Below are 72,089 nucleotides of genomic sequence, written 5' to 3' on the forward strand. Positions count from 1 at the left end.
TTTTACTGGAACATAACCATTTGGAACACAGCTTTTTTTTTTCTTTTTTTTTTTTAATACTGTCAAAATGGCTACTTTCTGCCAGAGTAGAAACTCTGCCAGTGACAGAGTAGTAGTTGAAACACAAACTATATACCTGTAGGGTCATAGTATGTGGCCCTTTACAGAAATTTGCTGACCTCCAATCAAGACCAAAATCTATTATCACAACATGATTTCTAAAAGAGAAAGATAATTATACCAACCATTTCAAATCATGGCAGGAAACCAATTTAAAAACTAGAAAACAGATTTAAGTGATTTTTTATTATTGGAAATACAAATCACAGTCTGAAATTATTTGGAAAATTCATAAGATACAAGTAGCATGTAACACAACAAAACTTGGGGGCCAGGGTGGTTCTCAGAGGAGAAATGCTCCCATTAGACATTTTTCTGAAAGGGCCCAAATCAACAAAGTTATGAATGAAGGAGGAAGCGTTACACCTGATAACCACAGAAATACAAAGGATCGTAAGAGACTATTACGAACAATTAATTGTACACCAGCAAACTGGACAACCTAAAAGAAATGAATAAACTCTTGGAAACACACAACCTATCAAGACTGAATCAGGAAGAAATTGAACATCTGAACAGACCAATTGCCAGTAAGGAGACTGAATTAGTGATCAAAAACCTCCCAACAAAGAAAATCTCAGGAATAGGTGGCCTCACTGGTGATTTTTACCAAACATTTAAAAGGGGAATGAACATCTCAAACTCTTCCAAAAACTCAAAGAGAAGGGCACACTCCCAAACTCATTTTGCAAGACTAGCATTACCCTGATACAAAAGCCAGACACAGATATTGCCAAGAAAAGAAAACTACCGGCCATATCCCCAATGAATATAGATGCAAAAATTCTTAGTAAGATGCTAGCAAATCAAATTCAGCAGCCCATGAGCAGGATCATTCACCATGATCAACTGGGATTTACCCGTGGGATTGCAAGAATGGTTCTACATACTAATTTGTGCTGGTCTCAGCCTAACAGGAGTGATGGTTGGGATAGAAATGCCTGGGGGCACACATCTGGGTCTGCGGTACGCCCACACAGACATTTCTCTTTTCACAACCAATGTTGTGGCTCGACCAGCCTTTGCGATACTTCCTGATTGTAAGACACACTTCAGCAGTAACCATCACAGAACTCTGGGGAAAAAATTAGGTGTATTATTCACATGTCTTTGGAAGGCACATGGCATGCGTGGGGTCCACACAATTGAGACTGCAGACAGAGAGAGGATGTGCTTGTGGTTATGCTTCTATTAGGACCCAAGGGTGGGGTGCCTCGCTTTTGCAGGTTCACTCTTTATTCATGAATTTAACACAGGAAAGCAGGAATTCAAGGGCAGGCAGGGAAAACAATCAGTAAAATGGTCATTTATTTAAGTCACCCAGAAGTCTGTAAAACAAGTCTGTAAAAAGAAGCTTCGAGGGCTGAGGCGGCTAGCTCTTCGTCTACTCCTGTGGCTGGCCACATCCTTATTCGAGGTAGCTGTCTTTGAAGAGGATGCCTCAAAGAGCGAAAGCTTCGTGTCAGGGTAGGGGAAGAAGGAATCGGAGGAAGGCGGTCAAAAGGTACAAACTTTCGGTTCTAAGTGCTAGGGATGATGCCATCCATGCGGACAACATGACGACTAGAGCTAACAGTGTTGTATGCTACACAGATCTTCCTCAACTTACGATGGGGTTAAATACCAATAAATGTAGCATAAAGCAAAAGGCATTTAATATGCCTAACCTACCACACATCATAGCTTGGCCTAGCCTAGCTTACACACGCTCAGAACACTTACGTCAGCCCAGAGCTGGACAAATCACGTAACTAACACAAAGCCTATTTTATAACCAGGTGTTGAATATCTCATGTCATGTACTGAATACGGTGCAGCCTACTTCCCTGTATCACAAGAGAGGGCCATACTGAGTATCGCTAGCCTAGGAAAAGATCAAAATTCAAAACGTGGTTTCTACTGAATGTGCATCATTTTTGCACCGTGGGTAAAGATCCTAAATTGAATCGTCGCTAAGTCGGGGACCATCTCTATAGAAAGATTAAGAGAGTAACTCCTAAAAGTTCTCATCACCAGGACATTTTTTTTTCTTTTTCCCTTTGTTTTCTTTATTTTTACTGTATCTGTATGAGAAGATGGATGTTAGCTGAACCTATTATGGTAAGCATTTCACAATATATGCAAATCAAAGCATCATGCTGCCTGCCTTAAATTTATACAATGATGTATGTCAAAGATTTTTTAATAAAACTGACGAAGAAAAAGCCTTAATATTACGAACTTGTATTACAAAAAAAAAAAAAGCCAACTGTCAGGCACTTACATGACGCTTACCCAAATTAATAAATGTGATACATCACATTAATAGAATAAAACCTAAAAATCATATTATCATCTCAACAGATGCAGAGGTTTGGAACTGGAGTTGGAAAGGAAGAAGTACAATCGTCTCTACTGCACAGGACATGAATTTATACATTAAAAAACCCTACATACTTCATCAGGACCTTTTCTTACTAAGCTTTCAAAATTTCAGAGAAAAAGCACACCTGTGCTGTTTAAAATTTACTAGACCATAGAACACAATAAAGTTACTTGGTGATTCATTTCACCAAGTTTCACTTACCCTCTCTGACATCCGGCCCCTCAAAAACAGGGCTGCAAAGCAACCTTTTTAGCAAAACACAAAAGCAAAAATCTGGAATAGATTCTAGTCAATGAATCCACCAATTATCAGGAAACAATGTGTTTTTAATAAAATAAGGTCTATTCTAGGAGCTCAATAAGAAGAAGAAGAAGAAAAAGAAGACTATTAGAAATCTACTAATAGAATTCAGACTGTCAATGAAGAACACTAGAGTCTCCACATTTTGGACAGAAGTCCTCTGATTCGGACTCGGGTACCTGTAAATAAAGCCCTCTCTCTTAGGGCAATGAATTAGGGGACAAGTATGAAAAAGAAGAGGGACCTGATAAACATTTCAGAGGGGCTATGAGGAAGAATACTACTTTAAATGTGAATATTGCAGGGGTGCCTGGGTGGTTCAGTCGGCCAAGCATCAGACTCTTGGTTGCGGCTCAGGTCATGATCTTGCAGTTCATGGGTTTGAGCCCCCCGTCAGTTTCTGCACTGACAGTGAGGAGGCTTGCTTGGGATTCTCTCTCTCCTTCTCTCTCTGCCTCTCCCCTGCTTATGCTTTCTCTCTCTCTCTCTCTCTCTCTCTCTCTCTGTCTCTCAATATAAGTAAATAAACTTTTAAAAAAAAATTTTAAATAAAAAATACGGGGCGCCTGGGTGGCGCAGTCGGTTAAGCGTCCGACTTCAGCCAGGTCACGATCTCGCAGTCCGTGAGTTCGAGCCCCGCGTCGGGCTCTGGGCTGATGGCTCAGAGCCTGGAGCCTGTTTCCGATTCTGTGTCTCCCTCTCTCTCTGCCCCTCCCCCGTTCATGCTCTGTCTCTCTCTGTCCCAAAAATAAATAAACGTTGAAAAAAAAATTTTTTTTAAATAAATAAATAAATATGAATAATGCAATCTCTAATGAGGTTAGGGTTGCAAACCAGGTCCTTCGTGCTCACCTTTTCAGTCCCTGAGTCACCACTTCCTGGTCACTGTATCTCCCATGCATCCTCATTTTCTCCATACTCATACTAGTCTAAAACTACTTGGAATGCCCTAAAATTGCCATGCTCTTTCCATGGCATCCTGGATCTTCTTTTTCAAAAACCCTCCTCTACTTGGCCACTTGGCACTTATCCTTTACGACTGTTGAGATATCACTTCTTCTTTTTTTTTTTTTTTTAAGTTCATTTATTTTGAGAGAGAGAGAGTATGTGTGTGTGTGTGAAAGCAGGGCAGGGGCAGAGAGAGAGGGAGAGAGGGAATCTCAAGCAGGCTTTGTGCAATCAGAGCAGAGCCCGACGTGGGGCTCGAACCCATGAACTGTGAGATCACGACCTGAGCTGAAACCAAGAGTCTGACGCTTAACCGACTGAGGCACCCAGGCGCCCCAAGATGTCACTTCTGAGAAATCTTCCCTGTCCATCCTCCAAGGAGGTGTCAGATGCTCCCTCTAATTATCTCATGTGGATCCCGTAAAACTTATGTTGGGTACTGTGAATGTCTATTTGTCTCTTCTACAGCTCTTGATGGTGTATCCTTACAGACTCCCATTCAGTATTGTTCTCCTAGCAGCTAGCATTGTGCCTGGCATATAGGAATATATGAAATGAATAAAGTGCCTTTAAACTATTTCCTACCCCTCTGCTTCCACTGTGGCTCTCTCATGAAGGCTGCTGGGCCCTTCCATCCCACTTCATACCCCGACTTTCTCATCCATGTTTAAAGGTGAAAACACAAATTTCTTAGAGCGAGTCAAGATGCTCACAAACCAGACCCAAGTGTGGACCTTCTGCCCACCATTTCCCAACACAAATCATCAACCTTACCTTAGACATGCTGATCCCAACTGTTCCCCAAACACACCTCATGCTTTCCTGACTCCTCCTCTTTTTAGCTCATTTTTTCCTTCCTCAAACTCCTCTGACATCCTATTTGTTGGTCCAGTTCCTCTGCATCCTTCAAGGACTAGCTGAGTGCCTAATTCTTCTAATGCCTTCTTACCCTCTTGCTCTTCTCAATTCTTCTTTCGGTTTATATTGGTGCCACTTGTTAGTTACTTAGCTCACACAGACACACACATGTGCACACACAGACACGTACACTAATTTAAAATAAAGGCATCATGTCTAGTGTCTGTTCGCTATATTACGAGCTCATTCATTCATCCCATGGGATGGGATGGACCCATGGGATAGACCCCAGGGATACAGATTTCAAATAAGACACGGACCCTCTCTTCAAAGAATTCAGTCTGGTGTTTAAAAAAATACATATAATGAGACAATTGCAGTACAAAGTGAGAAATAAGTAATGAAGGAAATTGAAGAAGATATAAAGAAATGGAAAAACATTCCACACTCATGGATTGGAAGAATAAGTATTGTCAAAATGTCAATACTACCCAAAGCTATCTACACATTCAATGCAATCCCAATCAAAATTGCACCAGCATTCTTCTCGAAACTAGAACAAGCAATCCTAAAATTCATATGGAACCACAAAAGGCCCCGAAAAGCCAAAGTAATTTTGAAGAAGAAGACCAAAGCGGGAGGCATCACAATCCCAGACTTTAGCCTCTACTACAAAGCTGTCATCATCAAGACAGCATGGTATTGACACAAAAACAGACACATAGACCAATGGAATAGAATAGAAACCCCAGAACTAGACCCACAAACGTATGGCCAACTCATCTTTGACAAAGCAGGAAAGAATATCCAATGGAAAAAAGACAGTCTCTTTAACAAATGGTGCTGGGAGAACTGGACAGCAACATGCAGAAGGTTGAAACTAGACCACTTTCTCACACCATTCACAAAAATAAACTCAAAATGGATAAAGGATCTGAATGTGAGACAGGAAACCATCAAAACCCTAGAGGAGAAAGCAGGAAAAGACCTCTCTGACCTCAGCCATAGCAATTTCTTATTTGACACATCCCCAAAGGCAAGGGAATTAAAAGCAAAAATGAACTACTGGGACCTTATAAAGATAAAAAGCTTCTGCACAGCAAAGGAAACAACCAACAAAACTAAAAGGCAACCAACGGAATGGGAAAAGATATTTGCAAATGACCTATCAGACAAAGGGCTAGTATCCAAAATCTATAAAGAGCTCACCAAACTCCACACCCAAAAAACAAATAACCCAGTGAAGAAAGGGGCAGAAAACATGAATAGACACTTCTCTAAAGAAGACATCCAGATGGCCAACAGGCACATGAAAAGATGCTCAACGTCACTCCTCATCAGGGAAATACAAATCAAAACCACACTCAGATATCACCTCATGCCAGTCAGAGTGGCCAAAATGAACAAATCAGGAGACTATAGATGCTGGAGAGGATGTGGAGAAACGGGAACCCTCTTGCACTCTTGGTGGGAATGCAAATTGGTGCAGCCACTCTGGAAAACAGTGTGGAGGTTCCTCAAAAAATTAAAAATAGACCTACCCTATGACCCAGCAATAGCACTGCTAGGCATTTACCCAAGGGATACAGGAGTACTGATGCATAGGGGCACTTGTACCCCAATGTTTATAGCAGCACTGTCAACAATAGCCAAATTGTGGAAAGAGCCTAAATGTCCATCCACTGATGAATGGATAAAGAAATTGTGGTTTATATACACAATGGAGTACTACATGGCAATGAGAAAGAATGAAATATGGCCCTTTGTAAAAACATGGATGGAACTGGAGAGTGTGATGCTAAGTGAAATAAGCCATACAGAGAAAGACAGATACCATACGTTTTCACTCTTATGTGGATCCTGAGAAACTTAACAGAAACCCATGGGGAAGGGAAAGGAAAAAAAAAAAGAGGTTACAGTGGAAGAGAGCCAAAGCATAAGAGACTCTTAAAAACTGAGAACAAACTGAGGGTTGATGGGGGGTGGGAGGGAGAGGAGGGTGGGTGATGGGTATTGAGGAGGGCACCTTTTGGGATGAGCACTGGGTGTTGTATGGAAACCAATTTGACAATAAACTTCATATATTGAAAAAAAAAGTGAGAAATAAGTAAACCCATAAAAAACTCTATGGCAACTCAAAGCGTGATAGTGGATGATGGATAGATGGAGAGGTGAATAGACACACAAATTCTTTGGAAATTATCTCTGTTAATGAGAGAGAGGATGAGAGAGAGAGAGAGAGAGAGAGAGAGAATCTGATAAACAATAAAATTAAACCAACTTCTGCTAAGGAGAGAAGAAAAAAGAAATAGCCACAAGGAAGCAAACAACTCAGGACTCCGACCTCCAGTTTTTTTCTTTAGTGGCAGTCTCCAGAGATCTACTTTTCCTTCCCCGATATGTTTCCCTCCTTCCTAGTCTTCTCCAGACAACATCCACTCTGAAATATCAGGTAAATGAATACCTCTATTCCCTGCATATATGGACATCAACTCATGGACACTATGTACCAGTTTCTCACATTTTCCTTTAATCACTCTCGTTTTACTAGGCCACTGAAACCCAAGGTCGTCACTGTCAAAAGCTGTCACGGTTACCATGGTTCCACTTCAAGTTAATTCCAAGAGCTCAAGAAAAACAAACTGCATGGAAGGAAGCCCACCAGCCGCTTTTGTAAAACTGTGCTTCGATTCCCAGAGGTTGGTCTCTCCAAAGGAGGCGCCTCACACGGGGTCCTTGTCCTCCACGGCCGCGCTTGGGGGCTGAAGTTGAACGCTTTTGAAGGAGGCTGTGACTATCACATACTGCAAGAGAAGAGGTCTTGGTAAAGTCACTTTGAGACACAGAGAGCTCAGTTTCCTCAAATATAAAATGATGGGGTAGAACCCGATTAGTGTGCTCAACACTCTACTGTGAAGAACAAAAAGGAGTGAGTGAAACTGAGGCTGACCATGGTCACCTGACACCAGGTGGGGCAGCGAGTGGAGAGGAGGAGACAAAAACCCGGCCTCGCCAGCAAAGGACTATCTACAGTCTTGGTAAACTCTTACATTCATTAAATCATTGTCAAAGGAGGCCCGTTCAAAGGCAAAATGTAGATTAAGAGACGACTGCTCTCTACCTCCTAGTATTTTCTTCCTATTCTACTTGTCTTCTTGAACACTGGTATGGTCTGACTGTTTATATATGACCCAAATTCAACTGTTGAGTTCCTAATGCCCAAGTGATGGTATTGGTAGGTAGGACGTTCAGAGGTACTTAAGTCATGAGCGTGGAATCCTCACGAATGGGATTCGTGTCTCATAAAAGAGGCTCCAGATAAACCCCTAGCCCCTGCCACCAGGTAAAGACACAGTGGGAAGGAGCCAGCTATGAACCAGAAAGAGGTGTCTTATGAAAAAAATAGCCATGCTGGTAACTCACTCTTCCAGCCACCAGAACTATGAGACATAAATTTCTCTTGTTGATAGGCCACCCACTCTGTGTACTGTGTTACAGCAACCAAATGGACTCAGACAAGCACCTCCTCATTAGGATTCAATAATTCTAAATATATCCTCAACTTCTTCTCCATCACTGTGCAGCCGTCCCCGTGTGAATCCACTATTATACCACGATGTACAACTAGCTAATCTGATACAATCTACAGATTCGTTGGTGGATGTTGGAGGGAGTAGTATATTTTTTTTAATTTTTTTAATGTTTATTTATTTTTGAGACAGAGACAGAGCGTGAGCAGGGGAGGGGCGGAGAGAGAGGGAGACACAGAATCCGAAGCAGGCTCCAGGCTCCGAGCTGTCAGCATAGAGCCCGACGCGGGGTTCCAACTCATGGACTGTGAGATCATGACCTGAGCCGAAGTCAGACGCTCAACCGACTGAGCCACCCAGGCGGGAGGGAGTAATATTAACCTTTGATCCCTCCAAAGAACATATTAGCATGTTCACCAGGACTGTCCAGAGAGACAATGCTTTTACTCCACCATGTCTCAGACTTGAATTATTCACAAATCGTTTTGAAAGCACAGGAGAAAGAGAGCACCATTCCAAGTAGTGGCAGCCCATGGTGTGGCATGGCAGTGGCAGCATGGCAGCAGAGAGGCATGACCCACAGTCACACGGAGAAAAACAGGGCATCCAGAACTGCATCAGGATGACTCCCTCCCTTCAGGGACATGAATTATTCCAGGTCCTGAACCTTCTGCCTAACACCCACTACATTCTCAGGTCTGAAGACAAAAGAGTGACAGTAAATGCAGCAGTAATTAGAGAAGGTGGTGTCACTGATATCATTGGCATCAGAGATAAGGAACTTGTCCCCTGCAATAATACTGCTACAGCCAACCACCCTCAGTGAGAACCTTCCATCATCTTTTTTTCTCTGCACACGGACTGTGTAGGCACACAGGGTTCTAGAGAGGAACTTCCCTCAAAGGCAAGGAAGCCCTTTTTTCCTCAATATTTCCAGAAACGCTCACCTGGATAGACACAAAAGTGGCAGAAGCCCCAGGAAACCAGACCCCCAGCTAAAGCTGCCATGCCCACCACTGAGTTGGCCAAGTAGCTAGAGGTAAACACAAATCACCCAAAGGGTCAACGGGTCCAAATTCCACTGAAAGAATGGGGGAGGATGAAGGCAAATAGGCTGTTTTCCAGAGATCCGGATGTGATGGGAGAAACGCACCGGCCCTTCTGGATGTCTGGAGTGATCACCATGATCTGGGGACGCTTGAGGACCTGTTCGTGTCACTGGAGTTTCAAAAAGCAAGTTCTTGGCTTGAAACTAAACAGAAAGAAAAGGTGAAAGACCAAATGACAGCAATCTCATCAACTGAGAATACAGGTAAAAAGCATCCAAGAATTCTCACTGCCTCGAGAGCTAAGAGGGGATTTGTAGGTGGGGAGATTGCATCACGATTAATATCATGTGTTATTGTTTGGGGATTTCTTCCGAAGTTTTGCAAATGTGAGATCGGATAGATTAAAAGGGTAACGTCTACAACATCACAGGAAGTTCTTAAAAACTGGTTGACCATGAAAAACTAATACCCATATTTTATCTTTTAAGTCTTCCTCTTTTTCTTTTAATTGTATTTTATGGTTGTAAGAAACACTTCACATGAGATCTACCCCCCTAACAGAATTTTAATTGTATAATGTAATATGTTGGCTTTAGCTACAATGCCAGTCTCTAGAACTTATTCATCTTGCTTAACTGAAACTTCGTACAAGTATCGGCAAGGATACAGAGACGCTGTAACCTTTGTGCTCTGCTGGCAGAAATGCAAAATGGTACAGCTGCGACAGAAAACAGTGTGGAGGTTCCTCAAGAAATTAAAAATAAAACTACCATATTATCCAGAAACCCCACTTCTGGTTATTTATCCAGAAGAATTGAAATCAGGGGCACCTGGGTGGTTCAGTCAGTTAAGCGTCCGACTTCAGCTCAGGTCATGATCTCACGGTTCGTGAGTTTGAGCCCCGCATCGCGCTCTCTGCTGACAGCTCGGAGCCTGAAGCCTGCTTCGGATTCTGTGTCTCCCTCTCTCTGCCTCTCCCCCGCGCACACTGTCTCTGTCTCTCTCAAAAATAAATAAACGTTAAAATTAAAAAAAAAAAAAAAAGGAATTGAAATCAAAGCCTCAAAGAGATACTAGCACTCCCATGTTCATTGTAGAACTATTCACAATAGCCGTGATGTGGAAATAATCTAAATACCCTTCAACAGATGAATGGGTAAAGAAAATGGTAGATGCATACAATGGAATATTATTTAGCCAAAGGCTCTCTTATACATGAACAACAACTGATTAGAAATTACAGTGGAAAAATGACCTACATGAAAAACATGACAACAAATATGTACCCAGGTGTGAATTTAATGAGAAACGTCCCTACTATGGGATGCAAAAGAACACTTAGCTACATAAATGGCAACATACATTCGAGAATCAAATGGCATTACCCAATAACAACCGTCCCTAAATTAAGTTACAAACTGAAGGAACACCAGTGAGGTTTTTCAACAATACAAGTTGGCTCCAAGGTTGATATGAAAAGCTAATCAAGAAGAGTTATCACAACTGAGCAGAAAAAGATGAATGAGGAGGAAACAGCTTTGTCATGTGTCAAAATGCATCATAAAGTTACAATTAAACAATGATATACCAGCCTGCGAGCAGACAGAACAGACCAAAAAGTCAAGAAGCGTACTGAAATAAGAATTAAAATACAGCAAATTATATAATAAGTATTTCAAGGAAGTGGTTAAAAATTAAGGATTTTTTAAATAATGGCTTTGGGACTACCATCTTGAGGGGAAAAATGAAATTGGCTCCATATTTCATAGCATACCTCATCAAAATAAATCCTAGACCAGAGATTTAAATCCTTAAAAATTAAAACCATAAATAGCACTAGAAAAAATTATGACAGGGTCTTTTATTGTAATCTCAGAATAAAGACAGCTTTTCTAAATATAACATAAAACTGAGAAGTCGTAAATAAGACAGATAGAACCTCTGCTTCAGGCCATGAAGCAGAGTACTGGTACTCTGGTACTACATTAGTCTCTTCACCATAAACCACTATAAAGCCGGGCAAGATAGAAGAAGCAAGTCTTTTCAGGCTTCGGATAACAAGCAGGACAAGACTGCCATTTCTAAGTGAACGGAAACTCGGGAGGTGAGCAGAAACCTGCAGAGCTGCTGAGCTGGGGAGGCAGATAGCAGAGTTCAGAGCAGCAGAAATGACGGATTGTTTGGGGTAAAGCACAGGACAGAGGGCAAGATGTGCAAAGTGGGGGACTCCAATAATCTGTGCTGGGTACCTCCATGGTGAGGGCGAGGCTGTACCTCCACAGGACAATTCCATTCGAGGCTTACCAGAGAGCAAGTACCACAAAGTGATATTGGAACCAAGATTCTAGAGGCTGGGCTGTGCTCCGTGAAGAGCAGTACCAGAAAGTTCTGACCCTGCCGGAGTGGAGAGACCTCATTAATAGCCCGACATCAGGCTGAATGACCACAAAAGCTTTCCTTAGAAGTTAGGATGATGCCCTCGTGTAAGACATACTCCAGACCTTCTGAGAACCAACAATGCCTAAAGCCACGCCCTGACAAGATCTTTATGGAAGAGTTTGGAAGCTGAGATCCCTCCTGTTATAGGGGACTGCCAAGACATATTGGGGCTTTGGAAAATATCCACCTAGATAAAGCATAAAAGCAAGCTAACACAAATTCAAAACGATCATCCAGTAATCTCCCTGCCCGCTAAAACATGCCTTAATAATTTTCAGAGAAAGATAACAGAATACAGAGTCTCTAAAGTGTATTGTTCCAAATGTCTAATATTCAGTTAAAAACCACTGAACAGGCAATGCAGCTAGAAAATGTGACCTATCACCAAGGAAACAGGTAATCAACAGAAACCAACCCCAAGATGGCCCATATATATGGTGCATTTAGCAGACAAAGACTCTAAAGAAGTTGGAACAGACTGTATTTTCTAAAGATGGCTACAATAATGTCTCCCGTCCTACCTGGTCTTCTTCAAAGTAACTCTCCCATGATCTGTCTTGAGACCCATATGACCAATAGAAGGCAGTAGAAGTAACATTATAGGACTTCTTAGGCTAGGTCATAAGAAACCCTCCAGCTCTTCCATCTGTGTCTGTCGGAACACTCATGCAGCTGCTATCGTATGAGTTCAAGCTACATGGACAGGCCACCTGTAGGTGCTGTCTGTGACAACTCCAAGGGAGTTTCTAGCTGACCGCCCACATCTGCTACTAGTCCTCCAAATGTGTCATACGGATGTTTAGCCCAGTCTGTCTGAAGACTTAAGTAATAGAAATTATTCAGTCTATGGGACGGAAGAGAAAAAAAGACTGGAGAAAAACGCGCACGTGCTTCGGGACGGAAAATATAAAATGTTCTACCATATGAGTAATAAGAGTTTCAGGAGGAAAATAGAAAAAAAATTGTTTTGAAAAAATATTTGGAGAAATAAAGGCTGAGATTTTCCCAAATTTGATGAATAACACTGACTTGGAGATCCAAGAAGCTCAGTAAACTCTAAACAGGGTAGTATGAAAAGAACCAATGTTAGGAAGATTATTATAAAATTGGAACACGGTGAAAGTGGAAAAAGTGAACATTGTAGCGTGCTAATATTTGTGAGGAAGAACATAAACATGAGCCATCACTAGAAAAACCATGAGTCCAAATATGTTTAAATATATGTTTAAAATATACGTTTAAATATATCCAGGTGCTGGAGTGCCTGGCTGCCTCAGTCAGTTGAGCATCTGACTCTTGATTTCGGTTCAGGTCCTGATCCCAGATTCTCTCTCTCTCCCTCTACCCCTCCTCTGGTCATGTATTCCCTCTGTCTCTGTCTCTGACTCTCTCTCTCCCTGCTTCCCTCTCAAAAACAATTTAAATAATATTAGTGGGACCGTTCGGAAACTAGAATGGATCTAAACAATCATTAATTGTTAAAGGGAATCTGAAATGAAATTACAAATTATTGAGAAAAAAATGATAAGTGAGTGTACCAGATGACAAAATGTTTACAACATGGTCAAAACAGCTTTCATGAAAATATGTATGCTTACTATATTATATAACAAGAAGTGTTTCAAATAAATTAACTAACCTTCCGATCAAAAAAGCTATAAAACTAACAGCAAAATTAGAAAGAATAAGTTAATAGAGGTGAAAGTAGAAATTAATTATCTAGAACAAAATACTAGAAGACTTGATAAAACCAAAAAGATGGTGCTTTGAAAACACTATAATAGGGGCGCCTGAGTGGCTCAGTCGGTTGAGCGGCCGACTTCGGCTCAGGTCATGATTTCGCGGTCCGTGAGTTCGAGCCCCGCATCAGGCTCTGTGCGGACAGCTCAGAGCCTGGAGCCTGCTTCAGATTCTGTGTCTTCCTCTCTCTCTGCCCCTCCCCCACTCATGCTCTGTCTCTCTCTCTCTGTCAAAAATAAATAAACATTTTTAAAAGAACACTATAATAAACAAATCTTTATCAATCTGATTAACAAAAAAAAAAACAGAGAAAAGATACAAATAAATACCATTAAATGCCAACAAATGGTCTTAATCGCAGGTACAGAAGAAACTTTACTAATTCAAAGGGAATACCATGGAGAAATTTATACCAACGTAATACAAATATAGATGAAAAATTTTTTTCTTGGAAAAATATAAATTGCCATATTACTCAAAAAAGAGTAGAATATCCAAATAGAACAATGAGATGAAAATAAATGAAAAATAGGGGCACCTGTGTGGCTCAGTCGGTTGAGTGTCCCAATTTGGCTCAGGTCACGATCTCGCAGTTGATAAGTTCCACCCACACACGTGGCTCTGTGCTGGTAGTGGGGAGCCTGCTTGGGATTCTCCCGCTCTCCCTGCCTCTCTGCCCTCCCCAGTGCTCACTCTCTGTCTCAAAATAAATAAATAAATATTTTTAAAAGTTTAGAAAGACATTATATTAATCTAGGAAATAATTAAAATGACAATTTGATTTCACCAAATATTTTCCAATTACTGCTATTCAGCATTGGTGAGTGTATGGATGAAATGTTCATTCTCGTAGACTGCTCAAAGAAATAGCGTAGGGGCGCCCGGGTGGCTCAGTCAGTTGACTGTCAGACTTTGGTTCAGGTCATGATCTCACGGTTCATGAGTTCGAGCCCCACGTCGGGCTCTGTGCTGACAGCTCAGAGCCTGGAGCTTGCTTTCGATTCTGTGTCTCCCCCTCTCTCGGCCTCTCCCCTGCTCATGCTCTGTCTCTAGCTCTCTCAAAAATAAATAAACTTTTGGGGCGCCTGGGTGGCTCGGTCAGTTAAGCGTCCGACTTTGGCTCAGGTCATGATCTCACGGTCCATGAGTTCGAGCCCCACTTCGGGCTCTGTGCTGACAGCTCAGAGCCTGGAGCCTGTTTCAGATTCTGTGTCTCTCTCTCTCTCTCTGCCCCTCCCCTGTTCATGCTCTGTCTCTCTCTGTCTCAAAAATAAATAAACGTTAAAAAAATAAAATAAACTTAAAAAAAAATTTTTTTTACATAGTAATATAAAGAGGGATGCCTTTTCAGCCTCTATAAAATATTACGTGCTTAGCCTTTGGCCCAGAAATTTCACCATGAAGGATGTATTCTACAGAATACAGAAAGCTTACACATGCCCCAAAAGGCATTTACAATGATGTAGAATAATTTGTAATATTGAAAATATTGGAACAAGCTAAATGTCCCCCATTATGGGATTGGCTACATATTTCATATAACAGTTTTAAAATAATGTCTATCTTTGTTATACGTCAGTAAACGTGTCATGTAAAAGTGTTTTTAAAGGGGAAAAAAGCAAATTAGGGAGGGCTGTGTGCAATGTAATCCTACTTAAATTTTAAAACAATGAGAACATTGTATAGTACACTGTATCTAGCAGAATATTCACCAAACTGTTAAGAATAGTTCTCGGCTCTTACTTGTGTTAATATATCGGGCTTTTCTGGTTGCCCGACCTCTTCTTTATCATTCCCCAAAGAACTCCAGTTTTGTGCCTCAAGAGAAGATACCTCCATCCCCGTTTCCTGAAATGAGCCTTATTGCTCTATTTATCCCCGTCCCCCTTAGCAGTAATAGCATCAGGAAATCACATTTAAGTCATTAAATGCAAGATGTTTTTCAGGTCAGGGTTTAGTTCAGGCATAAGCATGTGACTCAGGTCCGTGCAATATAACAAGCCAGAAGGAGCATGGTGAGGGCTTCTGTAAAATAAGTTGACTCTCAACCGTGAGCAAGTGGAAGACAGGCTATCACTTCAGAACCCCAGGAAGTACTGAGGTGAAACCAGAAGCAAACACAACTATTTTGTCTGCATGAGGGAAATCGTCTCAAGATAAAAGCCACAGAGGAGGGTGCACCTGAGGGGATCCGGAGTAACAAAGACAGAGCTATTAAGATAAGGTGAACCTGAAGCCTTAACTGCAGTTAGAAGGGTCAATACCCTGGTTGTTTAAACAAGTTTGATTCCTTTATTTGCAGCTAAGGGGATCTACTTTATACCCTCGATGTCTCACTAGCGTTTCACAGCTAACTATATTTCCTTTTTGGTGAAACGCTGTCTTCTCCTAATTTGGTGATTGCCCCCTCTCGTCTCACTGGACTTGCCTTTTAGATCTTCTTGCACCCTCCTCTTCCTCTACCCAACCATTTCATGTCTGACTGCCACAAACCTCTTCCTTTGATGGCCTTCTTTAATTCTCACCCAATACTTTCTCCTTCGATAATCTCAACCACTTCCACGGTTTCTAAGCCCTGACAACCACCACCCAGTTTATAACTCCAGCTCAAATGCCCCTCTTGACCAGTAGATCCAGATACCCAACCACCTACTCAACATCTCCTATTAAGCACCTCAGCGTCTTAACTCAGTCCAAAATTGGGGTCATCATTCTGCATCTAAACACACAAAAACTCTCTCCCAATGGTGTTCGATATCTCGGCAAATGCCCCCCCATTCATCCAGTTCAAGAGAGAAACCCAGAAATTATCTTTGAATGTGTGCTCTTCCTCTCCTCACTGTTCCCCACCCCGTACATCAATCACCTGATCCCACTGATCCACTGACCTATGTCTCTTGGAGCCACTCATTTTTCTCCAACCCCACTATCCCTTCGGTCCAAATGCCATTCATCCTCACTCATGTCCTATGAGCGTACCTATTCTATCTTGGCTCTCAACAAATCCAGTCTTCATCGTGTAGTATGAAATACACACTTTTTAAATGCAAATCTTACCGGGGGCGCCTGGGTGGCTCAGTCGGTTAAGCGTCCGAATTCAGCTCAGGTCATGACCTCACAGTTCGTGAGTTCAAGCCCCGTGTCGGGCTCTGTGCCGACAGCTCGGAGCCCGGAGCCTGCTTCGGGTTCTGTGTCTCCCTCTCTGTCTGCCCCTCCCCCACTAATGCTCTGTCTCTCTCTCTCAAAAATAAATAAACATTTAAAAAAATGTTTAAATGCCAATCTTCCCAATGACACTTGTTTGCCTAAACTCTTTAATGGTCTCTCGTTGCCTGTAGGAAAGAGTTGAAAAATCTTAACATGGACCACAAACCCATGCTTGATCCAGCCCCACCCAACCTCTTTGGTCTCATCCAGTATCATTCTTCCCCTTCTTACCTCTTTCAGTTCCTTGGACTCCCCATACGGCATCTCAGGATGACCATGCATTCTGCTTCCTTTAACTATAAACCTCTCCCACTTCCACAACACGGGTGAATAGAGAATGTGGGCCACATAGAGAATGTGGGCCGTGGTCGGTGATCCCGAGGACTCAGCGACCCACCGCCTGGCCCCCACTGTTGCCTAACTGCTTCTTGTTATTGTCCCGACTTCAGCTCAAACACCCTCCTCTTCAGGAATCTCCTCTGACCACCCACCCACGTTCAGTCCGATTATTGCCTTGAAAATTTGAACTGTGACACCCGGCACATTTGTGACTATTTGTTTATGTTAGCCTGTGGCTGCCACTTAGCCAAACTAGTGACATTAATGAAGGACTGAACATAATGTTGTACATAAGAATGTAGGTTGGATTTTCCCCCTCATAACATGGCAAACGCCGAAGTAATATTTAACAACCCCTATTTTCTTCCTATCCCTGCTGATATTCTTGGCTTAGAAACAGTGTGAAAGAAAAAGTAAAATGACATGGATAATCCTGTCTCTGCCAATAATTTGCCTTTTAAACTTGTCATTTCATACAGTTAGGAAGCCGAGAGAATATACATGTACAAATTTCTGTCCCCTCTCTACTCATTCTTCCAAAACAAGCATGGGCAAAAGACCTCACCAAAGGAGAATCAACTATTTGGATGGCACACAGATGCCCTTCTACAAAAGAGGTGCTTTAGAAAACTAGACTTTGGAAACTCTATCAGGTGAACACCCACCATACTACATATGAATGGGGAAAGGTGTAAGCTCAGAGCTTCCCCAGCAGTTTGAAGGAGCGAGAGCTTGGAACCCCTCAAGCAGTAATGGCCGTCACTCTAAAGGTCTTTTCTTTACATAGAGAGCAAGCCAAGAAACCACCACACTCTCCCAGACTCATCAATGCGGCCATTGTGCTCCTCCTCCCCTTTTCTCCAGACAAGAAAATAACCCTCAATCAGATCGAGCCATTCCCTAAGCACGAGGCAAGAACAATTGCAAGGGGGCAGTGAGAGAAACACAGACAAGGGTAACCCAGATAGCCTTGTTCTGCTGCAGTATTTTGGGCAGCCAGCAGCCCTCGGCTGTCAGTGCTAGAAGGAGCAGTGTGGGGAGACAGCCAGTGGGGAGCCGAACCCAGCAGGGAAATTCCAAAAAGTAGCAGCACTCCTACACATCTGGGTGCAGCCGGGCCCGACGACCCTGAATCATGGGTAGCAGCAGAGAATTGTCTAAGCTGGAAGAGAAAGACCATTCTGGGGGGCCCCTGCCCCTTCCTTCCCTGCTGTGCTCCACCAGGCAGTTTTAGAAGAGTTTTGTACAGTTGAACGCACAGTTTTCGGGAACCTAAAGAGAAACACGCGGTACTATCTTCCTAAGTATATCTATATCTGAAATTGAGCTTTTAAGCGTTCCTCTGTAGAATACCATCGGTCAGAATCATGCCCTCTGGAGTCAGACCCAATGTTGAATCAAGACACGCCTTCTTAATAACGCTGCCTCTTTGAACTTCCCTTTCCTGCTAGGTAAAATATGCATCATAACACCTGACTTCTCCCATTGTTTAGAAAATTCAATGAGATATGAGGTATTCAAGTCCTGTAGGCCCTCAAGGAAAGGTAGGTCTAAATAGGAAGGTAGCTGTAAAGAAGGAGCTTGAGGCTCCAGGGATAAAAGCTGGTCCACAGCAGAACCAAGGTAAACTCCGAGAAGGTAAGGAGCTAATTGGCTTAAAATCAACATTCCCCAGAGTGGGTTCCAAGGAACACCAGTCCTGCAGGATGTCGATAAGTACTACTCATTAAAAAAAAAAAAAAAAAAAAAAAAAAAAAAAAGCTTTCTGAATAATACCTTTGGGGTACATTGGACTAAACAATGTAAAAGCTTTCTTACTGCAGGATTTTTGGGTGACTTCAACATGCTGATGCTCATGGTGAAACCCTGGTGCATGTCGTAGGACTATTTTACCTCTTGGAATACGCTCTAGGAAATGTCGATTTACACTAACGGATGCCTGCGTCCTGTCTGATAACTCCTTCATAAACCAAAGCCATAGGAGCAACCTATTCATTAGACACTATAGGATGCTACCCTGTGTCTCTGAGCTCGTCAGGGCTTAAAGATCACCGAGAACGGGGAGAAACATTGCCGGTTCCAAAAGAAAAAAAATACAATAAGAACACTGCAAAAATTTGCAACAGATATTTAAGTAAACGTCTACAAAATGCAACACTATACCCCTAGCCAATTGCTATTTAACACTGCATATATAATTACATAAAAATATACTTTTGATGGAATATGAATGTATCATAACATATTTGCCATATTGTGATTCAGGGGCTCCATTAGAGCCTAAAGTTTAAAAGGCCGTTAGTTACCTTAATAAGGGCCACACCTTTAAGGGCGCCTGGGTGGCTCAGTTGCTTAAGCGTCCGACTCTTCATTTCAGCTCAGGTCACGATCTCATGGTTTGTGGGTTCGAGCCCCACATCAGGCTCCGCACTGTGCTTGGGATTCTCTCTCCCTCTCTCTCTGCTCCTCTCCCACTCTCTTCTCTGTCTCTGCCTCTCTGTCTCTCTCTCAAAATGAATTAAAAAAAAATAAGAGCCACACCTTTAAATAGATATTACAGTGTATCACACACACACACACACACACACACACACACACTGGAGCTGGAGATGTTGCAATCGATTAAAAATCAAAGTTATAAAACAAGCCCCCAGCATGACATCTGCAGTCAGATTCAGTCACTTAACAGTGAGATAGGTTGGGGGTTCCCCCTCCCAACCTTCCACAAGCCTTCATGCCCAAGCACTTAGTAGAGTTTGGATTCTTCACCCTGTAGCAAATCCCTTCTGGCAACCGCCACGGAACCCTGCAGCAAGGCACAGCTCCTTGTCAGGAAATCAACCCCTCCCTGTGAAAAGCCATTCAGGACACCGATTTTACAGCGTATGGCTTTGCCTTCACGGCTTCTAGAGGAGCGTGGTGCTTTCCGTGGTTCTTCCCAATTCATGGCAAAGGCCACATTTTAGGGAGTGAGAGGGAAAGGGGTTTGAGAGGGGCTGAAAGACAATCCCAGTTTCTAAAGAGACTGCATTTGTTTGAAAGAAGACACACAAGGAGAGGTACAAAGTCTCAGTCTTGTCACCCCATGGAAGGCAGCTTCTCACTTCCTGCTCAGTCAGCCTGAAGTCTGCTGTGAGTGATTTAAACACCAAACGAAGGACAAAATGCACCCCCAGACACACACACACACACACACACACACACACACACACACAGAGGAAACTGCCTTTCCTTTGTTAATCTACAAGAGACCACTGAAGACAATAAGTTACGACCATGGGAAGAAATCATTATAAACACAAATAGGAGAATAAGGAATGAGAATATCATTAAAATTTGCTGTATGAAAAGAATAATAATCCACTGCTCCACACTACTGTGAGCTAAATTTCCCTGTCTTAGCACTGCGACTCCCCTGATGACATTTTTGCCCTTAAGGATTTCACCACTTCCTCCAAAGCTGTAACTTTTTTTCTCTCTCTCTCCCTCCCCCTTCCTATTATTGTCACTAGAGAGTGGGGAATGACAAGTTCAAGAAAATGCTTGCCTTGAGGCCAGAACGTGTTTCCTTTGCACTTGGATTTCCATTTATTCCACTGAATTTCCTTACAATTAATTTTTAAATGGGCTGAGAGAGTTCATTTCCCCAACAGCTGACAAAAACCGTGTTCCATGAAACCAAACGAAATGGCACTTGGTGACCATTTTTGCTACCATTATAAAACCCTTACAGTATAAACTCTGACTCTGCATTCTGCACTTTACGACTCTGATATAGTCATTGGAATATGTTGATACTCCCATGATACCCACTCAGAGCCAGGAACTGGTTTATCTTAATTGCACTTTAGCCTAAAGCATATTAAATGCAACTTGATTATTAAATGCATTTGAATTGCCACAATAAATTTCTTGGCCAGGTTTCCAAACATCAAGTAAAGAAATCTATAATCTCCTAGTCTGGCCCCTTTGCTGACTTGCCAGGTAACTTTGTCTAAAGGCTGCTCCCTCTCGACATCCTCTTTTCTCAGCCAATAAACTAGTAATAATAGATTTGTCTAGCACTCAGGAACGGCTGCAAGACACTTCTTTATACCAGGATGGCATTTTGCAAACGACAAGCTGGCTTTAGGCTAAATATGTCAGAATGAGGCTTCAGCACAGGTTGTTGACGTGGATTTTCTTAATTTCTATTTCACAAACTCGTTGGCATCACCCATCAGTCTCACTCATTAGGGCTCACAGTTTAACACTGTGTATTTACTGCCTTGTGTCCAGATCTGTGTCTCCGTGGCTTGCCCCGCCCCGCCCCGCACTGTCTGTTCTTTCACAGTGCTAACACCCTTCCAGGCACAGAGAGCTTAAAGAATCCACACCGACGGATGGATTGGTTGGTTCGAAGCGGTAAGCCCTGATCTCTCACTGGAGGGGTCTACATTAAGCACTGAGTGGAGGACTTCCTCAGACACGTGTCGTGTGACAGGTCTGCCCCAGTGCCTGCACCTAACAGAGTGCCAATGTCCTCTTCGCTAAGATGTTTGGGGGCAGGACCAAGAAGCAGGGTATCGCTCGTGCTCCCACATCGACCTCCCACACTCCCCTGGAAGATTTCCAATACAGAACAGGCACAAAAAACTGTCAGATACAGAGTGAAAAGCTATTCAGCCTTGACTTTGGTCCGAAGACCACTGGAAGAAAGAATGCTAAGTGGAAAAAGGAGTCAAAGAAATTTCGTTTTCTTCACTGATGAGGTGCAATGCTCACCACCACCTGGAAATAAAATTCCTTCTTGAAAACAAAGAACCCAAAGTCACACGTGTTACCACCTGCCCTGAACAGTTAGGTACAGACATTGCCCTCCCCTTAGCACTGGGGTAGGATAATTTAAAAAAACTTCCCTGCCACTTATCTCCCTAGTAGGCAATGTGCATGTCACGAAAATAAAATTCTCCCCTTAAAAAGCATCCTGATGGCCTGAAACAATGACCAAGCTAACAGAGCCAGGAGTCACAACTTTTTTTTCTTTTTTTTTAATTTAAGAGCCATCGCCTTGCTGGTTGGTTCGAGCGCCCTCATGTGTCTCAACAGAGTAACGTCACTTTAGGCCTTCCGGAGGGCTAGAGGTAACGACAGATTCAATGACACACAGTAACCTCTTCATCCCGTTTCAGGCACCTCTTGTGAAACGAAAGATTTTCAGATTGCCCCTAGGACTATGAATTTGTCCTCCCTGATGTAAAGTGACATCGTAACTTGTACCTGGAAGAACGAACGGGAAGCCGAGGTTAACAGAAGCGGAGGCTAATTTCAACTTCTTGCCTGTTCTGGTTTAAACATGTTAGGTCATCCTGCTTATTTCTTTTTCCTCCCCCCAACCCAGACCGAGGGGCAGAGCTCTAAGCCTGCATACCCCCTCCTCCAATGCGGGGCTTGCACAACTGAAGAACCCAGGGCTGCCTCTATAATAAGCAAATTTCAGGAGACCTAGCTCCATCTTCCACTCTATGACCAAGGGCTAAGCCATTCTTCTCTCTGGGTCTTGGGCTCTTCCTCTGGGAAGAGAGGATAGTGGTTCATTTCTCACAGATAAGAAGCATCTGCAGAAATGCCTGGCAGAGAGTAGACAGGCACCCAGTAAATGTTAATTGAATGCAAACCTACAAACTCTCACACACACCTTGCTGCTTTGTCTTCCTTTTCCTTCTCCTTCTTTTCCTTAAGGTTTGGAAGGCATGACTCAACATTCCAACCATACAGTCAGGCCCAGAATTCCCAAAGCAGAATAACAATGATGCCCCAACCTTGGTCACTATGGCAGACCCGCCTTGATGTGTCTAGCACTCTGTTAACAACAAAAGAAAGATTTATCAAGAAACCATGCTCCCGGGTTCCTCTCACCAATTCACCATTAGCCATTCACCACTTAACTTTAAGCTAGCCAAATCCAGCAAAGCTCCAGAGATTTTTGGCTTTATCTTCTCACTGAACTCACGCCAGCCTTGCACGGGCACAGCCAGGGCATCATCACCCAGCCTTAGGTGTTGGCAGATTCTCCCACCCACCTCTTTGCACTTTCCCTGCTCAGGGGCAATGGCAAAGCGTCCCCTCTCCTCCCCCCACTGCACCTGGGGCGCCTCCAGCTCACAAAGGCCAGGCTGGGGAAGATGTCTCGTCTACTGGAAATATAGTCAAGTCCTCTGTTAGGTAAGCCTACTGCTTTAACAGAAGCCAGAAAGTGCCTGACCAACAGACGTGCTCCATATATCTTGTCAAATATAAACATCATAACCAGTGAAAGGGGAAGGAAACACCCTGATGTATATTGCCCCCATTATCATTAAAGTAGGAGACAGGTTATTTTCCCCCCAAGAGAAGTTCATGGAATAATTGATAATTTCCATTTTATTTAAAATAGCTTGTCCTTTCCTACTGCTACCACCACTGTCCAGGGCCTTATCAACACGAACATATTACTAACTGGTCTTATAACCTCCATTCGTTTCTCCCTTCCAATCGTCGTATGATCAAAAGATCTTCCCCAAACACTGACTTCAACACATTCTTTAACAATTCCTACTCAAGAAGGCTTGCTGACTCCCTGTTGCTTGCAGGACAAAATTCGAGCTCTGAAATCTGCTATTCAGACTCCCCCTATTGTCTCCTACCACCCCGGAGAAGTTACAAAAGAACCAGACATCACCTCCAGAGTTCCAGACTCTTACACCTCCAGACTCTTACATCACTGCTATATCCAAATCCAAGACGAGAACACGATGACTGTGGACCCTCAGATATCCTTGAACTGAAATCTAAGTAGAAAGGCCCAGTGTCAACTTCACAACTTTTCCTCTTTGGAAAGAGACTTTACCTTGGGCGGTTCCACTTAGACTCCAGTTCCCTCCTTTGACATTCAAGAATGTCAGAGATGGGAATGACCTGATGCCCCCCCCCCCCCGCTCGGCCCCCCACCCCGGTTACATTCGCACCAGTGCGGCGGGCTGCTGTTGGATTTCTTCAGAGGATAGCTTATCTGTCCTTGTGAAACACTTCACACAGCCGGCAATGAACCTCCAGGCACGTGATAATCAATGAGTGAAATAAGAAGTAACAATAAATCAACATCAGAGGAATCACAAAACACATCCAGACACTTGTAGGACATTCTGTTCTGATGGCCGCACCAGATAATGGGAAAAAGAATATAGATGGGAGAAATCATCACTCTACACCCTACAAAGCCAGTAGCCAACAAGGGGAAAGTGCAGCAAGAGAAACAAAGAGCACTGCCTTTAACGAAGAGAAATGGCCAAGGAGGTGGAGAATGCTGAGGAACAGAAAGCAAGATCCTCGGGGAAAAGATGCATGCATCTGTTCTCTTGTCCTCCCTCTAGGAGAGAACACTGAACCATTATATTGCATTACCATACATTGACCACTCCTGCCTAAAGCAGTGAAAACAATTTCTGAGGTTTCCAGATGCGAACTCTTTGAAAAATGAAATAATCATAGCTTTTTCCTAAATTCGTAAAAAGCAAAAACAGCAGTTTACATCCTTCCCACACTGACCCTTCCTTGAAGACCCCTTCATGAAGCCTTCCCCACATCGCCACCCAGCGTTGACCACGCTCTTCTCTTACCACACAAGGTCCTCACATCCTGGCCCTTTAGGAAACACGACTGAGGTTGACCATCTCCCCATCCTGACTGCAAGCTCGACAACAAGAATCCTGACTTTTCCTTCTCCTGTATCTTCTTCTGTATCTCAGCCCCCAGCACGCAGCCCAGGAGGTACTTGAGAAATACCAACACTGTCACTCAACCTAAATGGAAAGGTACTTATTATTTAGTGAAAATGTGAAAATTCCCTTTCTTTCCTTTAGAAATTTCCATTTTCCTTTATTTCCTCTACCTTTTTTCTAGCAAACTTGGTCCTTCCCAAAAAACCCTTTTTGCAAGGGAGGGCGGGGCCGTAACCACTCAGCAAGCCCACTCCCCTCACACACACAGAGCGGAGTCTTGGTTTGTGGTTAGGAGAGTTGGCGTTGTTTCTTCCACCTTTGAAGGTGTTAGGATTTAAACTGAAACCACGGCCTTTGCAAGATCATCTTGTTCCTGCCTGCATGAATCTCCAATGGCCCTTTTGCATTTACATCCTGAAAATGTCTGAAGGTTGTCTTGCTTAATCCCTTCACTGCACCCCAGCCCTTAATGTAATGCCCACTTTTTTTTTTTACCCTGATAAGTCCTCTCCTGGATCATCAGCCTCCTTCACAAGTTAAGGACATGCCTCAGTGCTGCCTACTTATAAGAAAATATGAGCTTCTATACCAGGCATGATTTGTGATGCCACTGTAATTTCCCCATTAAGTCTAGAGCTTAGCAGCCCTCTCTCCTACACATTCTGCTCTTTTCCTACCCCTTCCCAGTCTTGCCTGCCCCCTTACTCTCTCCCCGCCCCCAAGAAATGAACTGGTTTACCTAGCAGGTTTCATCTTGCTTCGGCCAGCTTATTGTTTCAACGTGATTATGAAGTCCCCTGGCTTGAAAACACAGTTTGTTAATTTCCAGGCATTCACGATGTCTCCCTGCTGAGTTTAGTGTGTGGAGGTGTGCATGTGTATACCTGTGGTAACTAACACTCCTGGGCGTGCAATCTTGCTGGTGACTAAGAAGATGGAATCAAGGTAAATTTGTGTAACTGGAGAATCATAGTTTTTAGAGATGTAAGTGATGCTAGACTTCAATGTTGGCATTTCACAGATTGGAAAACAGAGGCAGAACAAGGTAAAAGGACTTGACCAAGGTCATAGAGCTAATCAGTACAAGAACGGGGGCCACCACTCAGAGCTGTCCTATCCCAGTCCGTCAGGGCCCTTCCACTCAGATGCGTCCCTCCTCAGGGGTTCATATATGTGAGTGAGAACTCAGGATGCCCACGTGCAACCAAAGTGCATCACAGACCTGTGAATATGTATGTGCCAACAAGATGGGGACAGTGCCGTGCATGTAGCTTACAAGGTAGACAGTATGCAGTAAAATCGGACTGAAACGGCTGTAATGAGGTTCAGTTCGAATCCAAAGAGACCACACTTCACAGCCTGCTGATGCTGCCCATTCCCCACCCCCTGTAGATCATTTGAAAGAAAAAATGTATTTCCAAAAGCACCTTGTTGAGATTTTCATGATTTTCCCTCAGTTCGATCAATACACAGTCATCCCTTAACGCCATGAAAATAGCTTTTCACACATCCATGCACACACCGTCACACACACACACACACACACACACACACACACGTAAAACATTGGCAGCAGGTACTTTTAATTTGCTGGAAAATATTTCTAAGAAGTCAAACAGCTCCAGCCCAATGAGAGTGCCCTCCGATTGGCTAGCCAGACCAGTTGAAGGACCTGATTGGTCCCTGATCCTAAGGACCGATAAGAACGGCTATAAAATCCCTGGGTGCAGCTCTTGGGCCCCCAGTTTGCAAAAGCCAGAGGTGCAAGAAGCAGCCACTGCAGCAGCAGCAGCAGCAGCAGTAGCAGCAGCAGCAGCAGCAGCAGCCAACAACAGCAACAACAGCAGCAGCAGCAGCAGCCACAGCAGCAGCAAAAGCGTCAGCAGGAACAGCATCAGCAGCAACAAAAAATCCTCATCAAATCCTCACCTAGGCTTTCAGTGTATCCAGATCCACATCTTCACGCAAGCCGGGAGAGGGAAAGAGGAAAGGGGGGGAGGAAAAAAAAAACCCAACAACTTAGCGGAAACTTCTCAGAGAATGCTCCAAAACTCAGCAGTGCTTCTGGTGCTGGTGATCAGTGCTTCTGCAACCCATGAGGCGGAGCAGAATGATTCTGTGAGCCCCAGGAAATCCCGGGTGGCAGCTCAGAACTCAGGTAAGCGGCAAACCCAGGACCGGTTTCTCCCCCAAAGAGCTGTCCTCATTTGCCTCTCGCTTTTGCAACTGTGTCTGTGACGGCTGATCTTGATAATAAATGTGCTTCATGCCTGATGGCAATAAACTGCCAGTGTAATCCAATAGCCTTAGGAAGTGGAGCTCCTTTGTTTAATAAATTGCATGCAACTAACGAAGAAGCCGGGCGCTCTGCTGAGGGTATTTCATTGCATAAGCCTACTAGCCTGATTGCCTGAAATCTGGCACGTACCCTCTTGGGGGAGGGGGGGAGGGGGCGGGGGAAAGGCCTGAATGTTGGCATGCTTCAAAGCGCTCTCTATACTTTCCAGAAGCTGAAGCCGATCTTAAGGTGAGACACGGTTTGTCTGATGCTGTCCCCCTTTCTTCACCCTTAAGTCCCCATAACTGGACTTCCCTGCCCCTTCAGAGAACACACAGAAAGCTCCCTCTGCAGACAGATTTACCGAACCATAGCCCTCAAGGCTGACAAATCCCGGGCAGATGCAGAGAAAACCCTACACATCCCACCCCTGACACTGCTCCTTCTCTTCCTCCCGGCTTTCTCGCGCCTTCATTCAGCTGCCCGTGCAGTGCAGCCCGTGGCCAGAGGGCCCCCTTGAAAAAGAGTATTTGTGAAATGTAGCAGCTGTTTCTTCAAGGGGAAGGTCTCGCTCTCGTGCTGACTCCCAGAGCAGTTAATTGTGTATTATCTTGGTCTCTAAAGGAAAAGAGTCCTTAGGAAGCCGGTATTAACACCTCTGCCTTTTGCCTTCACTTGTCCAGCTTGCCCCTCTGACATTACTGCCCTCACTCCCCTGACTGTCAGCAAAGATGGGATCGCAGGTGTCCAAATGCTGCAGACAACGCTCCTCTCCGAAGAGCACAGGTCCCTGCCCAGAGGAGGGCTTTGCTTCACTTCCTTTTGTACTTAGTTGCTATAGAAATGCAGTGATTCACAATTCGAGCTTGCCTAAAACAATAGCAACCCTAATGCATATTAAAACTGCTTAAAGCAAAGTTATAATTTGAACCCGTGGAAATATATAATTAGGGAAATGACTTGTAACATCCCAGAGGCTGCGGGTGGTGGGAGGGGGAGGGGAAGCCTAACCGAACCAGGCTTTTGATCTCAGAGGAGAATCCTATGGTATGAAGGCTGCAGATCATTTCTTGCCGAGCTGCTTGCCAGAACACCCCCCCCCCTTTCTGTAGGAGAGAAATTACTTTTATGGGAGATCTTATCCAGAATGTAGAAAGCCTCATGCAAGTTCTTTGCGGTTTTCTTCCAGTCTTGCACAAGGGGTGCCTTGGCCTTGTTATTCCACACCTGTGTTTCTTTAAAAAAAAAAAAAAAGAAGGAGAAATGGCTTTTAATATGAGAGAGATTATGCATACCTCTAAGCACTGTCCTATGGTGGGGGCTGGGGTGAAACATGAACGGACCAGATTCCTTTCTGCCAATATGAAGGTAAGTTAGCAGCCCTAAATTGGAAGGGTCTCCAAGCGCACTCCTTGGCAAATGGTCCTCTGCCATTTAGACTAAAATTCCATTCTTATTACTCCGGAGTGCGTTTTCAGAAGCCAAATGGACTCCCTGGCCCTTCTACTTCCTAAACCTGACCACCAGCCATTGCCTCCTGCCTTCCCGGGCTTTCGGGCTCTAAGTGATACCCTCTGATGCTGGAGAGCTGTTTCAAGCACTGTGCATTCCACAGACTCTCACCTTACTCCTCCGGCCACCCAAATTGTATGTGATGGTGAGACCAACAGGGAAAGCTCCTGCCCTCTCCTTCCAGGTGCAGGAGGGATCTGCCTGGCCTGCCCCCGAGCCCACCCCCTCTGAACGGGTCTATCTACTGGCCCCCTCGCAGACGTCCGAAGAGAAGTTCTTCTGACCCCTTGTCCTTGAATGGCGCCCCCTCGACCCTTCCGAATCACCCTCACTGCTTGACCCAGATTGGATGGATTTGTCTCTTTCAGCTGAAGTGGTTCGCTGCCTCAACAGTGCTCTGCAGGTTGGCTGCGGGGCTTTTGCCTGCCTGGAGAATTCCACCTGTGATACAGATGGGATGTACGACATCTGTAAATCCTTCTTGTACAGCGCTGCTAAATTTGACACTCAGGTAAGCAGACCTTGACCCCTGCCTTCCACTGGCTGCTTGTCGTTAACAGTGTGCTAGACCATTGTTCTTAGGAACTAGTCTTGTAGGGAAGCAGCTGTGCTTCTCAGCCTCCTCAACCGAAATCCCCAGCTCCAGCGTGTGCACGCACACTCCCGCGTGTGCGCGTGCACGTGTGCACGCACACTCCCGCGTGTGCGCGTGCACGTGTGCACACACACGCGCGCACACACACACACACACACTTTCGGCCAGGAAGCCGGTTCTGTACGAGACGCTCCCCACCCTCTAATGCACGATTGTCACACACTGACACAGGTTATCTTATAAGGGAGGGGTGATGACCAGAAAATCCTCGCCTCTTCAAGAGGAAATAAAAATGTTCTTCCAACAAAGAAGTTCTCACTGTAGGACCCAGCATCCTGGCTTGTGAGTTGAGTTATCAAAGTCTCGATCCCAAGACAAAACCGCATCATGGCTACGTTCAAGCTGCAGCATGGCTGATTGTGGATCTGTCTCTTTCTTTCTCCTGTCTCATTATTTCTACGGAGCTCAGTTCTGAAGGTAGTCTACGAGAGTAGGGACATTTTTTTTTTTTTTAATCCTGGTCGCGTCATGCGAAGACATACAGACAGACGACCAGGGGACCGCGCCAAGGCAAGCCCCCTAAATTTCCACATATTGTATGCCCCGTCCTCTCTGGGCAGCTCGAGCTAAAGCTTCTCCTCCTACCCCTTGCCTGGCAGGGAAAAGCATTTGTCAAAGAGAGCTTAAAGTGCATCGCCAATGGGGTCACCTCCAAGGTCTTCCTCGCCATTCGGAGATGCTCCACTTTCCAGAGGATGATTGCTGAGGTGCAAGAGGAGTGCTACAGCAAGCTGAATGTGTGCAGCGTCGCCAAGCGGAACCCCGAAGCCATCACCGAGGTGGTCCAGCTCCCCAATCACTTCTCCAACAGGTACAGAATGAGTCCGCTTTTTTGCGCTGGGGGGGGGGGGGGGGGGCAGGGCGGTGGCAGAGCCAGACACAGAAGGGGGTTAATTGCCACAGTCATGATCTTATTTTAGCTTGCAGCCTTCCCAGCTTTTGCAGGGAAAATATGTTTGTGATTGGTTGTGACAGCTTAAGCAGCCTGGATTTTTTTTTTCCTCACTGTTATAGGAAAAGTCTTTCCATGCAGCTAATAGAAAGCTCCATCTGTGGCATCCCTGAGTGCATTTTCATTGTCAGTTTCTCACAATAAGCCTGAAGGGCATTGTGAAGTTTATGGACACAAGCTTTTGAGATATCACATTTGGCTGAAATTATGACTATGCACGGTACAGTTGGCCATTATAAAAACCCCGGTCAAATGTCATAATGCAGACTTTTAAAAAAAATTTTTAATGTTTATTTTTGAGAGACAGAGCACGAGCAGGGCAGGGGCAGAGAGAGGGAGGCACAGAGTCCGAAGCCGGCTCCAGGCTCTGAGCTGTCAGCACAGAGCCTGATGTGGGGTTCGAACTCACAAACCACGAGATCATGACCTGAGCTGAAATCAGACGCTTCACTGTGACTGAGCCACCCAGGCGCCCTTTTTTCAGAAAAATTTTTTAATGTTTATTTGTTTTTGAGAGACAGAGAGCATAATGCAGACTTTTAAATCCGCATGTGTTCTGAGCAGTCCCAAGCCCAAGCACATATTCCAGTAGGTAGCCCAGAATAAGCCAGGTCACTTCGCTGGGGACTCAGATTTCCTTTGTGAAAAGTGAGATGGCTGGACTAGATGATTCCCCCTCCCAGACCCATGTTAGTTCTTTCTCCAGTCCAGAATTTCCTGGAACGATGTTTCTGGCGAGTGCTCGTATTCTCATCTGAGTGTTCTAACGTGACCCAAAACCCCGGAAGTAATCATAGCTGAGCACCAGCCTTTCGGTGCTGCCGACTCACTGTCTTTACCAGCCAGGAGTGGACACCCAAGACACGAGAGGGCTGACATCCTCATTCCACGACCTACAAAGTTGCCCAGCAAGACCTGGGCTTCCCCATCTGTGATCAAGTTAGGAGAGGTGCCGGTGGGGCTGGCATGGAGGTATGGCAGGGACAGTGAGGCTGGGACGCGTTGAGCCCTACTGTGATGCCACACGGCCTGAAACTTGCCGCCTAGTCCTGAAGCACTATGATCCTTTGACTCCCCAGCCAAATCTGCACACACTGACAAAGATCAGTCCTATTACCTATTGCCTGGGCCACCGGAGAGCTAACACGAGCCTCCCTGCTTAATCTCCTAGCCAGGTTCTGTCCCTTCTTCGGGTAGCACCAACAGCCTGTTCCTCCAGGGGCTTACCAGTGATTTAGTCACACACATGTATGCAAGTAGAAGACGGGAAAGGTAGGTCTTCCTTAGGGAACTGCTAAAGGCCCCTGACATTAAAACTCTGTAAAATTTCTGATTCACACTGAAGCACACGGTAAAGGCTCTCCAGAACCTCATGTCAACTTATAAAATCATTTGTTCGGTACTGAGAAGCGACCGTGTCCTTGGGTCCGAGCTGATTTCCTCAGAACAAGAAAATCAAATCCCACATTTATCTCAAATGGCCTATCTCTTTATATTGATCTTGGTCTTAAAATTCTCCCAAAAAGATTCTTGTGACATCTGAAGAGAAGAAGGAAAAAATAAAATAAAATCGCTGGCTAATTGTTGGAGCCTCCCTTCACCACAAAGGAAAAAAAAAAAGAAAGAAAAGAATTTTTAGTAGACAGGGGCTAAGGACAAAGTATGTGCTTGCGGGGCAGCTGGTGGGGGCAGGGGTATGTTGGCAAAGCCATCGTTGTAAGTCTAGACCGTTAAGGATCCTGTGACAATTTGTGACTTACAATATGGCATGTGACCAACTTTGAGGCGATGCGAACCTCTCGATTTCAACTGAGGTCATATCTTCCATTTATAAAGGGAGAGGTCGTATAGAAAGGATAATATAGACTCTGGACTGGTGATCCTAAATATCTAAGAAGCAACTAGGAATAGTTTTTAATCAGGCCACTATTGCTTTCAATGGGCTTTCTTTTACACCACTTCTGTCAGATGGCCACAGGAGCCTGGTCATGTCCCTTTTTCATCTCGGGAAATCACGCTTATTTGGACAGTGGGGGAAAGTGGCCATCTCTTGAAGACCAGAATCTTCGTGCAGCCCTCTCTCCCATTATTTCACTTCAGCTGGTTAATATTATTCCTGCTCCGAACTGTAGAGATTTCCGGTTCCATACTGGGCTTGGTTTGCTCTATTTAAGCTCCTCACTCTCCTGAAACATCCTGCTTTCCCAGCCTCTGTCCCACCACAGAGACACATTAAGTTGTGCCAGTTGGCACCGAATTGCAAAGGGAAGTAGTTACAGGTTCATTCCACCTTCCTGTGACTTATCTAGCATGAGATTTGGGCCTGGGAGAATCCAAAAGCCTGTGACTGGACCAGGAGCCAGAACAGGGACATTTTCCACGGGAGAAATGCGCTCAAAAGACAAAGGAGAGTTGGCTGTCCCCCTGGCTGAATTCGCAAACTGCTCTCTTAGCCATGAGGGACGCAGGCAAAATTGATCAGGCAAGCTGGGAGGCGTGAGGCTTGGGAAGAAATCAGACCAATCCAGATCCAGGGTGGGAAAACTGACAAAGCTTCCAGCTCTCTAGGGCATGGATAGGGAACAGGAAACAGAAGAATAATATTGATCAAGGGAAACAAAGGACTATTTATAAACCCTCACACAGAACGTTCCTAGGCAGTATGTGTGTATTTGGGTAAAGCATGGCTGAAACAGTAGCTATGGAGAATATCTGATGTTATTCTTTACCAAGAAAAAAAAAAAAAAAGGTCAGGGATGGAATTTTCAAAGTGGGAGGAAAGAAACATGCTTTAGAAGGTCCTTCCAGGCTGGGTGATCAGAGCACTTAGCCCATCAAGTCCCTGCAGCACATCCTGCCAACCCCTATAAAGGTGAAGAAAGGACCCTTCTGAAATAGTTCTAACTCCTCTTGCAGAGGATGAACCTAAAGCAGACCTGCACCATCCTTGTTCAATTAAGAAGGAAATTATGTATCAAATCCCTAGAAACATAGAATGCCATAGCTGGAGACGGGCATAGACTGTAAACGCTTCATTTTACTGATTGAAAACACAGAGGCCCAGAAAAGGAAGTGACCGGCTGAAAGTCACACAGCTAGCGAATTGACAGAGTAGGGCCTAGAATGCATGTGGCCTTGAGCCAAGCTATTTGATTTCTGCTTCAAAAATGGCAACCAGTAAAACTTGTAGGAAATCTCCACAGTCCAAGTAGAATAAAAGGAGGAAAAAAATAGACTACCAAGGAGAAATGAATAAATGTGCCCCATGGTGATCAACGATTAAATTTGGTAAGTTATCCACTCAAAGAGAAAGCACATCTTACCAACAGCTGTAGTAACATAAACCGTGGGTACATGATGGTGCGCGACAAGTATGTGGCAATCGCTAATTCAACTTGTGCTGGAGACACAATCTCTTAAATAATCTCACTTAGTGACTTCTAGATGGGGAGGGTCTGTCTCATTCATCCACACAATCCCAGAGGTCAGTGCCATTCCTGTGTATTCTAGCCCTTAATGGAGAGGCACGGGCCTAAACTGTGGCTCACTCTGGCAAATGATGTTGGCCTCAAGGCAGCCTGACAGGTTGACACGTTTTGCAGACTTGGAGGAGCGGTAATGGAGCCATGGACATTTTACAGGGAGCCCTCTTAGCCTGCCCTTGTTGCGTTAACAAAGCTCCACAAGAGAAGCTAAGGGTAGATTTGGAGGGTGTCACTAGGGTGGTCAGGCTGGTGAGGTCCTCATCCAGAAACACCAAAAACAGGTGTCTTATCTTGGTGAGCAGCGAAAGTAGCAGTAAAGGTAGGCACCCTCAAAGAGGGAGAGTAAGTGCTTTAACAAAGTGGAACACAAGAGGCACATCTGGCCTTAAAGAGGCGAGGCTAATGACAGAAGCTTGGTTTCCTTACTGGGGTGAGACTTCGTCATCCGGGCAAAAGCCTTCAGTGTCAGTCTAAGGAAAGGCCTTCTTCTGTAGCTCATTTGGCAGGGGCAGTGAGGGCGGGTGGGGGGGGGGGTCATCTGTTGTGAACAGTTCTTTCTAGAAGTGAAAGGGTTCGCTTTAAGTTACAAAGTCCTGATTGGGGGCCAGGAGGGTGAGAGGTCAGAAACCTTATTCTCTAAGATCTAATTGCCCTGTGAAATGGACCCAGAGATCACGGGGACCCATGTCCTTGCAGAGCCCAAGAGTAAAGGGGTGCCTGGGGATCTATGTGGGTACGTAGGTATCTGAAGCCGTTGGTGCAAAGTAGTTTATTCTCAGTTTTTCCAAAACCATCTTTCTCCCCATGTCCCCATCCAAGTGAGATCTGCTTTGACTCATGTGCTTTATAATTCCGAAGGGCTGGAAAATGTGTTTCTGTGCCAGAGAATCCCAATTTTAACAACAGCTGGATATAATCCTCCCTCGTGGGAGGGGTAGAGCCAGGACTGTGTCTGAGACCCAGGCAGCAGGATTTCTCTTTCGTTCGGCCCCCAGCTTCATCTGCTCGCCCACGGAAGGGTGACCGCTCTGCTTCATTACCCGTGTTCCACTCTGTTTACCGTACATCCTTGAAAGGACCTCTCTGGGGGGTTAAGTTATTCTGGAAGGATGTTTGATCCTGTGCTCTGCGAGGTGAGTTAAAAATAAACAGGTTTCTTTTCATGGAAGATCTTGTGGCCCCAGTGACCCGCAGGCTCCTCTGAGGAAAGAGTCTCCCCACATAAATACTGGAGGTCACTGTCATCGGGAGAGTCTCTTATTAGTGCACACAGAGCTAATGGGTTTTGACAAGTGCCACCTCCAAGTGGAGCAAACACGTCCCACCTCGCGTTGGAAAATTACCTGAACTGTCTTCCCAATGAACAGGACAAGTAATTCATACGCTGTAAATATTAGACAGCTTGTTCCTGAGCCATAACACTTAGCTTCAGGGTTTGGTATACCTAAACAACTTGCATCTAAAATGAAGGTGATTTATACCAAACCCAAAGGGTTTTTTTGTTTGTTTGAACTTAACCACACCTAACCTCTAATTTTTCTTCCTGGAACCATGACTTATTGGAAAGAACTGTTATGTCTAAAACTCCCCATTTCCTCAGTGACCACAAAATAAATTAACAAATTGACAGGAAGCAGGCAGTGTGGCCCCGGGACCCCGGCACATGAGGGTTACCAAAAATAAAGCCACGAATCCTGCCTTCAATAAGTTCACTGCCTAGTAGGGGAAACAGAACCATCCCTAGACCATGCACTGCTGCCCCGTGTGATGCTAAGCAGGGATCTGTAAAATGTCCAAAAAAAGGAAGGGGCCCGCAAAAGCTAGAGCAGTAGGAGAAGACTTGGGGGGAGTTATTGAAGCGGAAAACGTCAAGGACCACCAATGTTTCCATGTAAGTGTCCTCATTGCCTGGCATTCGGCCTTCTGACCGCAATGTGCCTCTGAAGGAAGACTGAGAATGAGAGCAGCCGATGGCCTCTAGCAAGGCGAGCTGAGCGCGTGATGGGCAAATTAGGTTGGGGAGTAAAACGCGTGAGACACTCGAAGGCAGGGGCCTCCTTTGAAAATAGAAGTGAAGTCTGAGTATGCGCTCAGGTGCACGTGCACCTGCACACACACCACGAAACAAAAGGAAAATTGCAAAGGGGCATCAAAATACCTGCCAATTCCTGTGCCAGTGACTCTTCATGTAAGTGGCCGGGGCTGGGCGCACCTCCTTACGTTGGACTAAGTCTTGTTACTACCACTAACCCATTGTACGACCTCAGACCGGTTGCTTTAGCTCCTCCCACGTTTGTTTCTTCTCTGTGAGATGATGACGTAGCCACTGCACGGTCTTTGTGAGCCCATCTAGCTATGCGTTTCTACGTTTTTAAGATTTGCAGACATGGCTGCCAGCTGTCAACCATTTGTGCTGTCACGCACGGTCTGGCCACGGCGGATGGCGTTGGCTGCAGCCCGGATGAAAAACCGGGTCTTGCCTGGCTCTCGCTGACTGACTGTTGCCTGTATATCTGCCTTGCAGATACTATAACAGACTTGTCCGAAGCCTCCTGGAATGCGACGAAGACACAGTCAGCACCATCAGAGACAGCCTGATGGAGAAAATTGGGCCCAACATGGCCAGCCTCTTTCACATCCTGCAGACAGATCACTGTGCCCAAACATACCCACGAGCTGACTTCAACAGGAGGCGCACGAGCGAGCCGCAGAAGCTGAAAGTCCTCCTCAGGAACCTCCGAGGTGAGGTGGCCTCTCCCTCCCACATCAAACGCACCTCACAAGAGAGTGCATAAGCGGGGAGAGGTGTTCCCAACCTCGCCCAACTAGTATCATTTTAAAGGTGTTCGAGCACCAACTTTGAGTGTACTGTGCCTGGTTTGATTTTTTTTTTTAAGTAGTTCCTATTTTCTATTCCCCTGACAGAAAACTGCATGAAACTAGGCTTCTGTAATCAATATCCCAACATTCTGCGATGGCAGCGTTCCCACAGACAGAATACGTGTGATCTTTCTGCCTCTCGGCAGGAGAGAGTACCCTTTTGATCACTTCCCTCTACCATGTCTTCTCCCGGGTCCCCTCAAACTACTCTCAAACACAGAGCATTCGCGTAAGGCCCAGTCCTTGTAATTGGAAGATGTGGAGGCCTTTTAGGATGGTTGCCCCAGTAGAGTTAGCTGATGAGAAGCAACTTAACTTAAATGCATGTCTTAAACGCTCATAAAGATGTTAAATGGAATTCGTGTGATGAATCTGTGCTGGCCATGGACGAATATGAATGTCGTGTTTGAATTCTTGATCTCTCATGAGCTAGTATCTTATGGTCTTGATCCTCTAGTGTGTAATTTCCTTTCCAACACATTTACCAAATTGCTCAAGCCTGGCTCTTCAACCAGAGTTTGAGCCCGCATCTTCTTGCATCTAATGAAAAACAAAAAGCTAACATCTTTATGTACTGTAACTGCTCAGAGCTTTAAAAGTACCTTTAACAATTGTCTTAAAACCAGAGAATCTTAAGGTCGAACTGTGGAATATAAATAGCTGAAAACTAATGTACTGTACATAAATTCCAGAGGACTCTGCTTAAACAAAGCAGTATATAATAACTTTATTGCATATAGATTTAGTTTTGTAACTTAGCTTTATTTTTCTTTTCCTGGGAATGGAATAACTATCTCACTTCCAGATATCCACATAAATGCTCCTTGTGGCCTTTTTTATAACTTAAGGGGGTAGAAGTAGTTTTACTCAACATCAAAACTTAAGATGGGCCTGTACGAGATAGGAAAAACCAACAGGTTTATCTGAAGGACCCCAGGTAAAATGTTAATCTCCCAGCCCACCTCAACCCAGAGGCTACTCTTGACTTAGATCTATCCTGAAACGGCTCTGTCACATCCAACTGGGAATTACGGGAACCAAAAAGAGCATCCCTTTGGGCTTGGACCACTTACAGCGTCATAAGGCCTACTCTATCTTGGGAAGTGGCAATTCTTGTCTCACCGCCTCTCATCCGTGCCTGATAGCTCTGGCAAACCGATGAAGGCATGGGAGACTTTCCATTACATCGATCAGGAACGAGTCAATCAGCCTTTGGGTCTTCAGTTCCGGGGACTTGGGGCTGAGGGGGTATAAATAACCCTGGGCTGTCCAGCCTTAATAGACTCCTCTTACATTTTTGTCCTGTAGCACGCTGCCTGCCAAAGTAGTCCTGGCAGCTGGGCCATCTCTGTAGGATCGCAAAAAAAATAAAAATAAAAAAATAAAAAATGTAAAAAAAAAAAAAACAAAAAAACAAAAAAAAAAAAGAAAAAAAAGAAAAAAGAAAAAAAAGAAAAAAAAAGAGAGGGAAAAAAAGAGCTGGTGGTTTGATTATTTCTGCCGTGATGTTTACAAGATGGCAACCACCAAAGCCAAATGACTAACCTATCTATGAACAACAGTAGTTTCTCAGGGTCACTGTCCTTGAACCCAACAGTCCCTTAAGAGCGTCACTGCCCACCAAAGGTCAATGTTGAGGGAGAAAGAGGGAGGAGGGGTAGGACTGCAGGGGCCACTCCAAACTCGCTTAGGTAGAAACCATTGGTGCTTGACTCTCACTAGGTTGAACTCAAGATTTGACCAAATCGAGTGATAGGGTTCCTGGTGGGAGGAGGGAGGGCACATCTCCAGAAAAATGAAAAGCAATACAACTTTACCATAAAGCCTTTAAAAGCAGTAACGCGCTGCTCAAGGACCAAGGGCAATCGCAGCAGACCCAGCAGCAAGAGCAGCACGGCGTTGCTGCCTTTGTCCCCACACAGCCTCTAAGCGTGCTGACATCGGATTGTTAAGAGCATTTTTATACTCAGAACTGTCCCATCCCCAGGTCCCCAAACATATGGACACTGCCTTAGCCTCTTGGAAATCAGGTAGACCACACGCTAAGTTGACTCTCCCCCTCCCGCCCTCCCCAGCCCCCACCCCCCCAGGCAAGGCTGACTTCTCTGAACCAGAAAAGCTACCCAAGTATGTGTGTTGTGTCCATTTCGCAAACCCACTAAGCCAGGACCCCAATGCGACAAGTAGTTCACGAGGATTCCTAGCCAAATTCTCTCTTACTTCAGTCCAGTAGGTTCTCTTTGTTTGCTGTGACCTCTTCAAACCGTGGTACCCCCCTTTTCTCCCCACGGCGATACTTCTATATGTATCTATAATACATATATCCACACGTATGGAAAGAAGCAGTTCTCACGATGTTGCTAGTTTTTTGCTTCTCTTGTCCCCATCCGACCCCACTCCTTCCGACTCCCCTTTAAACTTCCAAAGCTTCGTCTTGTGTTTGCTGCACAGAGTGATTCGGGGGCTGACCTAGACCAGCTTGCATGATTCTTCTATCGTGATTTGGTTGCACTTTAGACATTTTTGTGCCATTATATTTGCATTATGTATTTATAATTTAAATGATATTTAGGTTTTTGGCTGAGTACTGGAATAAACAGTGAGCATATCTGGTATATGTCATTATTTATTGTTAAATTACATTTTTAAGCTCCATGTGCATATAAAGGTTATGAAACATATCATGGTAATGACAGATGCAAGTTATTTTATTTGCTTATTTTTATAATTAAAGATGCCATAGCATAATATGAAGCCTTTGGTGAATTCCTTCTAAGATAAAAAAAATAATAATAATAAAAATAAAGTGTTACATTTTATTGTTTTTTTTCCCCAATGTCTTTCATTGTTATTCTTTAAAAACTTCTTGAATGAGACTTTCTGAACGTGAAGTTAACGGCCGGTTGATTTCTTTAAAGTCACGAATTAAGTGCCGATATGTAAACGGATGTAGTTTAAATCAACACTTGCCAAATTTCCTTAAGACCGTTTGGTGGCTCCCATTCCCCTCAGAATAAAACTGCACCCCAGAGTCCTTCCAGACGTCAGAGAAGCTGGATGGTCTGGACACCACTCAGCTCTCCAGCCTCAAGACTCCCCCCTTCCTTCACAACAATGAACCCTGTGCTCCCGCAGTGCGGGAGTTCTGCTAAGGCTGTGCTCGGTCTCCCTCCCGGACCTTTATTTGTGCCGTCCTCACTTTCTAGAAGACCTTGCCCTCCACCTTGTGCTCAGACTGGAAGCCCCTTTGTGTAGCCACTGATGTGGTCCCAGCACCGGAAAAAGCACCCAGGTGCAGGATACCCTCAATGCTTTAAATGAATGGCTTAGAAGGACTTCAGGAGAGAGGGGGAAAAAAAGACAAATCAAGGTGACGAGAGGCAGATGGCTCTGTGGTGAGGAGGGATCCAGCTCCGGGGTCAGACTTCTGGGGTTTCAGTTCTGGCTCTGCCACTCGTTAACTGCATGATGTCAGATGACTTCATCCCGAAAGACATCGGTTTCCTCCTCTATAAAATGAGGAGAGTGGTAACTATCCATAGCACTATTAAAAGAACATAAAATAAGTGAAGTGCTTACGTGGCCAGTACGCGGCATTGCTCACTAAATCGCAGCGATTAGCATCCGAGGAGAGGGGATGGGGATAAAAGGAGGGAACTTCCCATGTCAAAAAACGGGGGACGGGATTCACAGCAGGATGACATTTACCTGAGTCTTGAAGGATGGTTACGAGTTCAGTCACAAAAAAGTGGGGGAGGGCTACTGTAGTGTAGTGTTTCCAAGGAAAGCTCTTATATCGTTCGTTTGTCTGTTTCAATTTGTGGATTTTCTCTACATTTGAAATTCAAACACGGATTTTTTTCTCACTATCATTCATTTCTGCCTCCAGACTGCATTTTTCCAAGTTCAGATGCACACAGGACAGCTAACAAATACTGCAAGAGTTGCCACTCTAAGGCCACAAACGTATGGCATTTGCCGTTCTCTGACCGGGCCCAGGACAAAGACTACATTGATTTTATTATGATCCTGCCTCCTCCATCTTCTTCTATCACACCTGTCCAGGCAGAGAGGCTGTCCACACTACACTTTAGCGTGCTATTTAAGAGCTGAGACCTGGGGCGCCTCGGTGGCTCAGTCGGTTAGGCATCCGGTTTCGGGTCAGGTCGTGATCTCGCGGTTCGGGGGTTGAGCCCCGGGTCGGGCTCTGTGCTGACGGCTCAGAGCCCGGAGCCTGCTTCGGATTCTGTGTCTCCCCCTCCCCTGCTCATGCTCTGTCTCTCTCTATGTCTCAAGGATAATAAACTTAAAAAAAATTTAAAAAATAAAAAAGACCTGAGATCTCCCCAAACTGAGTTCAAATCCTAGTTCCTCTGTGGCTTTGCACCGAGTAGCTGACACCTTCATATCTGAGTTTTTTCAGCTGTGAAAATATCCCTATGAAACAGAGATAAGTAATCAGTCCTACCTCCTGGAGTCATGAGCATTAAATGAGTTGCATATAAAATACTGAAAGTGTCCAGCACATAGCAAGTTTCCCCACAAATAGTATTTATTGTGCCCTCAACTAATGTAAGTATCGCTCTGTACGTGAATGCTATCACCATCATTTCGATTCTACTCCCACTCCTCACATGAGTCTTGAGGTACCACCTTGGTTCTTGTTCTGTTTCTTTTGTAGATCACTAAACATGACTGTTTAATCAAGACTTTATGAATTTGAATATATAATATTACAACTAACCAAAAATGGCAGATTATAATACATGAACATCCATATACCGTCACCAAGCTTGAGAAATAAAATAGCCTTAGGGTGCCTCGGTGGCTCAGTCGGGTAAGCATCTGACTCCTGATCTCAGCTCAGGTCTTGATCTCAGGGTCATGAGTTCAAGCCCCATGTTGGGCTCTGCACTGGGCATGAAGCCTACTTTTAAAGGAGAAGGAGAAAAAGAAAGAGAAAGAAAGAAAGAAAGGAAAAGAAAGAAAGAAAGAAAGAAAGAAAGAAAGAAAGAAAGAAAGAAAGAAAGAAAAAGAAAGAAAGAAAAAGAAAGGAAGGAAGGAAGAAAAAGAAACGAAGGAAGGAAAGGGGAGGGAAGGGAGGAAAGAAAAGAAGAAAGAAAGAGAAAGAAAGAAAAGAAAAGAGAAAAAAGAAAAGAAAATAGCATAGATAAGATATTCTCTTATGTTTGCCCTCCGGAACCCATTCACACAGTTATAAGAGTCCATGGAGCATTTGGCTGGCTCAGTCAGAAGAGCATGAGACTCTAGATCTTGGGGTTGTAAGTTCGAGGCCCACATTGGGTGCAGAGATTACTTTAAAAAAAAAATCTTAAAAAAAAAAAAAAGAAAAGAGAGTCCATGACTAAAATGTTTTTGAAAAGCCATAGCTTAAAAGAATTTTTCCAATTATTGAAATACACACAAAAATTTCTTAAATTTCTATCAGCCTTTCAAAAATGGAGTTTTTGGAACTGTCTGTGAATCTGTAGAATAAGAGAAAGAACAGGTCAGGCTGCCCCTCCCATGGGACCTACATGAATGCCATAAGAGCTATTAGCATTGCTTCTGAATCAGTGTTTCTAGATTTACTGTATATACACATCACCTGGGAATCTCATTAAAGTCATTCAATATTTCTGGGTGATGCCCAAGAGGCTGCATTTCTAACATGCTCCCAGGTGATGCAGATGCTCCATGAAGGATGCTTGGAGTAGCAAGGTCCCAACTGTTTCCATATAACTGTGTCAGTTCCTCCATTCTAGAACCCTCCACACAGCCACTGCAAGGATGTTGCTGAAGCACAAGCATGATCATTTCACTCCCTTGCTTTAGTAGCTCCCCCTTGCCTAGACGACAAAAATCGAGCATCTTGACTTCAAATTGAAACCCCTCAAAATCTGGGCCCTTCTTTTCAACACACACCCTAGGTTCTCCTAATGCTAACTTCTCAGTCTTCCCCCAAAGACACCATTACCTTTTCTGCCTTATTACCTTCACTCATGTCATTCCTTCTCATGAATATTCTTCTCCCCAAACTCCTTTTCATTGGCCAAAGTTCATGTCACCTGGGAAGCCTTCCCCAGCAGAGCCAAGCTTATAGCCAAGTGCACTGGAGAGGGCTTGCAAAGAGAGAGAACTTAGTCATCCTTGTATTCTGATGCTTAACACAAAGCTGGCATGCACTAAGCATTTGTGAGCAGAAGAAGGAAGGAAAGAAGGAAGGAAGGAAGGAAGGAAGGAAGGAAGGAAGGAAGGAAACCTTTCTATTACCCACCAACTAATCCAGGGCTTTTCCTCCAGTAGAATGCTGGGCCTTAGCAGCCATAACAGTGTATGGATAACAGGGCATGGAGTGCATATCGCCATGGTGAGTAGAGACATTAATTCCAGGTGCCATTTGGGCATCTTTAGGTCAGCCAGCTTATCACAACACCACATGACTATATTTCTTTCCAGCACTAGCCCTGATAAAAGTTTACACTTGCTGTTCCTTTCTCCTGGTAACCTGAGCAACAAAAGACTCATCCACAAACATGTTTAGAGATTTGCTGAGTTTGTGCAAGACATCATACTAAAGAGCCAGAAGGAATATGGCCGTCTGCAAGTCAAATTACATCAAGATTTCATATATCTTTGGTTCTTTTGTCACGTAGTTATTTTCATAATACCCCTCAGGTCACTAATTTTTCTTCCTGACACTCAAGCTCTGCCATGAACCAAATTTCCCACAGTCCTTTGATATCATACCCCAAGGAAGAACTTGAGTGCCAGAGTGAGACATTGGCTAAGCCCACCCCACCTCTCTACCATAAAGTCTGAAGAGTAATGCATATCACCCCATTTTTCAAATAACTAATTGAAACCTGACCACCGAAGTAATCAGCAGAGTACCTATGTGCTACTTGACATTGTACCTGGAAGCTGCATGCAGCAGGCTGAGCTAAAAATGAGAACGCACTAATTCAGACCCTTGCTTGCCAGTGAAATGCATCTCTGCTCCCCACTCTGTAATAAGGGATCTGTGGCTTCCAGCTGAGGACAGAATGCTATTCTCAACTCTAGCACAATTAAGTCACACTGCAAGTGTACTGTGCTTCAGGAAAAACCAGATATAGTCTATGTCCCACAGAGACTGTCAGTGTTTCCAACATTTGGCCAAAATCTTGGCACCCATTCTAACGACAGCCTCCTCATCTATCTTGGGATTTCTTGGAAATACAATCACTCCAGGCCATGCCTCACTCCCTCCACACTGGCCTGAGCTCCTCTCCTCCCCATCCCCTATCCATCAGGAGACTTCTAGGGCTATCTGGAAAGGCTGCAGTTGTTAATCCCTTCATGCCTTACACCTGGTCATCCAAAGTCACCACTCACAGTCTAAGCACCCCAACATCTAGCCCCTCTGTCTGGATGTTCTGTTTTGTTTTGCTTTGATTGTCAGATTGTTTAATAGTGTAGAATACAGATTAATTTCAGGTTTAAAAAATAAATCAACTTTTCAGAATACGTTTGACTTTTTCCTTGAATGTCTGCACATTTTCTTATTGTTTCATGTCTGTCCTCCCTGAATGAACCTCCTATTATTATCCTCCTTCCGAACTCTGCCCATTCCAAGGTAAATATCCTCACCTTCTCTTTTAGTATCACCTCTAGCTTCTCATCTAAAACCTGATTCCTCAAAAAACACTGTCCCCTGCCATCTTCCCAAATGCTTACTTATTCCTCCAAATCTCTAGACTGATGAGTGGGGCCCAAAGGCCACTTACTCCCAACACAGTTCCAGACTGATTCTGCCACTGTTCCACAAAACTTCTGACCCACCGAGGCTCAGGCTGTTGTGTTCTGAATGTTTGTTTCTCCCCCGGAATTCATATGCTGAAATCCTAACCCCTAGGGTGATGGAATTAGGAGGTGGTGCCTTTGAGAGATGACCAGGATATGAGGGTAGAGCCCTCGTGAATGGGATTAGTGTCCTTATAAAAGTGAGAAGACAGTCATCCATGCACAGGAAGCGTCTCCTCACCAGACATCGAATCCGCCATCACTTTGATCTTGGACTTCCAGCCTCCGGAACTAGGAGAAATAAATTCCTGATATTTATGAGCCACCCAGTCTGTGGTATTCTGTTACAGCAGGCCCAAAGAACAAAGATAGGCCATCTGGCTATACCACTCTCCTCCTCTCTTTGTCACTGTTCTCCAGCCTAAGTGTACTTTGGATGATATTAAGAGGAATTGCCTCTCGTTTACTGATGACGTGGGTACCAGGTTCACGGTTGTCCTTTTCACTCTCAAGTCACATCAGCAGTCTGGACAAGTTCAACTTCGTGAGAACGCTTCATCCCGTGCTCAAACCCTTAGTCCTTCCTCAGCTCCACGCCCTGGATCCAGGAGGTACACACCAGTATGGCAGTGTTTTACTCTGATTGGTCATTATCAGACCGGTTAAATATATTGACTGTCACCCTTTTGTGATACTGGTATAATTCAGAAATCTTAAACCCGGAAGCTCCCTTTCTGGTGGCAACATCTTTCCCTTATGGCTCTCCTATTCATTTATTTGCACTACATCAGTTCTTTAACCTTACCCTGACTCCCAAGCCCTTGACCTTTCTACATTCTCCTGATCTTTCAACCCCTATCCTATCATCATCCTCTCCCTGCTCTGCCTTCTACTCGTGGTTAATCGCTTCAGCCATGCAATTGCATTGCCCATCAACTAGCTTGCCCCATCAATCTCTGCCACGCTCAACTGGAAAAACCCCAACATCAGCCAGAGAAGAAAATCCTAAAGCATGCACAGATTTGGTGTCACTTAAAATTGATCAGCTTCCAGCTTACCAGGACCCTCGGCGCGGCCTGGGAATCTTCCCACCCATCCCTGTTCAGCTCTGTCTTCCACTCTCCACAGCAAGGATTAAAACCTTCTCTACTCCCACCCAACCACCTTTCTACTAACGCTTAGCAGAAAATCTTGCTTCTCACCGCACAGGCAAAATGGAAATCCCTCAATTCCCTGCCACCATAGCCATCCACACCTATTCTTTTACGCTTCCTGCCACAAAAAGTACGGCATCTCTCTTCCTGGCTCAGAATAATGAATCCACCTCAGGTCTAGATCCCAACCATGTCCCCCTCATGCAAGATCCCTGGCCTTCAGGTGCCCCTTCCTCGCATCCCTTGGCAGCCCCTCCCTTCTGCCCCCTCCCAGAGCTGTCTCTCCTTCAGCTGCCACCACCTCTCTCACAATTGCACCATCTTCTTTACAGAGACGTCTGCACTCTTTTTCATTTCCTCACCTCCCATTCACTCTTTAGTTCTTTAGAATCTGGCATCCACCTCCACTGAAATGACTCTAAACTAGGTCAAAACATCTCTTGTTGCTAAATCCAAAATCCTTATTTTATGGGATTAATCTGCCCCATTTGGCACTGGTAAACATTCTGTCCTCTGTAAAAGGCCACCGTGACAACACTCCTCAGCCTCTTCCTCTTCCCGTCCCCGAAAGGACGGAGTTGTTCAGCCTTGTGTTCTGGTCCTTCTTTTCATTCTGCGTCCTCTCTTTCAGTACTGTATCTACTGGCATGTTTCAATTCCTGTTTGTATATTGAGAACTCCAAAACTATATTTCCCTTGAAAATGACCCACACATCCAATACTTGGCCAACTGGATACTTCCTCTCCGATGTACAATAGCCACCGAAAACGTAATATACCCAAAACTGAATTCTCCAAACATCCTTCATTGTCAGAGCCTTCCCAAACTCACCAAACAGCATCTCCATCCACCTGAATACCATCTTTGACGCTTGTCTCCTGACCGCTCTTAGCAAATAGGAACCACGGATTTCTCCTTCTAATTGTCTCCCTACTCTGTCCATTTATCCACGTTCACATGGCTGCTACCTTGACTTAGGCCTCATTCTCAAGAGTCTCCTAAATTCTCTCTCAGATTTCAGGAATGCCCTGCCTTTGTCCCCAAACACGTTCCCTACTTTAGGGACAAGAGACTCTTCCCACAGGGTAAATCTGATTGTCACCCCACTGCTTAGAAACCATCAACGGCAACCGTAAAATACCAGAAAAAGATGAACACCACACACTGAATATCATATAAAATGCTGCATGATCCGGCCCCTTCTTACTTTTCAATCTCCTGCCAACCTATTCAAATCCATCCTACTTCTCTTGCTGGGAGCTCCAGCCAAGTACTTAGTATGTGCAATTTCATGCATTTACCTTGCTTTCCTTGACCTTTGTTAATACTTCATATTAGCAATACAATTACACTTTGTTCCATCTATACACACACACACACACACACACACACACACTCACATCTGGCTAACTACTATTCACCCTCTGGAACTCAGTGAAATCATCCTTTGCTCCAAGAAGCCTTATATAACTACCTAAGACCGAGTTAGGTACTCTTTCCGTTGCTTCCAAAGCTTCTCATGCTTACTTCCTTAATGGAGAATTTGAATTTTTTTTTTCGTGTTTTATGTATTTTGAGAGAGGGAGAGACAGAGCACAGGCAGGGGAGGGGCAGAGAGAGAAGGAGAGAGAGACTGAAGCAGGCGCTGAACTGTCAGCACAGAGTCCAATGTAGGGGTCAGTCTCGCAAACCACGAGATCATGACCTGAGCTGAAATCAAGAGCCAGATGCTTAACTGACTGAGCCAGCCAGGCACACCCCGCCCCCCCCCTTACTGGATCTGAATTGCCTATGGACTTGTTTTTCTTCCCTTGTGAGCTGTATGTTATTTGAGAGCCAGGTCAGTATCTTTTTCTCAAAATTGTATGCCTAGTGTCTAGCACAGTGTCTGGCATATAATAGGAACTCTGGCTGAATTTAATTAAATGAGAATGTGGCATAGCTACATTAATTAAAAAGTGATCATTCTCTTTCCAGAAGATTCTGTTTTTATTTATTTATTTTTAAACATTTAACGTTTATTTATTTTTGAGACAGAGAGAGACAGCATGAACAGGGGAGGGGCAGAGAGAGAGGGAGACACAGAATCCGAAACAGGCTCCAGGCTCTGTCAGCACAGAGCCCGACGCGGGGCTCGAACTCACGGACCGCGAGATCGTGACCTGAGCCGAAGTCGGACGCTTAACCGACCGAGCCACCCAGGCGCCCCAGATTTTGTTTTTAGACAATAGCAAGACACATGTGAGACACACATACTGCTCTTAGCATCTATAATCATAAACACTCAGGTGGGAAAAGTGGCGAAGAAAATTCCAAAAGAACAAATACAACTGGACTTTGAAAATGAAAAAATTCAAGATCTGTACCTTTTCACCTGTATAACGAGAAAAGATTTTGTTAATAATAATTTCCAATGTTGATTAGTGTTTGGGGGAAAAAAACAAAACTTTCAAACACTACTGACAGGAATGCACAACACAATACCTTTTTGGGGATATCCTATAAGTACCTGTACAGGGTCTTAAAAGTTTATGCCTTTAAACTAGAGATCCCACAGATAGAAAGGTAGTATAAGGACATGTACACATGTAACACTTTACTCTGGAAATTTTTAACCCAAAAATTTGTGTTACCCAATAAAAATAATCTCTATATGCAATAAGTGATTAAGGGAATTGTAATGAAATAATATTTAGTCATTAAAAAAGATAAAAAGCATATTTACAGACATAGGAAAAGGTTCAAAATATATAAGTGCTAAAACACTTAGCAAAATATATGTACATTATGATCTCCTGTTTGTATGTGTACCCAAATATATATATATGAATATGTATATTGAATTATATATAATTCATAATTATATGAATGCATAAGGCTAGAAGATTACATAATAAAATGTTGATAGTGATTATTTTTGTTTAAAGAGTTACTTGCCATTTTGGCTTTGCTTTTTGCAGTGTTTTTCGGGTTTTGGTTTTGGTGGGATTTTTTTGTATTTTTACAATGTGCTATTTTGTTGTTTTATTTTTTTTTCAACGTTTATTTATTTTTGGGACAGAGAGAGACAGAGCATGAACGGGGGAGGGGCAGAGAGAGAGGGAGACACAGAATTGGAAACAGGCTCCAGGCTCTGAGCCATCAGCCCAGAGCCCGACGTGGGGCTCGAACTCCCGGACCGCGAGATTGTGACCTGGCTGAAGTCGGACGCTTAACCGACTGCGCCACCCAGGCGCCCCGCGTTGTTTTATTTTTTTAATGTTTATTTATTTATTTTGAGAAAGAGAGTGCAAGCAGGGGATGGGGCAGGAGACAGGGAGAGAGAGAATCTTAAGCAGGCTCCACACTCAGCATACAGCGCAACATGGGGCTCGATCCCACGACTCTGACCTGAACTGAAATCAAGAGTCAGTTGCTTAACCAACTGAGTCACCCAAGCACCCTACCATATGCTATTTTTATGAAACAAAAATAAAATTTTTTTAAATCAAAATCAAAAAGCAGACCTTAAATCAGTCACTTATTACCCTAAAACGACTCTATTTTGCCCTTAAGAGATCCGAAATATAGATACCATGGTCTCACCATATATATTTATATAAATGGCCTCTTTAAAAGAGCAAACTCCCTCATCATATTTGACTGACAGCTGTTCATATATACCTCTAATGGTTTTGATATTTAAGAGATATGTGTCTGTTCCAAGAAAACTGCTGAATCCCACAACTCCAGGTCAAGGCAATTCATATATCACCAAACATCATGATCCAGTTCCTACTAAGTTCCAGACTCTGTATTCATCACAGTCTAGGACTAATAGCCCCCTCCACCCCTACAAAATAATAACAGTTCAACATTTTTTTCTTATTTTTTTTTTAATGAGTAAAAACCACTCCTTATCGGGTTACAGATTTGTCATTCCCTCCTATACCATGAGGAAGCCATTGGGATGACAAATTCTTTGAGCTGTTTTCCCCAGCAGAAAAGTAAATCACACCTGATCTTTGCCCCCTCCTCACCCTCTTGGCTGTATGAACGGGGGTGAGCATTTGCGAGGTAGCGTGCTGTCCGGGAGAGGTACCGCTTGCGCTCAAGAACCGGAGCAAACCCAGCTGTCGCGCTTTTGATCAAACCCATTCCTCAGTCCTCCTTATTCCCTTGAATAACAAACTATCTTAACACTCGCATGAACTAAAATCACTTGCCCTGTCAGGCTCCCGAAAGGAAGTAGCAGACCTGGAAGTAAGTGAAGTTCTACAAGACCCAAAGTCAAGTCGGTGCCAAACCATCAGCGAAACAAAGTATGGAGGTCTTCAACCCGCCAATCAGGACAAATGCTTTGAACAGCGGCTTACCAAGGCAGTGAGGAAGGACATCGGGAGTCAGCCTATCTCGTGAAATCTGGGCTAGAAGGCGGCCGCATCCAACAAAACTACTCCTATGCTGCCCCCACCCCATCCGTCTTTTAGGGACCTTTCATCTCTGACAACAAGAAATAAAATGGGAAGCGGGGGCTCAGCACAAAGAAATGGAATTAGCAACAGTGGCTTGCTCTAAAGCTTGTGCCAGCGGCAGTACAACCCACATCCCCACCTCTGCTTCACCTCGCCTCTCCTGCGAGAGCCCAGCATTGCCAGCACATGCCCTTGGCCTCAGGTGCAATGGCTGTGGCGTTAGTGTATAATCTTCAGCCCAATTTCTCTTGAACCCTCTGACCCTTCTCAGCAAGTCCCACTGGGCTCCAAAAAAGGTCAGTCCTCACCATCTCCACTGTCGAGTCCCTTCCCTAACTCTTCTGCCCCCTTCTTTGTTCTCCTACAGATCAACACATTATATAACTTAACTGGGTTCTGAATCTTGTCTGGACAATGGCAGATTCAGCATACTCAGATAGCAGAGATGGTCTCCCTGTAAAATAAATTCATGGAGCCATTTAACAGAGTAGCTGTGGGGGCCTGGCCGAGAGCTGGTATCTCCCGTTGCCAAAACCTAGTTTCCCTTTATCTCTCTTTTTGTTCCATTTTCTTTTCATTTAAGGTTAATGTTGCTAGGCTTTTCAAAACAGGTGACTCTGGCTATGTTAAATAAAGCAAGGTGTGATAGCATCTTCCATGACTTCAGATGTCAAACACTGGGGAGAAGAGGGAAAAGTGCTTTTAAATGACCACATCCTCTTAATAACATTCCAAGGCAGAGAACGCTTATCTTGATTTTAATTTTTCAGTCTCCTGTCATCTCTTCCTCTAAAAATATGGCTGAAAGAAAGATCGCCCATGAAGCACTTATCAGAAAGCCATTAACTAACGTTTGTGGGGAGCCAGCTGGAGTATGGGGCAGATGACTGGTAAGGATTGGAGTGGGGAAAGTGACAATGGCACCTGATGAGAACACACTTTATACTCTGTAAGGTCAGGCATCATTTTATAAACACAGACTTGAACAAATTCAAATATTAAAGTTATTTGCACAAAGCATGGCCTGAAATTCACCTCTGAGTTTCCTCTGAAGAAAGAGCTAATCAAGAAAATGCTTAAGACTGACAAACTTAGGGAGAGAACATTTAACTTACTTAGAAAATTAAATTGTTTTCAGTGTCCAAAGAAGCTCTGATTTAAAACAAGTCATTCTTACCTAGTCTTTAAGCTTGTGGCTTCAAGCCTCTCTTAGCCAACATGGCAACATTTCCACGTATGGGAAAGCCAGACTTCCAGAAACGTCAGCATTTGTCAGTGTTGTTCACAGCGAATGATCCATGAACCACCTGGAGTTCTAGGTAGATCTAGGCTCCACTCACCCTTAGCTCTCCATCACCTCAGCCCCTTTCCTGACCTTGTGAATCAGAACCTACTCGAGGATTGAGTTTGGAGTCTAGAAGCCCTTTCCTGCAAGGCACTTCTGGCAGCATGGATGGATATGTGTGGTCGGGCAGAATTTGACCTATAGAAGTCTTGTATATAAGAACTCAGCTAGAGACAGAATTGAAGAATCCTGGACATCTAGTACTAGACACCCAAGTACTGATGCTTGCACAATGACCAACAGCGCCTTCAATTATTAAAGAGAAAATACAGAGCTCAACAAGGTTTCTAGATCGAATGTAAGGGAAGAAATCAGGAATTAAGGACCAGAGACAATGGCTGCATCTTGTTAGCAAGAGGTTCAAGATCCCAAAGACAGAAATCCTAGAACAAAGATCAGAACCCAGTGGCAAAGCAGTCGATCAAGAAATATACAAAGAGCTACAGTTAGCAGCAAAATAGACATGGCGGTGTGCTAAGGTCTTCTGAGGACGGGGCTTGTCCAAGGCATCTTGGTTCTTGGGCTGGGACGAGTCCACATAAGCGCATAAGTACATCTGATTAAGAAGAACAGACACATACTAATTAAGAGCCCAAGCTACTCCCAACCCCAAGTCTCCCTGAACTCAGCGAAATACAGGAGTTTCCGTAATAATGCCTCATGTTAAACGTACAATGCCACCAATGGCTACAGTTCATCATCACAGGGAAAGAGGAGAGGGACACAGGCACTTGGGAGGGGAAGGAGCTGACATCACGTTATATCCCCAGGCTGAGTTTTAACAAGGGCAAGGTAACTCATCATTAGCCCAGTGTGCAAGTTCCAGCAATCAAAACACTCAAGCCCAGGCCCAGGGGAACAGGCGCATCTGTAGAGGAAGTACTCTCATTGTTCAGTGTTGAGCAATCGGCCAGGCAAGGGGTTAGAGCAGAAGCAGGAGTTTTCCCTCTCTCTGGACTTCTCCAGCCTACTAAGTAAACCAGCACTGCCGGTGGCATGAAATAACATAAAATACACGTTCTCTGAGAACCTACCGGGGGCACTGTCCTACCGGCTCTCACACGTACCATTTAATACCCCCAGTAACGCTGGGAAACGAGTTGTGTTAGCCCCACTTTACAGATAAGAAGGCCAAGGTACAGAGAAGATAAGGGATCTGCCCAACAACCTTTCTGACAATTTTTCATGCTCAGAACACTGGTCAGACATTTTGCAGAAGCTGCTTCTTTTCCAGTGAAAAGCAAATTATACGGCAACTTCACTACTTTTACGATGAGAAAGGCTTTAGAAGTTGGATACGCACATGCATATATAAACATGAACGCCACAGTCTCCATCTTGTATTTAGTTTGGGGAAAGAGAAAAGAAGTTCCTGTGGATTCTTTTAAGTGCACCTCTCTTGTTTGGCCCAAGTTCTGCAAGAAAACCACTGTGATTAAAGCCTGCAGAAAGCCTGCAGAAGTGTTCATCCACTCACACTCTGAACCCAGTTCTGTCCAATGCCAAACTCTGCTTTTGTTTTTTTGGGTTGTTTTTTTTTTTTAATTTAAAGACAAGTTATTAACATACAGTGTAGTCTTGGCTTCAGGAGTAGAACCCAGTGACTCCTCTCTTACACAGGACACCCAGTGCTCATCCCAAAAAGTGCCCTCCTTAATGCCCGTTACACATTTAACCCATATCCCCCTCCACCCTCAGCAACCCTCAGTTTAGTCTCTCTAGTTAAGAGTCTCTTATGGTTTGCCTCCCTCTCTGTTTTTATCTTATCTTTCCTCGCCTTCCCCTATCTTCATTTGTTGTGTTTATCAAATTCCACGTATAAGTGAAATCATATGGTATCCGTCTTTCTCTGATTTCTTTTGCTTAGCATAACACACTCTAGTTCCACCCATGTTGTTGCAAATGGCAAGATTTCATTCTTTTTCACCACCAAGTGGTGTTCCATTGTATGTATAATATATAGGCCACATCTTCCTAATCCATTCATCAGTTGATGGACCTTTGCACTCTTTCCATAAGTCGGCTATTGTTGATAGCGCTGCTATAAACATTGGAATCCGTATGCCCCTATGAATCAGCATCTTTTTATCCTTTGGCTAAATACCCAGTAATGCAGTTGCTGATACCGTGCTGCACTTCTGCATTCCTGTTCCCTCTGAAGCTCCTTCCCCAGTTCCCGCCACTCATCGGGACCCAGTTCAAATGCCTACCTCCTACAGAAAATCCTGGGTGAGCCATCAGTCAGTGCTACCCCTTTCTTCTCACCTTATGGCAAGAAGGGACAGGCTAAGGAGTCAGCACCAACACAGGTGCTGATTTTGAGGACAAAAATCAGAGATGGTACAAGGCTAGGCTGCCAGGACACTAGAAAAAGCGAATCAAAACATAGTGAAAGCAGCCAAAATACAGCTAGGGCTGGTCCCAAGTCTAACCAGCAGGCAAGGAAACAAAAGTCATAAAGCTTTGCAGAAAATATGGAGGGGGAAGAGTCCAGGAGTCAACCCCAGGGTATGAGATGGCCGGAGGTAACAAGGAGACCAAGTACGGGAGCAGGTGGTGACCTGGTCATTCCAGAGTGAGTCCCCAAGTTGCCTTAAGGACCAGAACTCTTTTGCCACGGGTGGGGGGGGGGGGGGGGCTTGTGTCCACCTTCAGAGCAAAGCAATGGAAACCCAGAATCTGACACCATGATTTCAACCAGCACCCCTCACCCAGAGGTGGAAGGTCCATTTTAGGGACATGAGCAATGGCACCGCTGGTCTCCCCGATATTTACCACCACCACCACGCCAATGCCTGAAATGACTTTGGTTGTAAAGCAGAACATAATGGCTTCTGTGAAGGGTGAGACTTAAGGTGCTATCAACTGGAAGAGAGGAATCAAGAATTCCTTCCCCAGGATCAGAGTGTGCGAGGAAGAACTTGGCTCCAGAAAAGTCAGAAGACACGGACATCATGGAAGGCAAAGCGGTGTGGCCAGTGGAAAAAGGCGGCTGGGCATTTCATAGGCTCCGTTTGACCCTTATTAACAGCTCCAGATGTCTCTTACTTCTCATCCAATTGAAACTGGTCCTGGAGAGGGATGGGAGGGAATGGTCAGTGACCAATATCTGATGGAGGCTCAGTGGGCACCCCCAGCCCCCTCATGCCACTCCAGAGGACGGAAGATATGCAGAACTGAGAACAAGCTCACCCTGAGTTTGCAGCCTGGAGGTGGCCGTGCTATTCCTGCTGTCGCTGATTTTGCTCTGTAATGTTGGACAAGTGCCAGAACCTCTCTTGTATTTTCATTAATTCATGAGCAAGATGTCTAATCCCTGTCTCATAAGAATGCTGTGAAAATTAATGAGCTTATAAAAAACTAAACAAAACTGATGCAAAAGTCCTCTGGATACCCTAGAGATGCTATAAACACCAGGTGATCTAATTTAAAATACAGATGTGAATTTCCATTTATGTGAGCCAATATAAGAACATTCAATTTACAAAGCAATGGCTATTTGCTTATTTTTGAAAGGGGGTGGGGGACAGGGAGGGTCCTACACAGAAAACAGAATATCCTAGAAGTGGAAGAAAATTGATGTTGGGCACTTAGTTTAAGATTTGAAATCAATAACCTTTATTGGACTCTTACTATGTGCCAGGTGCCATACTAAGCATATATTATCTCATTTAATGCCCAGGGTAATCCACGGAAAAGGTTCTCACTATCTCCCATTTCACAGATAAGAAAACAGAAATTCTGAGAGATTAAGTAATCAGCCAGAGGTCACAGATCTAACCAGTAATGGAGGCAAGATTCAAACCCCAGAACTGCTCTGTTTTTCACTTACTTCTCTTTCCATTAAACCAACCTCATCCCCAATGAATTTATAGACCCCGTAGAACATGTAACGTTCATAGAGTATCCAATGGCAAAAATACAAAAAAAAAAAAAAAAAAAAAAACCGAAACTTGGCAGAGCAGCTAAGGGACAAAGCTTAGAAATCCAAATGCTCATCAAAGCTGGAGACAACACATACGATAAATTATCTCTAAAATTATGTAAATCCGTAGGAGAGTAAGTAACACACAATGTACGAAATTCTTATTTGCCTTTGCCCTTCCACTCAGTTCCTTCTGGTAGTCATATTTACGACAGGGGTTTCTAGGGGTGCAGAATGCCACCCCCCATGGAGAAGGGCATCTCTTGCCTGGGAGTCCAGCCTCCTCCGACCCTATATCCCCTACAGCTGTGAGCCGGTCAGTGCCCCTCTCCAGAAAATCTAGTACGACTCCATCAACACTGACAGAGGACCCGTCAAGCACCAGGCACCTGCCCGACAGCCTCTTCTAGCTCTCAGGTTCCACCCTCTCAAGTGACGATTAACGGTGCACTTGCCTGCAGAAACTACAATGTTCAATCCTTCCCAATGCCTCACTTATTGCTGAGAAGGAGAGGTGAAAGGGACTCCAGGCGATCCTCAGTTGGCCCCTCGTCGCAAACCTAGCAAGCCCCGGCTCTACCTTCCCTCCCTCTGCAGCCTGACATCCCAGCCATCTGATGATTAACACGTCTTCCTGCAAAGGGAGCAATCACCTCCCGGCCCCGGGGGGAGTTGGTGACCCTGGGCTTCCTCTAGCCCACGTGGTGTCCACCTGTTTCCTCCTTCTCCCTCGTGCAGTTCTCAAGACACTGCCTAAAGCCCAGAAGCAGAGACGAATGCAACCCGGAGCCCTGTGAGTGAGGCTGAGTTTAGTCAGCCATTGAGAACGGTGCTGGAATCTTCCCTTTCCAGTCTCGAGAGGCAAGCCCGAGACCACTGGGGCTCCTCTACACCACCTGCGGACTCCATTTGACGCCTCGGCCAGGAAGCATATAATGATTGGGGGTGGGGGGAGGAGGCATACCCTTCTCCCTAGAACGGAACTGCAGGAAAGGTCAGAAAGCCAATTGTGTACGTCCCTGGGGCCGGTAACACCCACATAACTATCCGAGGTCAGCCTCAGGCTTATGGAAAATAGGCAGATGCCGACCGGCTGGTAGAATTTTAGGGATACCCAGACAGCACCCCCTGAATGAAAAAGACTGCCTTCCCCCCCAACCTTGCTAATGCCTGAACCCCCAGGCTGCCAGCTCAGCTCATGGGCTTATCGTCTTTGTTCCCATGTCCTCTGAGCCTGAGATAAGCCCTGAGATGCTGGCCGAGGCTGGGGTGCTGTCCTGGGGGCTGGACAGCTGGCTCAGATGACCTGGTCACTCAGGATAAGCAGGCCAGGTCCAGGAATGAGGGTCGCGGCATGGCTGAGGGTTGCCCACCCAGCCCTGTGCCCTTGTGCCAGGCCACCCCTCCCACAAACCATAGGACCTAGAGCCAAAATATAAACCACTTCAGGTACTCCGGCTGCTTCACTCACTGTGATTGTCTCGCTTTCTAGTTCTTTCCACCCTTGCTGGGCTTCTTCTGGCTGCTCTATTTCAATGCCCAATCAACCTGTAGCCCTTGTACTTTTCTTTTTCATTTCTAGTACCTTCCTTGCTGCCTTGAATCCACAATGGGATTCTGCTTCCATGGTGCTAGGGCGGGGAATCATCACAAAGAGGCTTTGCAGTCAGACAGGCCAGGGTCTGGCGCCCGCTCCGCCATTCGTTAGCCATATGAGCTTAAGCAAGTTATTTTAGACTCCCTTAGCTTTGGTTTCTTTACCTATAAGATGAGGTCACTAATAGCAGGCATGTAAAGTTATTGGGATGATTAAATCAGATAAAGGATGTAAAGTCCAGAGGCTGGTAGGACCTCAGGAATGGTCACACTCATCCCCTGGCTGTCCCCAGTCCCGAACAGCTGCCCAAGCAAAGCCAACCCAGCCCAGCCCTCTTCCCAGCCAGGCTCCTCCTGACACAGCTGAGAGCTAGAGGCACGAGGAGAGCCGCCAAGCAGGGCCAGGGGAGAGGCAAATACTGTCATCAGATCCCAGAGGAGCATAGGCACCAAAAGGGGAGGAAACGCCAGAGGCCAGTGCTGGGTGAGTGTCCATGGCCAGGGTTGAGAGTGAGGCAGCAGTGTCTGGAACTTAGCTGTGGTGATGCTGACTATCTGGTTCTTCAGGGAGGCACAGGGTTTCAAAGCGAGGAGCTGGCCAGAGCATGCTTAAAATAACAGCCAGAAGGGTAAGCGTTTATGCCCCACCTCTGTGATGTACACCTCGGGCTGAAAGCGTTTCCCTTTCTCTCCAGAGGGTGGAATTCTTGACGGAGAAGAAGCAAGGATGAGGGCACTAGACCTGGAGGGGAGACAGGAGAAAGACATCGAGGGGCAGGATAGGCTCAGAGAAGGGAGGAGGGACCCCAAAGATAACTTAATTCTTGGTTTCCTTTTCCTCTGGAAAGACCTGCAAGGTTCTTCAGCACCAGGCAGTAGATGTAGCTTGTGTCCTCAGTACCAAGCACGGGGCCTACACGGGTGAATAAATAAATCTCATAACACAAGCTGCCTTCGGACCTCTCAAGAGATTCTGCCCACCCCGCTGCTGCCCTTTATTCGTGACCAGCATCCCAGCACCACCGCATGAAAGCCAGCCCAGGGCAGCGGCACCTGATGGAGATGACTGTCAGCCTCCCCCACGCGCACTGCCCACCTACACCTGCCCTTCCTCGCTTTCCATTCCCTGACTCCGCACCCAAACTCTTAAGAAGCAAGAGTTGGGATAGTGGTTGGAAGCGCAGGCACTGGAACGGGCCTATGTCGGTTCAATGCTTAGCTCTAGTTTGGGATTTGGGCAAGTTACCAATCTTCTCGGAGCCTTGAGCTCTTTACCTTTAAGACGGGATTGTAATTCCTACCTCATAAGGTTGCGCGAAAGTTAAATAGCTTAACACGTGCCGAGTGCCTACTTGATACTAAGTGCTCGATTAATATAATAGAAAATGTATAAATTATTAATATCTTTCAACCCCTCTCCGGGGTCTGACAACTCATTTTAGACTCTGCTCTGAGTGTCTCAACTCACCTCCCCAGCAGATTGCTTGAGCAATACATCACTTCAGTGTAAGCACCAATCATTGCTATTTAGGTGAGAACCACTGCTCCCACCAGCTCCCCACTCCCACCCTTCCAAGCAAGCACCCCTGCCTGGCAAGCAAACTCCACACAAGAAAAGATGCAAACAATCAATCAGTGTGGTGTCACGGAGCATCTTCAATAAGATTAATAATAATGGTGCCTTCAATAAGGGAATGTAAATTGGACAGTAGGCAGCAAATGTTCCCCTAGAAACTTCTGTGTGCAGAGCACCTCACTTGCCTATAATTTCCTGATGTATAAATGTGACTGTTGGGGAAAACCTTTCTGGTTCCTAAGCTTTCTGCATTATATGACCGTTAAAAATCTGGTGAAAGCTCCCTTTGAATCCGTAGCACAGGCCCTGGATTAAGAAGCCCTGGGCCAGATGATTTCTGACACATAGGAAGCAGGTTAAGAAAATAAGATAATATAGAGAGACATGGCTTTCATCTGATATGCAGTTACATCCATGCTGACTATTAAAATCTTGAAATACTTCTATTCTGGGTAGTAAACGGCATCTGTCCCAAAGCCCTCCCACCTCTGTGTCCCTGCTAGTCTGGACCTTCTGGTTCCTGCCCCAGACCCTAAATATATCCTCATCATCTAGCAATTAATGGAACCAAAGGGGAGCGGGGGGGGCCTTTGAGGCCATGTGCTAACACTACGGCCAGGAACCATTTGATCCATTAGTGCCCACTGTTTTCAGTACCCTTCCTAGTATATGCTAAATCTTCAAAGAATGGTGCGACAAATGGCTTAGGAGATCAGAGGACTCAGAAAAGTTTCATAGAGAAGGTGATATCGGAACTAGGCTTTGAATGTGGAATATGATATAGCTAACACGGAGGGAGGAGTCCTTCCAGAAACAGGGAGCCTCAAAGGAGGCAAAGCATGAAGCGGGTTCAGTGGACAGGAAGGACACTAGTTTGGGCAACTAGATCATATTCATCAGGAACAAAAATGGAAAAGCAGGGAGAGACCAATGGGCCAAGGACCTTAAATGGCCAAGCTAGTTTGGACTTTGCCCTCCAACACAGAACCAGGCTTATCCTAAATGGGATGAAGGGCTAGACTCTTAGCTAGGATATTCCCACTAATCTAACCACACCATATCATTCTAAAACCTCAGAGAGTGAAATGAAAAATTCGGAAAATAAAGGGAAATATACTATAACCACAGATTATCATAAAGTCCAGAGGCTTTGAATTTTGTCCTGACTCTACCTCATTCAACAGCTCAGAGTTTCCAAGGCCTTTGCCAGCTCCAAAGTTATTTGATATTAAGATAGAGAATGTGGGTTCCTGTGTATCTTTCTCCCGTAAAATTTTTAGATTTGGAGGTCCACACAGGGAGTTCTTGGACTAGTGCACCAATGATCAACCACAATCACCACATTTGTTGTATTTTTCTTTCGTAGCTTCTCCCTTAGGTCATTAAAAATTTCCAATTCCAGCAGCCACTTGAGAATTCCATTCGTACCTCAAAGCAGTTGATAAGAATGCCCTGTTACCGGGGACACCTCTTGGTTTGGCTTAGTACTGAGTTTTTGGCACAATCGCTATGAGCTGGAAAAAAGTAAAAAATATTACTAGATGGAGCTGTGCCTTCCATATGTTCCTTATTTCCATTCAAATGGCTCTAGATTGGAAAGAGAGGTAAAGATAGGGGAGGGGGGTGGTTAGGGAAAGAGAGGACAGAAAAAGAGAACAGGAGAGAAAGAGAAGGAAAACAAAATAAAGTCAAAGTGTTGCATAAACATTTGCTGGCAGCTTAAGACATAAATAGACCCTAGGGGTCTTATGCTCATGAACCTGCATTAAGCTGACACTTCGAGCCAGTCGCCATGAAGGTTCCTGCCTGCAAGGGTAGGGTGTTGCAGCACTCCAGGCTGAGAGGCAGGTAGACTAGCAGCACAGTGGAGTCTGGGGGTGACAACCACCAGTCTCAGAGATGGCCAGGGGAACAGCGTGCAGGGATCTCTAGCTATCAGCTGCCGCCAAAGCACACCCCCTCCCCCCCCCCCACACACACACAACTCAAGATCACTAGGCAACTGCTTCTTTCAAAAGCCCCACCCTGGCTAGAACGTCAGTTCACCAAGTCAACAGCGGGCTAGGGTCCTGGGGGCTAAAACCCAATCAAAATGGCAGGGACAGAAAATTCCAGAGAGTAAGAGCAAGTTCTGATTGCAGCCAGAAGATGGTGGCAATGAAACTCAAGAACCTGAAATCTGTCTTCATGGTGCCAGATAGGAGTGATAAATCCAAGAGCTCAGAGGCAAAGAGCATCAGTAGCAGAGGGAGAAGCAAAAACAGAAGTGAAGTACCCCTGACCTAAAGAACTGTCCCCACCAGGACTGCAAGTGCCCGGGCTGCTTGTGATCCAGTTTCAACTATGAAATGGGAGGTGGGAAGAGCAGCCAAGTGTCAACTCATAAGCTTAGGCGCATATTAAGCAGATTAACCTCTTCCTCCCTTGCTAGGAATGTCAACACATTCACATCTATCTGTCCATGTACACACACGCGCACACACCATCTGCAACTTGGCACCTCTCTCTTAAGACTGTCATCTCCTCATCTAGAGATGACTCTGGGCTACAAGTAGGAAAACATAGGCCCTAGGTCTTGACTTAATACCCACCCATTTGGGGACTCTAGAATAGTCTCTTTTCTCTAGCCCTTGGTTATGTCCCACGGTCAAACTACGGCTTATGTGAGCTAAACTTCTGGTGGTTTGGAGGAGAAAGTGAGGGAATGAGTTGTGACAGTGCTTTGGAAAAGCATATGTGTTATATCAATGTAAGAGATCCTATTATTAAAACAGCCTTGCAGGCTACTTAGTTTTTAGTTTTCTTTCAAAGCCAGACTTATCCCAAGACCAAAGCCAGTGACAGCTCATTTATGATTATAGTCAAAACGTGACTTTTGATGATTCCTAGATCAGCTCACCCTGACTTGCTTCAAGTCCTTCTCCCAACCTAAGTAGTTTTATCCTAGAGTTGCCAGAAAAGAATGCAAGACATCCAGTTAATGTGAATTTAAGATAAACACCAAATAACTTTTTAGTCGATCCTAAATCACGCATGGGACATACTTATACTAAAAATGTATCCCTTGTTTATCTTAATCTCAAGCTTAAATGCACTCTATATTTTTATTTGCTGCATCTGGCAACCCTATTTTTTTCATATACCGACATCTTATCTCCTCCTGAACCCAACAGTATTATTCAATATAGTAATGATGTTGGCCAACCTTACGACAGAAGTGAGACATTAGTTGCCAATTTCATTCTTCTTGAAAACACCGAGTATCTTTTTATTTATGTATTTATTTTATAAATACATTTCAACCTTTTTTTCATAAAAAGTCTGTAAAAGCAAAAAGGTCAGAGATTAGAATGCCTAGCTCCCCGGTCCCTTTCTCTTCCTCATACCCATTGGCAGCCTGGCCTCTCTAAATAACAGAAGACTAAACATAAGGGACTCTTTTTTTTTAATATGAAATTTATTGTCAAATTGGTTTCCATACAACACCCAGTGGTCATCCCAACAGGTGCTTCCTCAATGCCCATCAGCCACTTTCCCCTCTCTCCCACCCCCCCATCAACTCTCAGTTTATTCTCAGTTTTCAAGAGTCTCTTATGGCTTGGCTCCTTCCCTCTCTAACTTTTTTTTTTCCTTCCCCTCCCCTCTTAAGTTTCTGTTAAGTTTCTTCTGTTAAGTTTCTCAGGATCCACATAAGAGTGAAAACATGTGGTATCTGTCTTTCTCTGTATGACTTATTTCACTCAGCATAAGACTCTCCAGTTCCATCCACATTGCTACCAAAGGCCATATTTCATTCTTTCTCATTGCCAAGTAGTATTCCATTGTGTATATAAACCACAACTTCTTTATCCAGTCATCAGTTGATGGACATTTAGGCTCTTTCCATAGTTTGGCTATTGTTAAAAGTGCTGCTATAAACTGGGGTATAAGTGCCCCTATGCATCAGCACTCCTGTATCCTTTGGGTAAATTCCTAGCAGTGCTACTGCTGGGTCATAGGGTAGGTCTATTTTTAATTTTTTGAGGAACCTCCACACTGTTTTCCAGAGTGGCTGTACCAGTTTGCATTCCCACCAACAATGCAAGAGGCTTCCCGTTTCTCCACATCCTTGCCAGCATCTATAGTCTCCTGATTTGTTCATTTTGGCCACTCTAACTGGCGTGAGGTGGTATCTCAGTGGGGTTTTGATTTGTAAATAAGAGACTCTTAAATACAGAGAGCACACTGAGGGTTGCTGGACAGGAGGTGGGGGAGGGATGGACAGGAGGTGGGGGAGGGATGGTTTAAATGGGCACTAAGGAAGGCACTTGTTGGGAAGAGCGTTGGGTGTTATATGCAAGTGATGAATCACTAAATTCTACTCCTGAAACCATTACTATACTATGTGTTCATTAGCTTAGATGTAAAATGAATAAATAAATAAATAAATAAATAAATAAATAACAGGGGCACCTGGGTGGCTTAGTCAGTTGAGCACCCAACTTCAACTCAGGGCATGATCTCATGGTTCCTGAGTTCAAGCCCCACCTCAGGCTCACTGGTCTCAGCACGAAGCCCACTTTGCATCCTCTAGCCCCCTCTCTCTGCCCCTCCCTTGCTTGCGCCCTCTAAAAACTAAATGCACTTTTAAAAAATAATAATAACAGGAGACTAATCTCAAAGTAAAAGGAAAACGAAAGAAACCCTCCCCTGTCACCAGCACCAACTTCAGTCCTGGCCTCACATTAGATCAGGGAGACTTAAAGGCCGAGATACTGGTGCTCCACCTCAGATGCACGTCAGAATCATGGAAACATCAAAAAATTCAGATGCTGAGGTCACAATTATACCACAGTCACTTGGGGTGGTGCTCACAAATTGGTATTTTCCAAAGCTCCTCATGTGATTCTAATGAGGACCTACCACAGAAAACCACTGCCTCAGCCGTTCTATCTCATTTTTAAGCCCAGTGCAATCCCCTTAGGAAGCTTTAGGAAGCTATAGGAATCGGGTGGTTGAGGAAGGAGAGTAAGGCAGCAAACAGAAATAAGATCTGATTGTACTCTGTCCTCAAGTGCTGAATCTGGAGTTGGTCTTTGTTTCTGTTTTACTTTGCCTGCGGCCACCTTTGCCCTGGAGCAAATACACCACCCGAAGCCTCTTACCAATATTAGCGATTAGATTTAAAAGATGAGATGGAAATGCGAATAATAACAAACGCTTTTAGAATTTATGACACATTTTATCCTCACAGTCAGGCCCGTAAGGTCACCCCCACAGTACAGACAGGAAAACGGAGGCTCATGAAGTCTGAGTGGCTGAACCAAGGTCACCCATTGTGTCAGTGATCCAGTTAGAGCCAAGGTCAGGCTGTTTCTATGACACAACATTGTATCACCACATACAGCTGCTTAGGGTGTGCACTGACCAATTCCAAGGAGCATCATTCACTGTACTATGATACGAATGGTGTCTCTGAAATAAAACCAAAGACAATCTAATATGTCGCCAAAAACTGCTGCTCCCCCCAAGTTATCAGAAACCATTGATGCAAGCACCAATGATTAGAGGTCTACAAAAAGGAACTTGGTTTAGGAACAGTCTCCTTGAACCAGGTAGCAAATCCACACGTTTTTCTGGCCCCACCAAAAAGGATGAATGGGGGAACAGGAGAGGCAGTGAGAGCAAGGGTCAAAGACAAAGAGCAACCTCCATGGCTGCTTCATGCCCAGCATTGTCCAAATTCTCCCTACTCGAGTTCTGTTCCTCCCTCATAGCAGCTCCTAACATTTCATCTCAGCATTTTCACTGTGGCAACTCTAGCCAAACGCCTGGAACTTATTTTATACCCACACCCATTCCCTCACTCCCTCACACATAGTAAGTCAAGATGCCCTGACATTTCACACCCTAAAGAATGCTCCTATCTTTCCCTGAATGTCCAGCCCTGACCGCACATCACAGTTTGGTCCGACTGTCTGTTCCCTGAGCTGATGGAACGATCTCCCAAGTGGTCACTGAAGTCAGTCTTTGCACTTCGACTTCATGCCCCCCACAGCCACCAGGGTAATTGCTCTAAGATGCTAATGTGATGTATCCCTCCCCTGTTTAAAACTCTTCAGTGCTTCTCCCACTACTGACACGTTTGCATGATGTACGAAGCTTTTTATCAGCTGCCTGCCTATTTCTCCAGCCTCACTCTATCACTTCCTACCTTGCCTATTATGCTTTGGCAAAACCAAACTGCCCGTGGTTCCACCTTATGTCATGGGATCCCACACCAATATGCCTTTACTCATAGTGGATCTCTGACCTGAACCCTCCTCTCCCCTCCTACCGTGATTTATTTATTGTATAACATCTTCCCAGTCTTCAAGGCTCACTCAAGTGTCATTTCCTCCAAGAAGGCTTAATTCAATACCCAGCATGGGTGAAGAGCCTCATTTTTGAGTTCCCATGGCAACTTCTATTATGGTTCTTATTACACTGTATAAAAAGTGCCATTTTTGCCTGTCCACGTGATCTCCCTTAGAGACCACAAACTAGTAACCTGAAGGCTAAATGCAACATCAGATGTTTTTTGTTTGCTTGCAGTATATCTTTTTTAAGTTCTGTGGCATATGCCAACATTTAACAAATGAGCAAAATGATGTTCAACTTTAATCCCAGATAGAGTAACAAAGACCAGATTTAACCTCCCACCTGAAACAAACAGCACCAAACAAAAAAAAAAAAAAAAAAAAAAAAAAGGCAAAAGATAGGAAAAGAAGTTTTCAAGAAATTGGACATCAGGTAATGAATCCCTAAAAGATGATCCCTAAAATACCTTCTAGTGATCCCTAAAAGATGGGAAACAAAGGAGGTAAGCCCTACCATTGCCTCAGTACCTTGTCTTGAGAGAATTTCCAGACCATGACATAGAAGGGGGACCTGTACTCAGGCCAGACGACTCCTTGAACTGAGAAAACTGAGCTGACCAGGGTAGTGAGAATTCACAGTGCAGAATATCTGCAAAGAGAGAGCTATACTGGCAAGGAACTCTGGATATCTGTAGAGGGTCCCCATTGAGCATTCAACAGAATACCAACCAACACATGCTTGTGAAAAGACTACTTGAGTCCAAGGAGAGAACAGTCCAGAAAACGCAGGGGGGAAAGTTCCCAGGACTTACATAAGTCCAGAAATATTGCCTACTTCCAACAACCATACCAGAAAACCTCATATTCGCAGAGCACTGGGTAAGAGTACTCACATGTTAACTTAACTCAGTAGTGTGAAATAATAAGCCCTAGAACCAAGTACTGCTCTGGTATCATTTAACAAACTTGAAAAGGAAGACACCGAATGGATCAAAATTACCAGGCATTCAAAGACACCAAAGATATGATGCCTTGTAAGGTGGAAAAACAATCCAGAACTGGGGCGCCTGGGTGGCTCAGTTGGTTAAGCGTCCAACTTCAGCTCAGGTCATGATCTCACGGTCCATACATTTGAGCCCTGCGTTGGGCTCTGTGCTGACAGCTCAGAGCCTGGAGCCTGCTTCGGATTCTGTATCTCCCTCTCTCTGCTCCTTCCCCACTCACACTCTGTCTCTGTCTCTTAAAAATGAATAAATGTTGGGGGAAAAAAGTCAAAAAAAAAGAAGAGAAAAAAAAAACAGTCCAGACCTAATACAAATGTTAGAATTGGTTGACAAGGCCATTAAAACAAACATAAAATATAACAGTATTCCATATGTTCAAAAGTTCAGTAAAGATAGGTAAGTTACAAAAATGACACAAATGTAGTGTTTAGAGATTAAAACTACAATGTCAGAAATGGTAAAATACGATATATGGGATTGATGGCAGATCAGACATTACAGAAAAATAAAGAATTTATTTTTTTTTCAACGTTTATTTATTTTTGGGACAGAGAGAGACAGAGCATGAACGGGGGAGGGGCAGAGAGAGAGGGAGACACAGAATTGGAAACAGGCTCCAGGCTCTGAGCCATCAGCCCAGAGCCCGACGCAGGGCTCGAACCCGCGGACCGCGAGATCGTGACCTGGCTGAAGTCGGAGGCTTAACTGACTGCGCCACCCAGGAGCCCCAAAAATAAAGAATTTAAAGACTAAGTAATAAGAACTATACAAAAAAGAAACACAAAGAGGAAAAGGGAAAAGATCATCAGCCGGACAAATTTAATGGGGTGAATATACATACTGTGGGAATTTCCAAGGAAGGAAGGGGATAAAAAATTTTTTGAAAAAATAATGGCCGACAATTGTTTGTTCGTTATTTTGAGCAAGAAAATAAATGAGGAAGCATTGAGTTATAACCAAGATATGCATGAATCTGTACTGAATTAATAAATAAATGAGTAGATAAATGGGAGACAATCGATAAATCACAGAAGAGCTCCAAATTATTTATGGAGATATTCTGCTCTGAAGGGGTGGGGAGGCATCTAACTTTACAGCCGAGAAACCTGACAAATGCTATCCCAGCCTGGTGAGATAACTCCTCCCCCTCCTCTCTCTCTCAAAAATAACTAAACATTGGGGCGCCTGGGTGGCGCAGTCGGTTAAGCGTCCGACTTCAGCCAGGTCACGATCTCACGGTCCATGAGTTCAGCCCCGCGTCGGGCTCTGGGCTGATGGCTCAGAACCTGGAGCCTCTTTCCGATTCTGTGTCTCCCTCTCTCTCTGCCCCTCCCCCATTCATGCTCTGTCTCTCTCTGTCCCAAAAATAAATAAACATTGAAAAAAAAAATTAAAAAAAAAATAACTAAACATTAAAAAAAAAAACCTAAGAAAATGTGAATTAAATATGGATTTTAGCCAACAGCATATCAATGTTCATTCATTATGATTCCTGTACCATACTCACAGTAGATATTAACAATAGGGAAAAACGGGTGTGGCACACATGGGAACTCTGTACTATATTTGTAATTTTTCTGTAAATCTAAAACTCTTCTAAAATAAACAGATATCAGCAGATTTCTCTTAGGAAAAAAAAAAAGCAGGCAGGAACACAGGAGAGGCACCTCTTTAAACAAATGGAATAAGGAGGGCACCTTTTGGGATGAGCACTGGGTGTTGTATGGAGACCAATTTGACAATAAATTTCAAAAAAAAAAAAAAAAGAAAGAAATGGAATAAAGGGTGGCTGGGAAGATAGCAGAGCGGAAGGACCCTAAGGTCACTTTGTCCCATGGATACAACAAGATAACACTCCCATCAGTGTATATCGTCCAGAAAATGACCCAAAGGCTGGCAGAACAAACTCCACAAGGTAGAGAAGAGGCCACATGGAAGAAGGTAATAAGGGTGATATGGCACTGGGGCCATTCGCAGTGGGGAGGGAGTCAATAGCATGAAGAAGGACGGAAAACAGACTTCCACACCAGGGAGCCCATGAACAGGGAGGATGAATCCTTGCAATATTTGCCTTTGAAAGTGAGAGGGGTTGAATTTTGTGAGTTCTTACCACCAGTGAGTCTGAAAGACTGGCATTTTAAAAATTGGTAGGTTCACCCCTGGGAGAGCCCACGGGGTGCTAGGAAGCTGGGTCCTCACCCTTAAAGAGATAGCATGACAAATACCTCATGCAGATATAGCACAAAACCAGCAGTTTGAAAAACACCAGGGACAGACGGGAGGGAGGGTGGTTTGCTCATCTCAGAGCACAGACCAGAGAGACAGGGATCACTGGGAGACCCTCTCCATGAACAGAGGAGCTGGAAAGTCCCATTTCCCTCCCCCACCCACTAATATAAGCAATGGCCACCTGCGGGAAGCGGCACAGCACCTACACCCATTACCCAGCCTGCTTACACCAAGCCCCACACCCCTGCACTTCAGCTAAACCACCCTTCTCAGCCACACTCACTTGAGTTGCTGCACTGTGGGCCTCTCCCACTGAAAACCAGCCTGAGCCCCACCAACAGCACATCTCCTGACCCGCACATTTTGCAAGACCTCAGCTCCTTTAGCAGTGGGGGCAAAGGGCAGGCGTCATATGACAAGCAGACCACCTACACACCTTGATAAAATGCACCCCACCCCTGCTGGGGACAAAACACTGCTTACAATAGGCAAAAAGAGCCTCTGCAGATAACCAGACTGAAGAAAAAAGAGGTCAAGAATCAATATCAGGGCACATGCTACACACATAGGAGATACTCCATAAAGCACCAGGCCCTGAAGAACGGGGTACGCTGAACTGCAGGGCACTCCTGGACCCCATCTTCATAATGCTATTACTGTTAAAAGCAAGAGAAATAGCTGACTTTCCTAACACAAAGAAACACAGAAAGTCAAACAAAATGATGAGACAGAGAAATATCTCCCAAATGAAAGAACAGGACAAACCACAGCAAGAGACCAAAAAGAAATATGTATAAGTAATATGCCTGCTGGAGAATTTAAAATAATGATCAGAACGATCCTCACTGGGCTTGAGAAAAGAGTGGAGGACGTCACTGAGACCTTTAACACAGAGATAAAAAAGAACCAATCAGAGACCAAGAACACAATAAGTGAAATTACAAATACACTTGATGGAATAAATAGGAAGCCAGATGAATCAGAGGAATGAATTAATGGTCTCGAAGAGAAAGGAATGGAAAGTAACCAAGCTGAGCAAAGGAGAGGAAAAAAAAATTATGCAAATTGAGAATACTCTTAGGGAACTCAGTGATTCCATCAAGCATAATAATATTCGCAGTATAGGGGTCTCAGAAGAAGAGAGAAAAAAGGGGACAGAAACTTTGTTTGAAAAAATAATAGCTGAAAACTTCTCTAATCTGGGGAAAGAAACATATATCCAGATCCAGTAGGCACAGAATCCACCCAAAAATTCAACACATGGAAGTCTACCCCAAGACACATAGTAATTAACATGACAAAAAGTGGCTATAAATAAAAAATTTTAAAGCAGCAAGAGAAAAGAAGTCAGTTACACATGAGGGAAACCCCATAAGACTATCAGAGGATTTTTCAGCAGAAACTTTACAGGGAGTGACACGAAATATTCAAAGTGCTGAAAAGGAAAAATCTGCAGCCAAGAATACTTTATCCAATAAGACTATCATTCAGAATGAGGAAAGATAAAGAGTTTCTCAAACGAAAACTAAAGGAGCTCATGGCCGCTACAACAATCCTACAGAAATATTAAAGTGGACTCTTTGAATCGAAAGGAAAGACAGTGACAGCATAACAAGTAAAAACAACAAAAGCAGTAAAAATAAATATTTCTGTAAATCAGTCAAAACATTCATAAAACAAAAGGATGTAAAATATGACACCATATACCTAAAATATAGAGGGGAGAGGAGTAAAGAATGGGTTTAAACTTAACAATGATCAATTTAATATAAACTGCTATATGCAGAAGATGTTGCATACAAATCTAATGGTAACCACAAATCAAAAACAAATGAAAATGAAAATACAACAGTGCAAAATCTTTGGGAGGCAGCAAAACTGGTTCTAAGAGGGAAGTTTATAGAAATACAGGGCTACCTCAAGAAGCAAGTAAAATCTCAAATAAACAACCTAACCTTACATGTAAAGGCGCTAGAAAAAGAAGAACAGATAAAACCCAAACCAAGCAAAAGGAAGGATATATTAAAGATCAGAGCAGAAATAAATGATATAGACACACATACATGCACGCACACGCACAAATAGAACTGATCAATGAAATCAGGAGCTGGATCTTTGAAAAGATCAACAAAATTGATAAAACTCTGGCAGGACTCATAAAGAGAGAGAGAGAGAGTACCCAAATAAACAAAATCACTAATGAAAGAGGAGAAATAACAACCAACACTACAGAAATACAAACAACTATAACAGAATATTATGAAAACCTATATGCCAACAAATTGGACAGTTTCCAAGAAATGGATAATTCCTAGAAACAGTTTTAGGAACTCCTAGATAAATTCCTACCAAAACTAAAACAGGAAGGAATAGGAAATTTGAACAGACAAATTACCAGCAACTAAATCGAATCAGTAACAAAAAATCTCTCAAAAAACAAACGTCCAGGACCAGCAGGCTTCACAGGTGAATTCTACCTGTGAAGAGTAGAAAGAAGTAGAAAGAAGAGAAGTAGAGTAGAAAGAAGAATTACCATGAAAGAAGAAGAGAAGTAAAGTAGAAGGAAGTAGAGTAGAAAGAAGAAAGAATTTCTACTTTCTAGAAAGAAGTAGAAAGAAGAGTCAATACCTATTCTTCCTAAACTACTCCAAGGAATACGAGAGGAAGGAAAACTTCCAAGTTCATCCTATGAGGCCAGCATCATCCTGATACCAAAACCAAATAAACACACCACAAAAAAGAGAAGTACAGGCCAATATCTGTCATGAATATAAATAAAAAAATCCTCAACAAAATATCAGCAAACTGAATCCAACAATACATTTATTAAAAAAAATCATACACCACAATCAAGTGGAATTTATTCCTGGGATGCAATCGTGGTTCAATATTCACAAAACAATCAACACGATATGTCACATCAAGAGAAAGAATAAAAACCATACGATCATCTCAATAGGTGCAGAAAAATCATTTGGCAAAGCACAGCATCCATTCATGATAAAACTTCTCTGCAAAGTAGGTCTACAGGGAACATCCCTCAACATAATAAAGGCCTTATATGAAAAACCCACAGCCAACATTATACTCAATGGTGCAAAACTGAAAGCTTTTCCCTCAAGGTCAGGAATAAGGCAAGGAGGGGCACTGTCACCACTTTTACATAACAGTACTGGAAATCTTAGCCACAGAGATTAGACAACGTAAAGGAATAGAAGACATCCAAATTGGCAAAGAAGAAGTAAAACTTTATTTGCAAAGGACTTGACACTGTCAAGTATGTAAACCCCAAAGACTCCACCAAAACACTACAGAAATGATAAATGAGGGGTGCCTGGGTGGCTCGGTTTGTTAAGTGTCCGACTTCAGCTCAGGTCATTGATCTCACAGATTGTGGGTTCAAGCCCCGCATTGGACTGTGTGCTGACAGCTGGAACCTGCTTCGGATTCTGTGTCTCCCTCCCCCTCTGCCCCTCCCCCACTCGTGCTTCTGTACAGAAGTCTATATACGCTATATGCAGTCCTATACACAAATAATGAAGCAACAGGGAGTTAAATTAGGAAAATGTTCCCATTTACAAATGCACCAAAAACAACCATATGTACGTATATATGTATGTATGAATATATATGTATATATATTTGTATATATGTATATATATTCCATTATATTTATGTGGCTGAATAAATACATATATATTTCCTATATATATATACTATATATATACTATATATAGTATATATATATATAATATATATATACTATATATATACTATATATAGTATATATATATATAATATATATATACTATATAGTATATAGTATATATAGTATAGAATAGTATAGTATAGAAAATATATATATACTATATATAGTATATATACACACACTATATATATACACACTATATATATATACTATATATACTATATATAGTGTATATATATATAGTGTGTATATATATATACTATATGTATATATATATATATAGTGTGTATATATATATATGCTATATATATATACACACTATATATATATATGTATATATAGTATATAGTATATATACTATATATATATACTATATAGTATATATATATAGTGTGTATATATATAGTGTGTATATATACTATATATAGTATATATATATTTTCTATACTATACTATTCTATATATATATAGACACTATATATATATACACACTAGGGGCGCCTGGGTGGTGCAGTCGGTTGAGTGTCCGACTTCAGCCAGGTCACGATCTCGTGGTCCATGAGTTCGAGCCCCGCGT

General features: G+C 44.0%; 1 protein-coding gene across 1 annotated transcript; it reads left to right on the forward strand.

Moving 5' to 3' along the window:
* Positions 1-26,353: 26,353 nt before the first annotated feature.
* Positions 26,354-39,232, forward strand: STC1 (stanniocalcin 1). Its single transcript, XM_043561429.1, has 4 exons — positions 26,354-26,792; positions 28,793-28,935; positions 29,679-29,890; positions 36,041-39,232. The coding sequence occupies exons 1-4, from the start codon at positions 26,675-26,677 to the stop codon at positions 36,309-36,311; spliced, it is 744 nt and encodes a 247-aa protein (XP_043417364.1). The 5' UTR covers positions 26,354-26,674; the 3' UTR covers positions 36,312-39,232.
* The last annotated feature ends 32,857 nt before the right edge of the window (positions 39,233-72,089 follow it).

The sequence above is a fragment of the Prionailurus bengalensis genome, chromosome B1, assembly GCF_016509475.1.
Source record: "Prionailurus bengalensis isolate Pbe53 chromosome B1, Fcat_Pben_1.1_paternal_pri, whole genome shotgun sequence".
Lineage (NCBI taxonomy): Eukaryota > Metazoa > Chordata > Mammalia > Carnivora > Felidae > Prionailurus > Prionailurus bengalensis.

What these genes read in the sequence shown, in the direction of transcription:
- STC1 (XM_043561429.1), top strand. Translation starts at nt 26,675, where the DNA reads ATGCTCCAAAACTCAGCAGTGCTTCTGGTGCTGGTGATCAGTGCTTCT. An exon ending in GGTGGCAGCTCAGAACTCAG is followed by an intron (nt 26,793 to 28,792) that starts GTAAGCGGCAAA and finishes TGTCTCTTTCAG; the next exon opens with CTGAAGTGGTTCGCTGCCTC. An exon ending in CTGCTAAATTTGACACTCAG is followed by an intron (nt 28,936 to 29,678) that starts GTAAGCAGACCT and finishes CTTGCCTGGCAG; the next exon opens with GGAAAAGCATTTGTCAAAGA.